We start from the raw sequence: 60948 nt of genomic DNA, 5'->3' as shown, positions 1-60948 counted from the left end.
AAGCAGAAAAGAATGACATGTTCTATAAAACTGAGCAGGCTGGGAAATGACCTGCTTTCGAAGTGTGAGAACCTTCCTCGCGACCGACAAAGCCATACGTTTTCTGATCTGACATTTTCGCAGTGTAGTCAAGACCAAACGTACCGAGAACAAGACCAAGACCGAGACCAATATATTTTTGTTGTGCCCAACCTTACAAACTAAATTAATTTTTGCTGGAAGAATAGCAGCAATGATAATAATAACTATTTATTTTTTGAAAGCTATTTTTCTTTTAATAAACAAAAAAAAATCAACAAATGTAACAACTGAAAAATGTGTTCAATTGACTTTTTCCTGTTCCAATCAATTCACCTAGGAATACACACCCTGAAAAGGTGTATGAAAACATTTACTGCAACAGCGGAAGCTGCACTTAGCTTCGGGAACTTCCCATTCTCAGCTTGAATAGAAGGATGTTTTTACTTTAAATGCCTAGAAAAATGAATATGGAATTATCTTTACAAATATGATCCTGTATTTACTGATCACTGTCATGTCAGTAAAACCAATTGGGGCATTAACATTAATGACCTTCACAATTAACATTTTAATAAAACAATTTGTTTTTTTTGGCTACAAACTTAAAATTATGTTCCAAACATGCGCACTCTCTCTCTCTCTCTCTCTCTCTCTCTCTCTCTCTCTCTCTCTCTCTCTCGTGTGATGGTAGCTCCTTTTTAATAGTACAACATTTTTACACGTTTTTTTTATACCTTGTGTATCTTTATCTTTGACTTATATAACATGACACACAGACCCTGGTTGTAATAATAACTGACGTTTATTCAAGAAACCACGAGCCTGTTCGCTAGATAAAACAGCTATACACATGTAAAAAAATGGCTTACCTTGAAAAAGAAGTTCCCCGCAATTCTGTCACCTTTGTGTTACAATGCTTGCATTTTGCCGTCCGTTTATTATTATGCTCATCAATTTCAAAATTGATGTAGGCAAACTGAATGGCGGCGCCTGCTGCGATGACAGTTCTGGTCATAGAGAAGAGAAACTTGCGAGGTCTGAATTTGTTATGGAAACTGTCAGTAGAAACTTATGCGTATGAAAGAAAAACGCACGACGGTTATATATAGTAGCTGTTTTATTCAAATACAAGCAGGAGAACGGTGTGCTATTTTCCAAAAATAATTACATATAATTCTATATTTGAATTTTTATTGAAGGCTGAGAGTACAATGTAGTTTAGTGCAGAAGTGGAGCAAGTTTTTTTTTAATTTTAATTTAATTATATTTAATTATAATTATATATGTGCCATTAACCTCTTCTGTGTCAAATCCAGGATAACCAAAATTAAATCAGCAAATCTTCTGATTATTATTATTATAAGCAATAAGCATGATATTGAATTAAGTATAAGTTGGCCGAATCTCCAGGGCTCCATATATAAATTGTGATGGAAGCATAAAGTGTGATTGGCACTGGAAATGTTAAAAATGGGAAGCGACCGATAATTTGCTCATCTTGTGGTTGGCAAATCCGGTGAACAGAACTATGCAATCCTGTCTGACCTGTACTGACAGATGCGCTCCATTAAAACTTCAGTGGATCAGTACTTCGTGACTATGTGGTGCAGACATCAGAAACCGCAGAAAGCATTAATAATGCAAACCGATGAGAAACAAGAATGTTGGGTGTCACACAGCTGCTTTGCATTTCTCGAGAGCTAACAAGACTGCACCAATTGAACTGACAGGAAAGTTATAAATAACATGAAAGACAAGCATAGGATTATCAAATTGGATGTACTGCGACGATAACATTTTTAAATTCTAATGTAACACTTTTTATATATTTATTATGCATGTAATAATGTGACATATTCATGAAAGGGTGTTTAACTTTAGATTTGGGTAAGCGTTACACATGGCTAATCAAGTGGCAATGGACAAGGTGCTCTGGTCCACATTATGTATGAGAAGTACAACATACCTTTTAATAGCATCTGCCGAATATGTATATAAAATAAGGCATACTGTAGGTGCAGAAAGATGGGCAAGGCTTTGAAACAACAGGCTAGCTCATAATTTAAACACTGAGCTTAAGATTTATATAAGTTCTTATATTTGGGTTAGGGTTAGGGATAGGGATAGGGATAGGGTTAGGGTTAATAACGGGTAGGGATTAGGGTGAGGCTTAGGGACAGGTAAGGGTTAGGGTTAGGGTTATGATTAGGGCATCGGCTCAAAGAGAACATGTCATGTGTTTGAAAGAATCCAGTTTTACAATGGCCCGTCTTTCTGCACCAGGTAAAGACCGTGGTCTGTCTTTCTGCACCAATTCCTAAAATGCACTAGCTATTGAGGACACAGAGGTTTTTATTACTTTCTGACCTGTAGCAGAAATATGCTTATCCTTCACTTTCCACATCTCATCAGAAGACCTTTGTGGTCTCCAAAAGCATTATTGCACACTCATAATCCTATTAAAATGTATCACCAAAAAAAAAAAAAAAAAAAAAAAAACCTTTGCTGTAAATGGTATTTTTAGCTAGATGTGGATAAACATGCTTCAGTGGTCACACTGCTCTTCCTCTCTCAGTGGGCAGTTTTGAAAATCTGATGTGTTTGTGCCTGCTTGCTAAGTAAACACTGCAGAGATTGCTGGCACTCTAGACCGCATGTTTATTTCTGAGGTGGTGCTGATAATTCTTGATTATTCAGTATGCTTGCATATATTTTCAGTTCTAAATAGCTTGTACTATCTTTCACTGCAGAAAAACCGTACAGCTGATTTATGTGTTTCTAATTAGATAAGCACACAATCAATCGACAGCTTTAGAAATGTATTTCTTGAGGACCTTAGAACCAGCAGCACTGAAACTGTTTTGAAATAAAGCATATGTTCACAAACTGGGGCAGACTGGACTTGATTTTTGTATTTCTGTCTTGTCGTGATCACCACACCCAGGCACCTGTAACACACCACTTCATTCCAGTGTGAGATTCAAAGTATTTTTAGGCGGTTGATTGAGAGATTTGACAGCCCTGGGTTTGCATGTATGAGCTGCGCTGCCAACCCAGTGGGCCCAGGAGGATGTGGTCAGTACCCTAACTGAGGTGGTGACTTTGTGAGACTCTCAGGCTCGTTTCACTGCACAAGGTGAGTCAGCTGTGAGATGCGTGTGCAGAAGGCAGTCGGGCAGCAAGCACTCATCTTAACCTTCCCCTTGCCCACCAGATTTGAGGCAAGCAGTTCACGCTTCATTAGAGTCCAAACATCTTGCAAGGGTAGAACACCACAGTGTTTCAGACGCAGGGGCTGTGATGCAGTACAGGAAGAAAAGATGTCCCCGTTATTGTTTTGATGTGGCTTCAAAATGTTCACACTTCAAAACCTCACACAGTCCCCCATTGTCAGACTGAACAGGAAAGAGGGAGCAGCTTTGTGGAGGCAGAGATGCAGTTTGGGGCTTGGAGATTAGGTTTCAGGCCACTGCATGGCACCCCCGGGGAGATTTGGGGTTTGATGCTGCAAAGTTGCCTCAAACTAGATCTCCTGAAGCCAGGTTTCAAATTTAAAAAATGATACACAAATTGATACTAAACAACCAAAATAATGCATTAGATAACTGATGGAATACAAATTAAACCATGAAAAGTACTTTTAATTAAGGTTTGGATCCAGGTAAAATTATACATTTTAGCAAAGCAGCCATTAAACCAACAGCTACAATGTTTGAAGTAGCTCCACAGATCAGGGGATTGAGGCAATGCTGCATTTGTTTTATTGAAGCCTCCTTGGACTGTCAGTTCTTTTATCATTCCATTCAGCTTCTTTATATTGGCGGTGCTTCTTGATTTTTTGAACACATGGTATACTACAATTAAACATATTGATTAATTCCATAAATACCATTTTAAGAAGTAATTGTGTTTGTCTAATTATATATGCTGCATTCGTCATGAATTCAGGCTTCATGCAGCTGCAAAGGTGTTGAAAATCTGTCTTATGTATTGACCTTTTGAGAGTAGAGACAAGTTTCTATAGTAACTAGGTTAAATCCAGGATATTGCTGTCCTTCCAGCAGAAGATACAATCATAAAGAGTGCTCATAAAAAAAAGAAAAGAAAAGAAAATTCAATTATTAATGGAAAAGTTCCATTAATAATTAACAGTTACTAGTTATTTGCATGTTGTATTCTAAACATCAAAAGGCAAATTACTTGGTTACTATTAGGCATTATAGATGTCTTTAAGAAGTGTTCTGTTATACATGGATCTGTTAAACATTTCTCTAATTTCTAACATGGAAAACAAATCGAGTGTGTCTTTTTCCATCACTCGTCATTACCGGTTTCTGTCGTCAGAATCAGTTAGGCGGGTTTGTAATCCGATTGCACATCTGACCCGTTTAAGCACTCTTTTTTTCCCCTTCAGATGCAGCTGTGGCTTACAACACATGTCCTGTTTGCTTCAGCACCGCTAGAGGATCTGTCATGGTCCAAACCTGTCCAGCCTGTGGAGAGAACTGACTTCTCGTGAATCTCAAGCAGATCTATTTAGAAGCAACCCAAGGTAACAATAGCTGCAATTCAGAATGAATTCCAGCTGGATAGCGCAGGAATAACACATAAACATCTTATGCACATCCTCAGAGTTCTGAAGTAATTATTTTTTAATACAGCCCTGTTATTTCATGTGGATTTAATTACCCATGTTCATTCCATGTTTCTTTGTAGCAAATTATGTTGATCACATGTATAAGGCACACATTCATGCATGAATTAACACTTCTCAACCCCTTTGTGGGCGAGCAAGAGGATATGAATGCATGCCTTATGCATGTTAATCAACACCATTTGTTACAAAGGAACATGGAGTGGATATGGGCAATTAAACCCACATTAATTAACAAGGCTGAATTCAGAATGAATTACTTCAGAACCGCTTGAACATGCTTGTGACAAGTCAGGGAGTGCTTGCCACAAGCAGGCCAGTCTTCACTTGTCTTTTTGTGTAAAAAGGAACAGCACTTCTAAAGCACAGGTTTTAAACAGGGCAGGCCTGTATTTTTATTTTAAACAAAACTAAATGAACAAAACCAAAGACTCCTTCCACAAGTGCTAACTGAACTTTTCAGTTCTAACTATACTGGACAGCTAAGCTGTTTACCAGTCACAAAAACCCATATACTTTCACAAGTGGATCAAAACACTATCTCTTCTCTTTGCTCCAACTCCCTGGTAGGCTTTCTCTATGGTGCTTTGGGTTCTCTTTGTATACGATGTGACACCAAATAACACCAATTATTCCATTTGCGAACAGCCACATTCTCACATGTTTTGCAGGGACAGAAATTAACCCTAAACCTTCCAACCACCACCAAAACACATAGAAACACCAACAGTATTTACAGGCAGGGCTCTAAAGATAGTGCTTTATATCTTAAGATATAAAGATGGTATTCATTATGAATTTGAGGGCATTATTTTAAAGTGTTACCGAACCCAAATAAATCCCACTGGTTATATATATATATATATATATATATATATATATATATATATATATATATATATATATATATATATAGCGTCAAAAATGGCAATGCTCTGCAATGTTTTTTTTCTTGTATAAAAAATCAAACCAAAGGTAGCAATCATTTCGAAAAGTAAATTATTGCATGTCAACACAAATCTGTTCCTATGATAATGAAGAATTTGTCAGTTTTGACAGAGAAGGCACAGGATGACTAGCTTGTAGCACAATGAAAAACTCAAACAGGTTAATTAAAGACAATGCTTTCATTGCTAAATATTCAGTGGCTAGGGCCTCAAGCTGCATGAACAAAACAGAGGTGTCCTTTTAAAGTTAACGCTCAAAAGGAGAGTAGGTGCAACAAGATCAAATCTCTCAGATTGGATTTCATTTTGTGACATGAAAGTGCCTATCAAGTTGGTATATTTGAAACATGCTTAAGTTTAATCAAGGCTGAGTTATTCCAGTTACCTCCCTTGTCATGTAATTGTCTTGTAATTACATTACTTCTTACTGTGAGTGACAAAGAGCCTGTCTGACCTACACCACCAGTGTGACAAAAAATCGGACACTTCACACTCCTACTGGAACTTCATTTTATTTTACAGAAATAATTGAGTAAGGTTTGTTATGGACAGACACAATTCTGTCGGGCATCTGTGAGGGCAGCCCAATCCTGACCTTAAGACCCCCTGACAATCAGTACTAAGTTAAAACTGGCAATTGTGCCAAATTGTGTGATGGGTTTGTGATCTGGACAAAAGTGCAATTGGGGTTAAGTTGAGACTGTCAAATTGATTTCACTGTGACCTGCACAGCAATTTGGATTGACTTTTGCCTTTATTGCATTATTGAATAATAATAATAATAATAATAATAATAATAATAATAATAATAATATAATATTATTATTATTATTATTATTATTATTATTATTATTATTATTATTATTATTAATAAGATCTCAAATTATTGATGGAATACTAAGAAAATATAATGACCTTATCGACTAGTTTTATTACTAATCTATATTGAAGGTGTCGTACAGGACCTAAGGTTATAAAGAAATTTCCTACAGAGGCTGTGAATCAGCTTCATCGGCCCTACTTTTCAATTCAAATTTTCATTTGTAGGCATGTGCAGCAACAAAGAATATGCATTTGAAAATTATATTTACATTCAGCAATGTAATGGAACAGCCATGAGAAACTGGCCAACATAATTAAGGTTTCATTTCTGTATAGCGAGGGAGATTCAATGCAGGGCTTGTGCAAATAATGACCCAAGCTGAACTGAAATGAAGCCTCAATTACAGTATAATCACTGGTTCAAACACAGGGCCGGAGTGAAAATGTACTGAACAATATGTCTTCTGTGCATTAGGAGACCATGCTCGCTATTGTTTATAATAAGACTGATCATAGCTCCATTCTCCTTCACTTTAATGCATCTCAGTACCAAACAGACTGCCTGATAATGTCTTTATCTGCGCATGTATCTTTTAACAATAATAAATATGAGAGACATACTGTAACAAACATGTCCAGGAGATGTTTGTTTTGGGATCAAGCATCAAGATCAAACCAATGTTCTCAAGAAGAAATGTTTTTCATGACTAGAACCATACAATATAACCATACAGATAATTATAACCCTCGTGGTTATCGGGTCACCATCATGCTGTGGTAGATGCCTTCCATTCCAAGCTAAAGTGATTTAGTAACATTGAAACTTTCAGTGTAAAAACATGTTTATTGAATTCATACCTCCAGACTGGTTTTATATTTGACTACATTTGTGTTTGATTTTATTATACCCCTTTTTGTAAGATTTGTTAAATTATTATTATTATTATTATTATTATTATTATTATTATTATTATTATTATTATTATTATTATTAGCATTTTTAAATGTTTAAAATCGAACAATTGCAAGTGATTCAAATGCAATATTGTGAATTGTTGCCGTGCAATATCACAAGCTAAAAATAAGATTATGCCAAATTTGTTATTGTGAATGTAAAGCTGCAAAATAATGAATTGAAGCAGAGGTGAGCCTGAAGGCAGAGCACTTTGGCACCCAGTGGACTGGTTTGAGACATGCTGGTTTTAGCATGTTTTTCAGCAGAAGATTTATACAGCTTGATGAGGAAGCCTGTAATTACCCAGGGGAACACCTTTGTCCTCGGGGTATATGGCTATAGTAAATATTTTGTATCAGTAAAACTGTCAAGTTGTTTCCTACCTGACAAACCAGCTGCTTAACCTTCAGTATGCTTCAGTGGACCAGCCTTATCCTCTTGACTTGAGGTTTCCTTTTCAGACTTCAGAGCTCGAGATATGAGGCGATATTTTACACAGCTTGGCAACACTGTAAAACCAGATAGACTTACAGCAATCAAACGTATACATTTTTCTTTAAAAAAAAAACAATTACCATTTAATTTAGCCCTAAACATTATCTGACTCCTTTCTGTGAGATGTCTTTCACATGGAAATCATTGCAAGTGGCTGTTTACTGTCACTAAGTGAGACAGTTGCAACAAAGCCTTTTTTTCAGAGTCTAACTCCAAAACTCTCTCATGACTCTTTAGACTAGAGACAGTGTTGGCAATGAGCTGCAGGATTTTGTTATGTTTTTGTGAGGCTTGTCCCCCCCAATGAGTTTCTGAACATGTGAGATCGATATGACTGTGTCTGGGATTGTGCTTTTACCCAGACTCAAGCAGCAGCTAAATTAGAACGTGTGACTTCTGTCAGCTTAAAGCAAATTATTTATAGGACCTGCTCACAGATTTTTCGGACAGATCATCCAAAACAGCAAGTGTGTTCAATTTACACTGCCGGGCAGAAATTGAGAATCTTTGCAGAACGCAGGCCAGTTTGATTCACACTGTATCAACAAAACTTTAAAACATAAAAAAACGGAGAAGCTATCTCAGGGCTTCCGAATAGGGTCACAAATAGCACTGATTGATTTTTGAAAAAAAAAAAAAAAAAAAAAAAAATATATATATATATATATATATATATATATATATATATATATATATATATATACAATTATAGTTACCAAGAGATTATTAAATTATCAATAATAACGTATCTCTAATAATCTCAATCCAACCTCCCCACCTTAGCATTTGATATGAGTTTAATGGTGTAAAAATGTAATACAATTATTCACAGCTAATACTAATAATAATGTACACCCAACTACGCATAATAAGGCTGTAATTCTATCAAGGGTTTCTGGTTATATATAAACAGTGAGAGGGCTAACTTGAGTGGTTTATCAATGTCACCAAAAATTTGGAGCTTGGGAAAACTATATGTATTATTACTAAGAATTGGAGTAGAAAAAGTGCTTAGCTTCGCATGGCTCAAGAGCCTCTGTGCTCTGAGGAGCATTAGTCTGCACTGTCTACAATCCCATGGAGGGCACGTGACTGAGGTCATTTATCCTACAAAACTCCTGCGACTGTTCCCGATGCTCTGGTGTTATATATCTAGGACTCCATAAAGACAAAGCACTGCCTTTCTTCTAAACATCGAGGATGTCCTGCAACTCTGTACCTTCACTTAACACAGCACAACATACAGTGAAAAAAGTTCCATGGTAAGATATTTACAATTTCAAGGATCACCATTCTAAGACTCGTTCCTGTTTGTTTTACAGAACAGATTGTATGCTGTCTCTTGGAGTTTGGAATGTTTTAGCTAGACACTAAACGCACTATACCAAGTCACAGAGGCATGTGTGGGATACATCCTGTAATCTGATCACCTTTCATAATAAAATGCATATGATAAGCATGACTCTAAATGATTAATTTCGTCCCACCAACAGGTGTTAATCAAGGATATAAAGAGAAGAACAAATATTGTCAGTTTGAATCACTTTTCTTTTTACAGGCTGAAAGCCATAAATAAACACAGCAGCAAACAGTGCCCTTGATTTTCCAGTGATATTTCAAGAAATACCAGTTTGTCTCCAGAAGCACGTGATCAGAACTGCTTGCTGACTGATTCGTCAGGAACATTTTTGTTTACCTTTTCTGCTACACAGCCCCCAGTCACAGATGATTCAGTTTACTCTAATTATAAGATTTAATTGCTTTATTTAGAAGAAACCAGTGAAGCTGTAGGGCTGGAGCCACACTCCTGTGGCAGAGAAGGATAGACACAGTGTTCCAGTGTACAGTGAAATTACCAGGGCCGTGTACTGCACAGTACATGATTTATGTTCTTCCTCCCTTCTCTCTAGACTTCTGTTTTGTGGGCGTTTGAAACCATTCAGAGCAGTAGGCGAAGTTTCATTGTTTTTTTGTTCATAGAGGAGCACAGTATGGTGTTATGAAACAAGAAAACAAGAAAAATAGTGTAGCATGCAGTGTTGGCGGTTTTGAGTGAATCCAGATTGTAAGTTTCAAATCACGGGAGAGAGAGCGAGAGAGAGGGAAAGGGCAGAGGAACATTCTTTTATAGAGATACCCAATTGGTGAATAGGAAATAAAGAATGGGTTATTCAAATATTATCACTACCCACACCGTTCCCGGCAAACATTGTAGAAGTGTTGTGAAGAGCAACAGCATTTCAGTTGCTTAAAATAGATAATATTGTTACAGGAAAATGGCTTTCTTTTTAAGCACTAGTATGTAAAAGGATTTAAAAGGAATTTAATTAAATATGCATTATAACCTTCTGCTCCTCAAACATGTGTTATTGACATGCATTAAATTAAATATATTATCAATTAATTGATTTATTGTAATTAAAAAAGAAATACAACAATAGATACAAGTATGACTAAAGTATGACTGTTTTATTACATTATTAATATTCTGGTCATTGCAGAGGTTACAAACTAGACTAGACAAGCTGGTCACATGTTTAACCACGCCTGCCATTCAGTAAAGGTGAAAATCTTTCTGGTTTAGTGAGTAAGAATCTACATTTAGTAGTATATTAACCCATAGTTAAAGTACGATACCACGATACCACAAGGATTTCAATAAAACAAAAGCCAGCTGCATGAAGGTCCACATGCACAGAGCTCTAGTACCATTAGAGAAGTTTTTTTATTAGTGGATTGCAGATCATGTGCAGCACTATTGGAGCACTGCAGTTTGGCCTTATAACTACTATACTGTATGATCAAATGTGTTATATAGTAAATCTTACCAAGTTCAGATTGCCATGAGACTAACAGAAACACTGCACAATCAGGAATATATTTATTTAGTATTCCAAAGTAACATATATCTTTATTGATTGTTGCTATCAACGCTAATGACACAGTCAATAAAAAAGTAATTTTCTCAAAACGCATTTATCATTTATGATCTGGGGACAGCTGCTCTGTAGCTAGCATTCTTATTGATCGTCTGTCTCGTTAACATTATCATCTAACAGTTTAAATCTTACCTGACGCCTGGCATTGTAACAGCCAATGCTAGAGGAAAGAGGATATTTAAATGATTGATGCCCTTCTTCCTCGAATTACATGGCAGCTACAGACAAAAATGAGCATTGGGATTGCTTTGGCATTAAAGAGTAACCAGCGGATTCCCCAAAAATCTCGCGTTCCACATCCCCACATGTTGCTACAACTGTTTAAATAATGTACCTGTATTTTTTTTTCTTTTCATTGTTAACATCCTGACAAATTTTTACTCTTAAAGTCTCTCCTCTAAATATGCCAGCAGGTAAAGAACATACCAGCAGCATTAACCCTACCAGGCCAAGATTATATTTAAGATAGACACCATTACAATGTGTAGGTGGCTTGGTTAGGTTTGTTGGCATCAGTTCACTTTTAATATATTCTCATGGAGCCAAAATGTCTGCATTCTGACTGGACCACAGTCTTACCATGAATCCTTTAGTTTCCATCTCTGTTATAATGAGATAGTAATTCAAATTCATAATACCACTGAGGAAATATTAACCCAAGTATAGTGGATGTGGAAAAAGTAGAACTTAAAAATATCCACTCTTTAATGGTGTGCTTGTTAATAAGAATGCTGATATTAGAGATTATGAGTGAATAATGGAAAACTGGATAATGGTATGTAATACTAACCCTGAGGTGAATGTTTTTAAAATCTCACTTTGTTAACACAAAGAGTAATGCAATGCATCTTCTGGGAATTTAGAAAGCCAGTTCGAAGAAGCTAATTGTTACAACAGCAAGGAGATGTGATCATGACTGTAACTAAACGAGACCAGCATGGGGTGAAAATCTCCACGCTATTTAAGCTGTCATCTCTTGTTAGTTTTCTATCATTTTTTTTTTTTTTCCCTTTCAATTTTGAATATGTGCACCAAAAAAAAAAAAAAAAAAGACCATCATTCCTGCATATATTACACCAACGTTGCTGGGATCGATCCTGTTTCCTTAATAACGCATGTGTTGTTGCTGTTGAACAGTCCTGGCAGTGTCTGCGTGCTCCTGTAACAATTGCTGTTCAACAGCAAGAAGCATGCTGAATAGAAATTGACAAGAGTATATTTTTCCAATTGCTGTGTTCTGTTCCACACTTTTATGAGTCTGGAAGCCAGGCAAGAAACAGAAGGGAATTGGAGTTAATTATTGTCAATTCTGTCTTACATTATTTTTAAAGGGGAAATAATATGTTGTAAGCTGGATGCCTTCCACTGGGATCATTATAGGCATGAAAGGACCTGTTGTCCTGACATAATAACATATGTGCCCATTCAAGTTAACCACGGAGTATATTGAGCTTCATTTATTTAAGAGCCATGTTATGTTGCTTTGTTTTGTTTTTTTTCTGAACTGCAGACCACTGGTATGGTTGCAGTTCAGGCTTTTCAACTCATGCCCCATTGTGTTCTGACAAGTGTAGTTCCTGCTATGAAAGGTACCTGAGACAGGTAAAATGTACCAGAATGCACTGTGATGTGAGTTGAAAAGCCTGAATTCTCCTGGGTCATAAAGAGTGACAAATACAAACAGAATTACGCTGTGGAAACCGTGGTTTTAGAACCTGAAATGTTAGCAAGGAGAATTACTTTTGCAAAAAAAAGGTGTTTAAAATACGAGAGAATATTTGTCTTGGGAGCTGTCAGGGAGAAACGCGCAAAATAAGGGAGGCTCCCAGGAAATAAGGGAGAGTTGACAGGTCTGCTGAACATCAGCCAAAGGGTTACCCAGGGTATCACCTGTCTGCTGCACCTACGGTACTGCACAAAGATAAGGCTGGGTGTATGTCAACAAATGACAATGCTGTTGAATGTGTGGGGCTGTGGTGTGGTGTTTGCCTGAGGAAAATGATTATGGATGATATTTATTGCATTTGCATAAAAAAATAGGAAGTGGTTCATTTGTTGTTGTTTTTTTCAGCTATGTGGACAAACAGTGAGTGCGACATTAATTTTTGCTTGCCGAAGGCTTATTAAAAAAACACTTCGCAAACATGCTCTTTGTCATTGATACATTAATATATTCTCAATGCAATATAGTGTATTCCACTGCCTTAAAATAGGTTGAAAGTATGGCAAAACATAGAATTATGGGAACAGCATAACACTTTAGCCATCATGTGTGGTGTACAATGCCCTACACTAGGGCACCAGTAGGAGTTTTTTTACCAGCTGTGGAGTTTATTTATTTATTTATTTTTCTCTGCATTTTCTCCTGCTGCCAATCAGTTGCTTCTACCTGAGGCTGTCTGGTCATTGTATGGATCTGTCTGTTTGCAATTAAAGAACCAGTATTCCCTTTATATTAATAAGTCAATACTCTGTTCATAGCATTGTCTGAGCAGAATCTTTAGAATCATTTATAGCTAGCTTTTCATGGGGTCATTGATTGATAATGATTATATATATATATATATATATATATATATATATATATATATATATATATATATATATATATATATATATATATATATATATAAGCTTGGAAACACTTTACATCAAGTGTCTTTAATTACTCTGTATTTGTAGTTGCTTAGTAAATACATGTGTACTTACACATAATTACTGTGTTATTATGCATAGTTAGTGTATTTAATGTTAATGTACTAATGTGTAAATCAATTTGCTCTATATATGTAAGTACACTAGTGTATGGTTTTTTTTACAAATTAAGTACATTGTAACTATGCATAATAACATTTTAATTCTGTGTAAGTGCACATGTATTTACTAGTATGTAAAGACACAGTAATTAGAGACATCTAACATAAAGTGTTACCAAAAGCTCACCATGCTTTTTCACTTGATCATACTATTTGAACCCTTTTTGTCTGTAAAGTTATTGAAATAAAGAGTGTAATGTGTGTCTTTGCACCAAGAATAGCCTCTATTACTGTATATTGTATTTTGATTTCTTTTGGCACTAAATGTAACAATGCTGTCCAAACACAGATGCTCACTGTGTCACTTAAAGCGCTTCATTGTTATTTTTCAGGGAACAGGAGGTACAGGAAAAGGAACACGATTGTCTATATAAGTCTTAACAGATGGCCAGAAAAGTTGTTTGTGTGGAAGTCCTGAAGTAAAAGTGACCTTCAGCAGTGTGCTCTTGAATCTAGCAGAAACTACAGGCTGGATGTTTTCTAGTCTAAAGAATATCTATAATGATGTGCTTGTGGGTAAATCCATAGGGCTGCAATGTGATCCTCTGTGCAGTACTGCTTCATGAATACAGCCCTGTGTTCGAGCCTGTGCTTATTAAGTCTGTTAATTAAACCAGTGGGCTGTTTTTTTTTTTATTTTGTATGTGCAGATAAAGTTAGATGTCCCTGCAGAAAAGCTAAACAGTAACTTCATTGTTACATATACATTTTCATACCCGTATATATATATAGGAATTAATAATAAAGCTTAAGAATTTAGACCCTGAAGAGAATTTTTTTTCTTCAGTTACATCAATGTCACACTGGACACTACTCTATCTTCTAATGTTGATGTCTTTCTTTTAAAGGGCTGTTTAACAAGACAAATTCAATTCCTTACTTCTTATTAACATAAACAATTCACATGTCCGCTTTTTCTTCTGTTACAGATCTTTTGGTTCTTGGTCTCAATTTTCTATTTCAGTTTTGCATATGCAGATCTTTCAAAGACGACTCTGTTGATGCTATGCTGTGGTTGCCTCCTGGGATCTATTACCTCATTGTGGTACAGTTCAGACCAGTGGTCTCTAGACGACGTGGCCCATAGCAAAGGTACCAGGATGCAGCAGTCTATCTATTGCATTTAAAATGTTTGAATGTCTTGAATTAATGTAACTAAAAACAACAACAACAACCACAACAAAATAATAACTGTAAATGGTCCTAGCTCAATAAAAAGATAACTACAATACTGTTAATAAGATTTTAATGGACAACAGATTTGCAAACATTGGTCAGCACTCCTTTAAGAGGTGAATGATAATTTAGTGAAATAAATTACTGTTATGTACAGTACGCTCCAGTGGAAAAGTACAAAAATGGTTAACAGGTCATTTGGTTGTGTGGGTTCCTGTGTGTAAAACTTGGTAGTGCATTTAAAAACACAGTTTACCAAATGGAAAAAAAATCCATTCAAGTCTAAACCATGGAGCACATTGCATGTGTAGGCACAGTACCTTCACACTGACCTGTTTCCATTGCATTGTATAATTAGATAGTAAACTGCTGATTGTTAACATTTAAGGGCATAAACCTGCTTAGTGTTTAAACTATGTCTGCCACAAGTTTTCCGTTCTGCTATCAGATATGACACAATTACCGTCATTCTCTCAATATAACACACAGCCTTTTTTACAGCAGAACTTCCCCAGACTACATATGTTATATACGTGCTATATGGTTTATACTTCACCAAACAAAAATTTCAATAAAATCTGTATCTTTAAATACCAGGCTGTGAGCTATACAAGAGGTACAGGTTATGCAAGGGGTGTAACAGAAATGAAAAGCACAGAGAGCAGGTTATGCATTGGGTCTGTATATTACAAAAACTATTACAATTATGTCAGTATAATATTTTTTCATTGTAATCTGAAATCAGCATTAAACTACTAATGGTAGTTTGAATATATATATATATATATATATATATATATATATATATATATATATATATATATATATATATATATATATATATTCTTTGCAAAGTTAATCACAATTTTGACCATGTGACTAAGGTGTCTAGTGTCTAGACAATGTGTAAAGTCGGTCTTTAGGATTTCAGGCTGTCTGTTTTAAATGCTGTTGTCCAAGAGTCCGGCTTTGAAAAAAAAGCGACAGACAAGCAATGCAGTGAGGGCGTAAAATCACAGAACAGGAAAGGTGTAAAGACAGGAGAAATGTATCCCTGCACAGCATTCCAATGCAACTGTAGGTGCCACAGTACAGTTATTAATAGCTTCCATAGAAAAGGCTTGTGGGTGAAACAGAGACTGTGTTTTTGACTGTGTAACACTGCTAAATCATTTAATAATATCTCTGTACCTTAGAGTATCAAATCATGCTAAAAATACCTGGATGGGGTCTGAATGTGTCCAGACTTGAGCAATTCTGCTGGTCAGAATGCCGGTAGAAATCATTAAACTGGGCAATCTTGATGAAAAGTATGGGATTCACTAAGGAAGATACACAGGCGGTAGATGATATCTGAATAGCCGTTGTTGCAGAGACCAGCTCGCTTTCTGTTTAACATATTGTACCTGTAATCTGCAGTCCCACTAATCGAGAATGCCTTTAGTATGCTCTCTTCCTTACCAGCTGTTCCACATCAAAATGACTTCTTGCATATTATCGTCACTGGAATACAATTCTGACTGAACAGACCTGACCTCAGCATGTAATCCTATTCCACCACTGGTGCTTAAAAAAACAGACAAAAAAAAAAAAACAGAAGAGATTGTTTTTCGAGAACTGTTGGTCTCAGGTTTTGCCTGTGTAGTGGAATTTGAGTCCCCTTGAGCGGACAGTATTCTGTTGTAACGCATCAGCGTGTGCATTAATAATGCCTCTGCTGTTCAGTGCAGGCCTTTATATTGCTGTAACACATCAGTTAATGGATCCTCTGAGCTATAATCGTAATAATATCTGCTGGTGTTCGCAAATGAGTAATGCACATTACCTGTACTGTCTAAAAATCACATCAATACATATTTTCACATTTTCTACTGAGAAGCCCCAGTATATAAAAATGTGTTCCCTCACAGTCCACAGCTTAATCTCCCAGAGCTGCACTGTGCTTCACTCAACAACCACCCTTATAGACACTTCTATGTGACCTCATAAGCCCAAATGTTATGATAGATCAATGTTTTTTTAAATAACTAATCATTTGTACGCATAGCATTTGAAACAATTGAATAGTATTATATACAGATTTCCAATAAAGCTTGCCCCTATTTGCTGCATGCTATTACAATATGCTACTGGTGTGCTCAAGCAAAAATGGAGCTCCAAAGCAAGATAAAAAGAATGAGCTTTTTTGGGCTGGCAAGCAATGGGTCAAGAGCATGCAGGCTACAATCGTGTAAAACCATTGTGAGGGCAACGGTAAAAGCCTAAATGTAACAAACATAAATTGCAACGGTCCTTTTGTTCTAATGATTTATTTGAGTCTAGTAATCCTTAGGCTACTTTCCTCATTTAATGTTACAGTATCAAATGGTCTTTCTTACAAACATAATGCTTACATTGAGTCCAGAATCTTGCAAATCCCTCTGGCATCCTTTTCACTATTCGAGCTCTTTGCTGACGTCTGTTTAGAAACCTAGTCATCCTAGCCCATGTCCACATCACCAGCCCAGAGTCATGTTTATTCAGATGTATTCAATGACTGGGTATTTCATTACAGCAGAGTCTCTTTCTGATTTTAATTCCTACAGTACACTGGCAGCTCACCCCCATCCCTATCAGGACCATGCTAAGTGACGACTCAGCACCTGATAGCAGGTCTCTAATTGGTTCAAGTGTTTCTGTGAAGCTGCAAGCCTGAGATAGCATCAGTGTGAAGGAATCCGAGCCCACTGAACCAGACACAGCCTAATGGACAAAGTGTACAGTACCATTCTGTTGCGTCACTGAATCTTTGTTCATTAATGCAGCTTGCTTTCCTCTAACAAGGATCCGTGCCATCTGTCCATCTCCGCACAGCGTTAACAGATCCTGTCAGCCATTCACTAATCAACAAAGCCTTACGTCATAAGATTGTGGGCCAGCAGTGTACTATCAGTGGGTGCCCAAGGCTTTGTTTTTGTACCTCATTACTAATGTAGCTTATGTAAGGTGACTTTTTTCCACTTTGTGGGTAGTTTAAAGGCATTTTTAAAGTGACAGTGGAACTCATTTTATGTTATCCTTTTGTTATCCATACATGTACATTTTTAACTAAAGTGTTTCACATTCTACGATAGGGTTTGTGGTGATTTAAGGGTGTCTTAAGAGATAACAGATTGAAGTCATAAGTACATTACTGGAACTTGCGGCTCTTCACTTTGATGTACCTCAACAAAACTAATGCTAGTGCCTTCATCAGTAACAATATTATGAAAGCACAAACTGATTCATCAACTTTTTATGATGTCAACAATGCAACAAAAAGTTAGTGAAATGTTCATATGTATAGAGAAGAGAGGGGATTATTGTGGTTTGAAGGGGCTAAGCTACTGAGTTCTGAGTTTTGAGGCACGTGCTGATTAGATAAAAGAACAATTACAAAAACCCAGACAGCTGTTGACATGAAGGAATTCTGCGACGTGAAAATCCAATCTGATCTACCAAGAACAACGCTGAAATGGTTTCCATGAAAAATCAAGAAGTAAAAAAAAAGTTAATAAATGGTCTGTAAAAGCCATTTCCCTTTCTTATCCAGTTTATCATGGTAGATTAATTCAGATGGGTCATGCAATGTTCTGATGTACATTGGTATGTGCAGGAAGAAAAAGTAAAATGCAATATTAAAACAGTTAGAAATATTGGGTTGATGTGATTATGATAAAGTATTGATGTGTACAAAACAGATAGGCTAAGTTGTACAAATAACAATGTCACTGAAAAAGCACTCACACACAAGTTTCTAAAAAGGTTTTACATGCTGTTTGTTATAATGGCCTGTTAGTTTTATATGTTTTATACTGTGGTGAAGTAGATGCTGCAATTTAACAAACCAGTATCCAAGCAGTAATGGTAACACAGATAAAATCCATTTATCATTAAAATCTATATATCATTATTATATATATATATATATATATATATATATATATATATATATATATATATATATATATATAATAAGTTAACAAACAAACTGCACTGCTTTCCCTTAAATTTGACGAACTGGGGTTCAAAATCTTACTTTATATTCCCCAGCTCACGCTTCAATCAACCCTGAACTTGTATTAAAAATAAAATATGCAACATATTGCTAAAGCACATGTCGATATTTATGAACACAGCATTATAAAGGTTCAGATTAAACCCAAGCTGGTTCCTGTACACCTGCCAGTCTCTGTGGCTTACAATAAAACAAACTATGTCACAGGAGGAATGTAATTTAATTTACAAATGATTAGATTCCTACAGAAAAGGTAACCAAGGGCCACCCAAGGTATGCTGCTAGTTTACATGTACAGAGCACGCGATCACCGCAATCTTGTGGAGAGGGAAGCAGAAAAGGCAGTGACACGTGAAACAAGAGTGCTTTGGCTTGAAGGTAAAATAATTCATCTCCCTGATCCAAGAATGACTTCATTCTCCTCTCCCTGAGACAGAGCACTGGGCTGGTGGAAGGCCAGGGGAGAGTTTCATGTTCCGCCAGACAGCTGTCAATTTGCACCTGCACAGTGGTATTCAGATAGGGTTGGTATCAAGGGAGAATTCTTTGTGGGGTTCCTCAGCAAGGGCTCTCCGAGTAGTGCGGAGCAGAACTGAGAAACAACCCTCCAGCCATCTCCTACACCAACTGGAAAAGGGAACAAATGCTTTTTGAATGATAAGAAGCCTCCAGGAGCCTTTGCCACTTCTCTTTTTGGTTCATCAACTCAGGCGAAAAATGTTTCTGAAATATAAGCAATATTTGGCACACCATGTGTCTTAAAATAGTGCTGGGGTTTTGTGGCTTTAAAATATTGTTTTATCGACCAAAAGTATTGCTAAAAAGAACTTGTTCCAGTTACAGGCAGTAAAAAAGATAATAATGCTAACATTCTTTCACAGGTTCACAACAGTAACAGTGCTACAAATTCGAAAGATAAAAAAGGGAATACGTGGTCTCCTAAACACAGTTGCTGGTTAAGTAACATATTCGATGAAAATGGTCCTGTTTGTAGTGCAACACCTTAAGTACCATATGAAACCTCTCGCTGATGCTCGCTACATCCCTGCCAATGGCATGATAACTAACCCAGCATAACTAGCTTGAATCAGTTGTGGTTTAAAACATACAACAATGGAACCCAAAGGCTACCCAGTAAATTGACAAACTTAGTTCTGGTCCAGACATTAACTCATACAATTTATATGTGTTATGGTTTTACTGCTAATAAAAGCATATCGTTTGGTCTGAACATATTCCATCTTAACCTGTGTGTCATTGCTTTTATTATCTGAGGTCAAAACGAGTAGACAGACATTTTGACAAAATTGCTTATGCAATTTCATGTAAATGTTGCCAGAATTCAATGGAAATCAAATTAAAAAAAAAATACCCATTGTAATCTTAACCGAAGAAAAGAAAACATACTCTTCTCATTGTACCTTTTGCCATCTTCAGTAATCCCCCATACCAAGGTGGAAGGGCTTTTGATTATGAACGGTTAGGTTGTTTAGCAGAAATGCGGTTGCCTGAGGCTTAGTTTGAGAAATTATTTTAGAGATCAGGTGGGTGGAATTTCCTCTTAACTGTCTAGGAACAGAGAACCACAGACTACACAGCTGAAAGGGATTCAGTGAGTTCTAATCACTCAGATGGAGAATGGTTAGAATGTAACTATTTTAAAACACAGTTTGGGTCAACCAGCTGCAATATGTTTCTTTTTAAATCACAATTGTTTATCCCCCTCAATGATTTTAAATACCGTACACTTTTGCTCATCCAAGGCCTGGTATTTAAAATGTACCTATAGTCATGCTATCTCAAGAAATGCATGCAGATAGCAGCTGTAGAAACAAAACTTCAGTATCCTAAGTATGTCTCTGTAAGTTTAACCAAAGTGTTATAACTGATCTTGATTAAATATAAGTATAATACATATAAAACAAAAGACTAAGCAAGGTAGCTTTTACATGGAGCTACGAGTACACCAGACAAATCACAAGCTTGAACAGGTCCATGAGCAACTACATAATTCTGATTAGTCTACTGCACTCCTAACATGACACCGCAGTCTAAATCCTGCTGTCAGTGGAAATAATCCAACACATTGCTTTGAAAGTACCTCAAAATGGATAATGATATACAAAGTCAAATAGTCAAATCTTGCATTATTGAAAACCTATAATTTGCTAGTCAAGGGTACAGTGCAGTTGATAATCTAGAAACATTATTGTCAAAACTTGCAGTCGCTTTAAGAAAATGCTACAAGCAAAAAAAAATGCTTAGTGCCTGTGTTTCAGCTGTGATTTGAGATATCATCTAGAGTTTCACATGACACGAAAAGGTGCTTCCTACTTTTACAAAGGTCAATGTATTTGGTGCAAACTTTCCCTGACTTAATGGCATTTATTCTTTAAAACAAAAACTCTCCATGAATTTATAATGCTTAATATCCTCTATATTGCTGTTGTTAAATGGTTAGGGAAATATCTCTTTCCAGCAGTTCCTTTAACAAAACATTGTAATACCCGTAATTGTTATTACAAATTGGGTAGGCTTTCTGGAAAAAAGTCTGTATTGCATATGAATGCTTTGGCCAAATTATACTGTAAGTGGTGTTACAAAATATTGTGTATGATTTGACAATAATTATTTTGACTTGAAGGCATTGCGTCAGGTATTGTCTCATGCTGAATAAATGTAACTTTGATTTCAAAACAGTCGAGAGACTTTTTAAAAGTGGAATTAGATATTAATCTTCTTTAACAAAGCTCACTTATCCTAGTTACAAGATATACTTTTCTAAACAACAATGCATTGAGACTTAAAAATGTAAGCTGTGAACAGGCACAACAAAAAACGGGCCCATATAAAACTTGCATGAATGAGAAATTAACATATTAAGATGTATCAGCCTTAAGGTCTAAATAGCAACAAGCAATTAGCAAGCCACAAATACTAGTTTATATGAAGACAGATTTATAGAGTCTTGTTTTTTACAACAGCAAAGCTGAGCTTTAAGTTAGGGTCATCATTCAATCTGTCACAGTTTAAATATTGAACTTGGTAAGTGCCTTGAATTTGCATCTGCTTTCAACTTTAATCATACACGTCTAACCTCATATAGTGGCACTTATTACAGAGCATGGGGGAGCCATGTAATTACATTGTTATAACTGTAATTACCTGCTCATATTGCTAAATACTGTGTAATTACATGGGAAATTGTCCTAGGACAACATATTGTTACCTAATGTAATTCCATATTAAAACCATGAAACAAACTATTCTCATGTAATAACACACTTATTCCACCTGTAGTTACAATTCAAGAGCAGGAACCCTTGGCAGTTACTTGATTAGTATCATGTTATTATACAGTTGTGTATGCCTTGTTATCTGTTATTGTATGGAATGTGTTCTTATAAAATAAAATACACTTTTACAGATTCCGTGGCAACAGCTGTTGTTAACAATTACAATGCCATTAAATGTATTCGTTTGAAAGCTGGTGTTCTAGAGATTAATATGACTATTATGTGCAACATTGTATAGTTATCTAACCCCATATACATTTAAAATGAATAGAATGTAGAGTGTTCAGGAGCTTAGAGTGCAGTATCAGATTAAGGGCCCTCTATATGTTTGTGTGCTGTTTTTCACAGAGCAGTTGCATCCGTGGCTAGATAAATATTTGTTATATTGTATATCTGAAGCAAAGATAAGCTAGCAGTCAGTGAATGGAAGCTTGCAACAAACACATTATGTTTAGCTGAATTCTGTCTGTCCGCAAGCTTCCCATCTGCTCATACTTGGAACATTGAAAACCTTCAGAAAAATTAACCAGTACAACCCTAAGCAAGCAGCTTCATGGACTTAAGCTTTCAGGCTTCTGCTGGAAATGGCACCATTAGGCACTACAGCTTTACGCTTAACTTGATAGCCTTCAGATGGGATACATTGTATTTATTTCTGCCATTCCCCTTATGGCACCACAGTTAATTGCACTAGCAGTGTACTTCTGCAGCCTTTGTCATAATGACCTTTCGAGTTTCTCAGCAGCTTCCAGTTTTAATTTACACCCAGTTGTGGTGGCTTCCACACTTACTTGCCACTCAGTGTGGGGAAGGAAATGAAGGTTATCTAACGGGCAATACAAAAAGAGAATACAGGATGAAAAAGAGTTTTAACAAACATAGCTTTTGGAAACACTGTTTTACTCAAACCTGAATTGGTCACCATCTTAACTCTTTCAATCCTACTCAGAAATGAATATTCGTACTGTAGGTGTGGAGTCTATGTTGAAAAGATGTACAGGGCTGGCATACAGCTGGTATAGACTGCTAATTTTGTACTGATGGTATTGAACATTTGTCCATACCAATAGAAAAGCTATGTCTACATGTTTCCACTAGTAGTTATCTATTTGCATGGATAAACAATTTTTTCTAATTATTTTATCCATATTTACATCAGTATTAACATAATCGCCATAGTAACCTCATCCATAAAAAGAATAAACAAAAAAATGATGTACCAGTCCTCAAAAACAAGAAAGAGATAAAAGTCCATGTTTATGTATTACTAGTAACTTGAATTAATATTGTGATGTCATTCATTTTTCAAGTATGTGCTTGATATTAATATTTAAATGTATACAGCTAGATTAATTTACACACCTTTTCAAATAAAGAATGTCAAACATTAATAATATAATATCTTAATAATCTTAGTTTAAACAACATCAGATATAATTTCTAAAACTCGTGAATCGGCTCAGATAAATCATTTTCCAGACTGGCCATAATCAAATGGGACATGCTCTCTGTATATAATGGCTTTATAATCTTGAAAGTTTTGCTGTGAAAGAGGTAGACTGCACAGTCCTGGGTCTCACATGCTATTTCTCAGAAGCTTCTCACCTTCCACCTCACTGCTGTGTTTCCCATGAATTCATGTGGAGCTGATAATTAATTTTGTGTTGATTGCACTTGCACACACCGCTACAGATTTCATAACTTGACAAGTTCAGCATCAAATCGGTTTGGCAATGGGAAACCTGTTCATTATACATACACTCTGCGGTTCCTTCAGCCTTATAAAAGTTTGTAATTGAGTAGTTTCCCATGCTTTCTATTATATAATTCCTGGCACTATACATTTTTGAAATGGCCTTTGTTTATCTGCGGAGCAACATGACGTCTATTCCCTGCTTGAAAGGAAGCATCCCTTAGCCACCAGGCTGCATTGTAACAGAGAGGGAGGAGGGCCAGCAGTTTGGAAAGCTTAGAAGAGACACCAGGAACACTCTTCTGTGTGTTTTTCAACATCATAAACGCTGGGAGTACGCTTCCCAGTGGGATTAGATAGAGATAAGAGGCCGGAAAGGAATAGCTTCCTCCTTATCTCCTGTGCTTATCTTCTCCTGAGACATAAAACCTGCTGTTCTGTAGAGTTCCTCTATTGGCTGTAATGCTTTCTAATTAAATCTACAGTAGTGCCTACCTTGTTCAATCTGTTGACGTTTCATCTCTCGCAGTGGAGCTGGAAAATTTTTTATAGTGGGGGTGCTGAAAGCTATTGAACAAAATTTTAACCCTTGTATATGATGGAAGCTATTCTTCTGATATTTTTTTTAAGCCAGGGGGTGCTGCCACACCCCCAGCACACCCACTTCACATTGCCCCTGATCTCTCTGTTTCGTTTCCTTTATCTGCTCATTATCAATTCTCTTCTGCCTTCTGTGGAAACTAAAATGTCAATGGGCTGCTGTAAACAGCTGGACAGCACCCCATGATCCCGATCATTACTGTCCCCTTTCTAGGCTCAATAGTCCCACCAAGGTTAAATCAAAGTTAACAAATACAGAGAGCTGTGATCACGGTCAGGGCTGCAGCCAATAAAATGTGTGCAATACTGTATCTATAGATAGAGCGAGTTATGATTTAATGTGAAATACTCTAATGATTTAGCATTATTGTTTCCCTGAAAACAGTACACTGCACCCAAAGGGCAAAGGGACCTTTAAAGGAGGAATATTTCCTCCACCCCCTGTTCATAATTAGGACATGGTTATTAAAGAACTGTGCTGCAATTCAAGTTTAAATAGGTTGGAGCCTTGGCACAAGAACTCGCAGAATGTTCATTCCAGGTGACCTTGCAGTAGTTTAAGGCATTCTGGAATGATGTTGGCTGTGGAAATAAAAAGACCCATGTTCTGGCCCAATGAACCTTATTCTAAAGAAACAGTTGACATTCAATTCAATAAAACCTTTTTTTAATTAAAAGTAGTAGACTGTGTGGGCTGTTTTAAAAAAATAAACTAAACCTTTACAGTACCTAAAACAGAACTGTGCTATGCATTTAAATGGTCCTTCTTTTATCACAATACATTGTGTAACATAATCATGTGGAGATGGTTGATGTAGATAACTGCAAAATGTAACAAAGATAATGGCAAACGCCTTTACATTGGTTTCTTCAAAAACAAAGAAATAGTTTATTTTTGTTGGTTGTCAAAATAAGGTACATTTTACAGCTGGGGCTAGGATTACCCATCTCTCACCCAGTCTTTTGTATGAGCTTGTCTGAACTTGGAACCATCACCTCCTTGTCTGAGAAATGTATACCACCACACCCACAGAACTCACCCTGTGTGGAACAGTTGGCATGGCAACGCTGTGGTAGGACTGTCAGCAGGAAATGGAAATGCAGAAGAAAATTCAATTACTATTATATTACTGTCCACACACTAACTCCAACACTGTGCCAATACTAATAATGCAGCCAATACAAAGATATAAAAATGTTGTAAAATGTACAGGATAGTTTTAAACCAGTTCACAAAGTAAACAAAGTAAGCCCTGCAGAACAATGAAAATTGTTAGGTATTGTTACAAAGCTAAGAGCTGGCACAAACTGGAACCATTCGCTCCTCAAGTGAGCAGCTTAACCATGGTACAAAAGAGTCATAATATTTCTTTCTGCTTTATCTTAATGGATATGGGGCTGTATAGTTACTGTACCTTGACCCAAGGTTTGAGTTAGAAAGGTGGTGACAGACTTTTTCTGTTCCAACCCTGTACCTTACAACAATGTCAGGGGCAGGCAAACATGCAACCAGTACAGGCTACTGGTAACTGCAGATTCATTCATCAACTCATAGAGGCACAGTGTAACTGGTAATTGTGAGAACTTAATGGTGTATGACAACCAATGAATAATTCCTGGGCTGTGTTCCTGGATGTTTAATAGCTTCCCAGTGAATGGTGGTATGACAGCGCCACCTAGGACACAAGGCACTATATGTACTAGCACTGTGGTCTGCTGTTGCTACAGTACCTGCCAAATGTAATTGCATCACCTTTTAAATATAGGAAAAATAACAACATCCAACTAGGGTTACCTGCCAAAGATGAGGTCAGCTAATTATATACTTTAATAGGAAGATAAACTGAACTGTGGATAATCACTTTTAGGTCCTAGTAATTGTATGGGGGAGGGGGGGGGGTTGTCTGTTTGAACCTGTCCTACAATGAGATTGATTGTTAAATCAAGGACCCTTGACATTAAGTAAAAGGTAAGTACCCAGAGTTTTCACTTCCTTATTTCCCATTTTCATTCACATTGTTTTAAACTAGGGACCATGGTGAGTCACTATTAGTCATCTGACAAACATTTATTTAACTTGCTCTGACTCATTTATTTGCTTTCAATAACATTCTCCTCATTAGCACTGTCAATTTCATTTTGTTATTTTGAATGCCTTCTCTCAAATCCTCAAGAACCTCTTCATACCTGGCCGAAACAAGAAACTGCAGGCATATGGCATAATCCTTTAATCTGTTGACAGCAGTCATTCCACAGTGCCAGGTATGACATTGAGCATATAGATGAGAGGGAGATCTGATAGCTGTACAATTTTCCCATGTACGATAAATACATTTAGAGAACTGGATATATACAACATTGTATTGTTTTTCTTGCTGAGTTCCTTGAACTTGCTGGCCAACCCAGAGGCCTTTGTTTTTGTTTTCATTGTATTTTATTCTAGGGCTAGCCCTATAGTAAAGATCCAATAGGTTCAAACTTCCAGACCATAAAGTCCAGGTTTAGACCCAGTAATTCCAAATATGTCATGTTCAAATGGTAATTTAACCTAAGTATTTTCAGATGTCAGACTACAGTTACACATCCCATGTTTGTTTTAATTTCACTTGCTTTGAACCCAATTAAAAACAACTGCCAGTAATTCAATTGTTTCACTCTTAGTATTGTAGAAAATAGACTACTTAAGTAGAGTTGCTGTGTATTTTTCCAGCTGTAGTTAAGTTTTCTGTAACTCATCTGAGTGAATGATAGTACTGCTAGTATTCTGATGGTACATCCCATATTCTTAGTCAGTAGTATAATGAGATACTCTATTGTGTATTTTTAGCCCTAAAAACACTGTAAGCTATGTATGAATGCACATCCACCTACAGGTTCCATTCCCTAGTACCCTAAAAACATCAGCATCGGCTGTGGACTGAATGAGATGCTTTAAACCAGCCCATGGTTCAGATTGGCTTAGCCTTGGAGAGGTTATGTGACACCATATGCTCCAATCCTGAATGGACATACTGTGCAACACCAGAGTAAGAGGACAGTACAGCCATGGTAAGGAAGGATACTTTTAAAGTGCACATAGGTACAAATCCCATTTTAATATTAATTTTACATATTTAAATACCTCTACCCACCTTTCCTGTTGATTTGCATCATGTAGATAGAAACAGACAAAAAAAGATATGTCATGGTTAGTTTTAGTTTCACTACCCAAGGCCATTAATTGGCTTCAATGGTCTTTTACGTCGTTGTTTATTTGATTTTTTGTACTATAAGGTACCAGTATAGTATGTCAATGATATCTACATTCTTGAAAACAGGTTCTGCCGACATTCTAAGATCCTGCTGTTTAAACTTTATCAGAAAGAAAAGCTATTGTTACACTGCATGCATTATGTATTCCTCTAACAGAAATATTGGGTAGAAACAAACACAGTTCCTTGGAGGTGACCCAACACAACCTTATTGATCTGATCAGGTCTGCTATCAAGGGGGCAGTGACAACCTAAAAAGACGGAAGATTTCGCTTGAGCAAAGAAGTGCCTCTGCGTAAGAGCTGGAGTGGAAAAAGTGACGCCACAGCTGAAGACATTGTACCTGATCTGTTAAAAACAAAAGGTCTTCTGTGACCTGCTGGGACACAGACAATAAACCCAGACAGAAAGAGGAACTCGGGAGAGATTTTTATCACTGTTTAGTGTTTAAATAAACCCTCTTCAACAAAATACTTTTTTGCCCCATTATCACTCAGATTATGCGGAACAAAGCAATGGCATACAATATGGTAATGTATTTCAAACACATTTAATTTAGTTTCTGATACATATTTCCTTTGAATTTTGTATTTAGCAACATTTTATTTATATTATAGATAATGGCATATATATATATATTATATATATAGATATATAATATATATATATTATATATATATATATATTATTTATCCAGTATATAAAAATGCAGTATCTCAGCTTCAAAGTTGTGATATAGTGCTGTTTAGTCCTCAATTGACCGTGTGCTCAAATATAATTACATCACTGCAGGGAAGCAATTGATCAGGAAATATGCTTCCTGTTTTCTCATTGAATAAATCAGAGAGCTAAAGACATTCATTTAATAGAGGTTAATAACCCAGTAAAGACCACCTCACATGAATGGTAGAAGCCTAGTCACAGAGGTTCAGTATGCAAGCAATGTATTTCCATGGCAACTTGACAGCTAGATTGATTGAACTGGTCTATGAAGTGCAATAATTTTATCATTCATATAGTTTGTTCTTGAATGCTGAGGTAAAAAGGACTGTTGATCTTGTACTGTGTGATCTGTTGTATCTTCATTGGTGTAAGCAAAGCTTCTGGGTTTTAAATCTATTCTGAAAGACAGCACCTCTTTAGGCAATAAGACTTTACTGGCAACTGTTGAAGCAACAAACTGTTAGTTGCAATTTCAAACAATTTTTTCCCAAGTTGCGCTAATCACAATTTTGCGCACTGAGAAAATAGTTACTTCAGCAGGTACTAGAAAAAATGACCTGAAGGTTGTACCTAATTACATCTCTTTAAAGAGTAGACAACCTGCTCCTCAGAAAGTTAATGTTATATTAACCTGCGTCATTTTGCTCTAATGTGAAACATGCAACCCAGTTTTTTTTTTCTTTTCTATTCCTATGCTTTGAATTATGCATTCCAGTCTTCACACTGAATTAATATATTTTTTATTTATTTTATTTTTTAACACGACTATGTAACAGTTTTTGGGGTGACAGCTGATCCGGGGAGTTGATAGTAAAGCCATGTATTTGCCTGTGTCCATACCTGTATTACACTGAGGGAAAGGTAGTTCATTCGCCAGTTTTATTCAGCCCAGAAAATAAAACTGCTTGCTGACTCCACCAAATTGAATTTTGGTTTCGTGACAGACAGACAACAGTGAGTTATTCACTTTCCTCTTCTAATCAAAAATCAGATTGTATCTCCCGGTCGCTGGAAGTTAAAGGCAGGATATCACCGACCGCTGCCATATAGAAAAAAGATGTTTCCAGTTCAAAACAAAAGGCTTTGGAGAAGCTCGAAAAAAAAGAGCTGCCAACAGTTGGGACTGCCGGGTGATTAAAGGAGGTCTGACGTGTGAATAAATTCTTATAGGAAAAATAGGACAAACATAGATTAATATATATTATATATATATATATATATATATATATATATATATATATATATATATATATATATATATATATATATATATATATATTACCCCCTAAAGTGCCAGTAATCAGACAACGTCTCATGCAATGTGCATGTTACCACAAGGTAATGCAGAGTGCATGTTACATACAAGGTGCACTGTAATGTACAGCTATGGCCAAAAGTTTAGCATCACTCTATAGAATGAACTCATTTTGCTTCATAAAGTCGAATGAAACCTGCTGAATAATGTTCACGTTAACATATTAAATTGCATACAGCTTTGTAGTTTTCCATATACTTAATAAAAAAAATATATATATACAAAAAATTGAAAAAATGTGACATTTCAAAATCTAACATGAAATACTGAACTGCTGTTGAAGCTCCTGGTAGACTTTTGCGATATCATTTTGTAGTTTCTTTGATTACATGATGTTAAATAAAAGAGCTGAATTATGTTCATATAGTTTTTTTTTTTTTTTTGGTTTAATTACGTCTCAATTCTAAAATTCTAGGTGGTGCAAAACTTTTGGCCATAGCTGAATATACTGTACTTAAGGGGCAGGTAGTGATTATCTCTGGGTTGCTTCCACACAGATTAACTACCTGAGGGATGAGATCACCAGGTCAGGATGTTTCAATGGCCTTCACCATAATGGGATTCAACTGTTAGTTCAATGGCAGGGATTTAATCCCTTTGATAAATCGACAGAAGGAAGTCGAGTTGTAATAACAATTGGATTAACTAAACAATAACAAGCACAGCCAGCTGTGAGGTACCAGTGTACCTATTACAATATAAAGAGCCACAATATACTGTAATATGTCTATTTATGTTTAGTAAAGAGGCTGAAACATGATGAATTGATGGTCTCAAAATGATGGGCAATTTCAGTTTCAGAAAGTATGTTTCATGTGAAGCGTTCCCTTTTATGAGCAACTCAAACGAATTTGGTAAAGCACTGTGGGTAGATTCTCTTTTACCTGGAAAGACCCAGTCTGGGGCCTGGGAGTTATCTGTCCACGGGTTATTTTGAGGAGTATTCCTTTCTGAGTGAACATTTTCAAACTGTTCTACCAGATCTGTGTTGAAATACACTTCTATTTACTGCTCTGTCCATGCACTCCCACACCCTCTGGTGACTAGCTTGTGCTCTATCTGATTTGCAGTATCACGCTTCATAGGATTCACAGAATTTGCGTTCTACTTGTGTTAAAAGTTAAGTGGATGTGTGACGGGGTGGTGTCGGCAAGGAGACCAGAAACGCTACAGTTTAAGCGCTGACGAGCATTTATTTACATTCACAACGCACAATACAAAAACTGGCACCGTTCCCTCACCGTCGCTGACCTCTCTAACACCCTTGATCACCCTTTAAATACACCTGCGGCTGGAGCCTAATTAATCACACCCCCACATGTTTCTGCAAGGAGGATTTTAACCCTCTCCCTGCCACCGACAGGGCTTTCACACTGCCACAGGGTGACATTTTTTGTTCTTATTGAAATACGAATGAATACAAGTTGTCCATTGCAAACATTGTAAATAACTTTAGTCCTTAAAAAGAGACTATCATTTTGGAATGGTTTTCACTCAATTCTGAACTCCAGCAGAGAACGCTTCAGGATGTGTCTTACTCTTCTATGCAATCCAAAAGGCACTCTGAACTTACATTAACCTGCACTATTGAGGAAGCAGCTGGAAAGAAACAATATCGCATATATCAAAGTCAAAGATTTTCACAGCTTTTAGACCAATGCTAATCTACTGCTTGAATGTTTTTTGGCTTGTTGAACACAGTAAAAAAATAAAAATAAAGTAGGACGCTTCTAGTGATGGTCAGGTACTCATATACATAACCTAAATTTGAATTGAGGGTTGTTGCAGGTGGGTAGTTATCACCAACATGCTAATTTAAGCAAACTATACTGGTACTGTTTTCTTCTTGAATACCTTGCTATTGTATTGAGTTGGCTGCTGACGTAATTGGTTCTACATGGTCTTTCTATGTCTTGACCCAATTTTTTTTTTTATTTCAATGATTAAAATCAATAGGAAGCCAAACACCTGTTCTCTCTTTCAATGCAAATAGCAGTAATGTTCTATTCCTTTATTAGAGTTGCAATGAGAAAATTATTTTTATTTGTCTCTAGGCAAGGATACACATGTGAAACCCAGCTGGGAAAACGCTTTGTGTTCATCATCAACTAGTATATGCTACCAGTGTTTTGAACTGTTTGTAAAGAAATGATGCTGGACTTATCATTAAGCGTTTACTTGCAGATGTTTAAAATCAGATTAAATAACACCAGCTAGTGGGCATTTATTTACTCTGGTTGTTGTGGACACCACTTTCTAAGCTAGATTAAAATCATAAATATCAATTGTAAACATGAAGCATATTAGACTCCCTCATTACCAGAACATTCGTCAGTCAAATGGCTCATTCGATAAAGCACACGTCCAATGATCAGCTAGAAGGCTTTATATATTACCTCAATCCATTTGTCCCCGCAGTACGTCAGAGCTTGCCTCCTCCCCAGTTTCTACATGTTGTTTTGGCCTCGTCTATGGGGGAGGGCAGCTATCCTGCCCCCTGCACATGGCTTCCTTACAGTCAGCCTCTCCACTATCAGCAAACTAAATTATGGGCAGAGTCACCTCTATCACATGATTTTTCCTGACTAAACCTAAATACAAGGCTGCGAAAGAGAGCCTGCTGGAAAACCGTAGAAGACGGGCCAAAGGACATTGCAGAGCCCTGGTAATGAGGAGATCATGAAGAACAGACCGACCATCTGGAGGAAGCACAGCAATTATTCAATTCATTCAGCTGAATAGGTCTCACTTTCATAGAAACACCTCAGGCTTTTCAATTAATACATGCTTTAGTGTAACTAATATGTCAGATACAGGACAAAGGAGGATTCCAGGTTGGCAAAAATCAACAAGCTTTGGTAGAGCTCAGGTTTCCAATATGAATGCAGAAAATGAAAGATACACCCGGTTCACCTGGAGTATAAAGATGCCTTTGGCAGGCTTTAATTAATCTCCATTGGGGATTCAGACCTCATAGTGATAGGTCTCACTTATATAATAATCCTAAGACCCACATATCCAATTGCAAAGAGCTAATGAGGGCACTTTCTTTAAACTGCTCATGTGCTTGGTGGCGGATATGAATGTTATCAACATGCCATGTTCATTTAAATAGATTTAAAAATATAAAACTAATTCAACCAATATGGTATTGCAGCCAAAGAAAACTTGTTGCTAAAAGCTGACAATCATTACAGTATCTGATGCATACACGCCAAAAGAACATGGTTATTAATAGTAGACTATAGTAATAACAGCATTGCCCGTTCGAATAATTCAACACACGCGGAAGTTGGGCCTCGGTGTTGCTTGAAGTCTCTAGAGACCACTACTGGAGTCTGTGTTCAGGACATAATTAAAGGTGCTGTAATTAGACAGTGTAATGCAGCTTAATACTTTGGGTGATACGTTGTGCCGAGAACCAGGTGTTCCTGGTATAAGTTATATATTCAAATTAAAATGTGACCTAGGCCATGATTGTGTTAATTTATTTTCCTTCGAGAATTTGACTAACTGTTGGTGTAGATTCTTCGAACTGAGACTCTAACAGCCTTGTGGTGTCTGTCAGCTAATGAGACACCGCTGTCTACACAACTGCTGGGTCCATTGCCACAGGCATAACTGTACATCCTGGGACACTAGACAGATCATTGCTGATAAAATATGAACTTAATGAACAACATACATGGGAGAGGCACAGTAGGATCCAGATCCTCTGGTTTTGAAGTTTAAGTAGTTCTTTGTACTTTAAATTGTAATCTGTAAAATACAGCATAAGGTTTTACAGTTCAAAAGGGATTATCTAGGTCTCAATAATAATGCCCTAACTCAGGTGATAGTCATTAAAGAGATCACATTACTGTATCTTTTTTAATGGTCCAAGATGAATACACTAGTTAACTCTGATATTGTAGATTCTTACCAAATTCCTTTTAAAGTGTAATAATGGGAATAATGAAACAGACTTCCACCCCTTGTGATTCAATATAAAACCACATGGTAATCTGACAAGCCATGTGCTGTATGCATCATCATGTGAACAATCCTGGATGAGTATAGATAGATATATATATATACTTCTAAGCTGTGTTCTTTCACAACTATTAGTCATATACTTTCTGTGCAGGTGATCAGAGTCCATTAAGATTGAAAATCAAATAGCAAACTTTATTTGCTGGATTTACATGCTGAATCATTTTTAAAGATGTCGAAAAGCATACTTTTAGTTCTGACAGAAAAAAAAAAAACCCACTATAGTTCTGAACTGCCTAAGAGATTCTGAAATTGGTTAAAGGTGTGTTTTGATCTTTTTTTTTTTTTTTTTTTTTAGCTTTTAAAAAAGTTGTTCGCCAAGTGCAAATAAACGCGATCGAGAAGCAAGCCGAGAAAAAAAAAAACCTCAAAAAAAACGTAAACCTAAAGAATAAGAAGCATCACTGAAATCCTCCAATCAAGGCTTTTGACCTCATCAAGGGATCTGATACTGTAACCTTAGAGCCTGAGTTTCACCGGCAGGAAACGGCTTGTTGACATTTGAAGTTTCAATGCGGCTGCTATTTTCAGGTTCAGAGCTGGAACCCGACTCCCCTGCTCAACTGCTTTCAGGAAGCAAAAGTGTTACAGTGTTACCTCCTGCAGAATGTGTCACTATCTAGTGTATGTACTGCACAGAGGAAGCATGCATGGAACAAGTTCAAGCTTTATCAGTTATCCTCCGGGCAATCAGGGAGCTGGGGAGTCTATGTCTTGGCAAAATAAAGATCAATAAAACGTAAAATGTTTCAAATAAGAAATACAGCATGGGTATGCATTGGGTGTTGAACAGTCTATTTGTGAATGTATATGTGGGTTGATTGGTGGATTTGTTGGTGCATAATGTAGGCAAGAAGCTGTCACAAAATGCTGTCATTGTTTAAACAAAGACTTGCCACTTCTTGTGCTAAAAGTTGTATACTGTACCTTGGTTTTACTTTTCCTATACCATGAACAGATATTTTGTGACAAATGTGTAAATTGTAGGGAAATAGTTGCCTGACATCAAGATTTGAACCTGTAAGAAATTAACGTAATAAAAATGATATCACATTAGCAATATTTTTAACTTTATTGCACACCATTTCCAGTACATGAGTTGCAATTTGTGAAGAAGCAATGACTTTTGTTAAATGTCACATTACAACACTGAAATTTTTGCACTCCAAAAACTCAGAGAAAATTAAAGTATCAATTTAAACCTGTGTGTACAAACAGAATACTGTATTAGTAACAGTGTTAACCATTGTCATTTTGGTGACTATTTTTTTCTCCTGTACCGTAAAGTACAGCACACTCAGTAGTGTATGAAAAAATTAGTCTCTAGTTTCAAATCATCTTGAAATATCATCAAGCGATGTGGTCTATAATATGTTGGAAAAGTCTTGGTCCTACAGGATCAATTCTCAATAAATCAGGCATTTAAATGGTTTTACAGAGCTGTAGACAGGAAACTCTTAAAAAGGTCCTTAAAAAAAATCTAAACATTTTGACATAGGTGTAGCCATTTCATATTCAGAGTTACTGCTCTTATGATTAGACAGTGCGTACAGCTGCAACACACTGAATCATCACAGCATACCCATTTTCTTTTGAAACAGCTTGTGTCATTGGATGACACAAATAGCATCAACTTAATGTCAAAATCGATAGGATCCAGTGCTTCTGTACAGTCTTCGTCTCACAGCGATGAAAGGATTTGTAGCTCATTAAATGAGCATGAATACGACCCCTGTGCTTCCACCATATCATTTACTGTAACCTTAGAGCTAGGAGGTGGCTTGTTGACATCTTAAATTTTAAAGATGCTGCCACTTGTTCTCTCCAAAGAACTTGATACTGTTGTTAGACAACATATTTGAAGGAAGGAAGGAAGGACTGGGGACGGAGGGACAAGGATTCTTAATAATACTTCCACCAGTGTGCACTTGTTGTAGAGTTGTGCTTTCTTTTAGAAGCATTATCTTCATTAAAGGGTATCACTAGCAGATTTAGGACTTGATACCATGGCAACCATGGCAGAGATTGCAAGAGTGACAAAAAGGGGAGAGGAACTGCTCCAGCAAAAAAAAAAAAAACATTTGAAAGCTTTCTTTTACACTGATGAAGGCACTAGCCTAGTCAAAATGTGTCTCTACTTGACTACGCTTCATATAAGCGTTCTTTTAAAATGCTGTATAAACAATATTATTTTATCAACAATATAAGGCCTTGCCAACTTCGTAGCATTTATAGTATTTGCATTACTTGACAAACCTCAAACAACAAACATACTAGTTACTTAGTATTTGCATATAATTACAATGTTATTAGTTGCAATGCACTATACTATATTTTTGCACGATTTATGTACATATAAAGGTTAAGGGGTTAGGGCTAGATTGTGCAAAAAGATTTACAAATTGCGTACATTGTAACTATGCATTCTGTATAACCATGGGAAAAGCATAGTAAAAGCGCAAAAATACAGTGGCAAACAAGCCCCTCATGTAGAGTGAATGGACTTCTTGTTCTGACCTTGAAGTGAATCATGTCACTTTGACACTAAATACAATAGTGATGATTTTCAGAGGAAATGACTAATTTGCTAACCCTAGCAAAAATACATGGACCAGTATATACATGTTAGCCTGCAGTAATAATATTTCAACTAAACTACAGTTAACAGTTTACAATGTGTGTAATTGTAACTTAATGCTACTGGAAAGGCTGAAGCAGCCACAGTACCCACTATACTGGTGCATTTATTAAACAGTTTGTTCCAGGTGCCTCATTACCACAGAAGGGCAGCCCTTAGGATTTTATCAGTGGCTGAAGTCATCAACAATGAATCAAACTAAAGCATGAGAGTACAGGGGGCCATGGCACTGAGAGGTAGTGCAAAATGAGATTTTGCCTTCAAAGGGAATGAATTAGCAGCCGTTGTAATCACAGGCTGCAATGAGGTAATGATTAAATATAATAATGAGGCATGATGAAGGGACTAAGGTGTTTTTATAATTGTACTTTTAATGACTATACTTAAAATTCCCCATGAGAGGTGGCCAGTATACCGCATATAGATATACCAATATAAAGTACTTGTGGTTATTAAAGAACATAAAGCTTGTACATTAATTTAGCATGTCTATCTTTTACTGGCTTTGAAAGAACCGCACTTCAGGGAAAGGAGCATTCGATGTGCATCAACAGCTTCATAGAAGGAAGGGTTGTTTTACTCCCTGCCAGTCACTTTGTAATCCTTACAGCCAGGAAATCAGAGGAGAAGGAATATCTGTGTTTTCAACGCAGGATCTGCTAAATGTATTATTATATCAATTGATGTGCCACGTCCCTGAGAAGGAATCATGGCGAAGATGCACTTTGAAGCTCACTGAGTAGACTGAGCTCAGCTGCACTGTAACACAAAAAGACTGTTCTGTGCATAGAAAGAAGCGTGTCTTGAACAGCAGCTGTCCTCACTACCTGTGCTTTAAATCTAGCTTTAAAAAGAGTTATAAAACAGACAAACCTTGAGTTAATGTAGCCATACAACAGGCTGTGTATATCAGTGTCAACACCGTGTCCATAATCTGCATGTCCAACCTTATTTATATTCTAACAGTACGCACAGTATACCATGTATGTACTGTATGTGTGTGTGTGTGTGTTTGTGTGACTGCATATCACACATGGCAGTGAACCACTGAGCTTTGAGGCCAAGCAGTATTTCTAGAAATCTCTCAAGTGAAGCATCTTTATGAGGCTGATCAATTATTCACACTAGCTGGCCCCAGAGTGTGAATGAGCCCGAGATTCACATTCATAAATCAGGTGTTTTCTCAGAATGAAGGAGAATGAGTATGTGTGAGAAAGAGCTGGGGAGAGGGAGGGAGGGAGGGAGGCAGGAAGGGGGAGGCAGTCATTGACAAATACCAGGTTGATGTCAGAACTCTCAACCTACAGTGCTTGAAGAATACTGATTTTTATTAAAGGGGAAGTCAAGCATGCAGGCGACTGATCTACAATTAAAACCTGCTAGCAACAACGGCCAAACCGGCAGGCGCCAGCTCCTATGTTTCAAGATGTGTTTCATCGAGCAAATATACATTTAAACAATCTTATTCGGATAACATTTTACAGAAACAGCTATCTTTTTTTTTTTCTAAAATAAATATTTCCCTTCAAAATATGAAACACATTTAACTCAGGGGCTTTGGAGATCTTTCTGTAAATGCCATGCACAATTTAGCCAGACTGTTATTAATTATTATTTAATTTAGTTTTAAATTTCCAGGAAAATCTCAATATGAAATGAGCTCACTAATTCCTAGCAGGGTCCTTGTGAAAGTAGATGTTAATAAACAGCAAGTAGTCAATGTTTATGTGTAATGTGCTATTGAAATCCTTTTTTTGTCATAAATACCGCAGGAAAAACATGCATGTACAGTATATCCCGGCCCAACAGAGCCTTAAAGATTTTTGGTTCCCTGAATATCATAGTTCTAACCCAGCTCTCTCACAAGTGGCTGTCCTCAGTTAGCAAACAAGCAACTTCTTTTTCAAAAAAAGGGCTCTAGATTCATCTGCCCGTGAAATCTATTAAATATATCCTGCTTAAAAATGTATCACAGAAACCAACTGTGATAAGTCATAGCAAATGTCTTGTAATACAATATAAATTGTAACGACATGCTGCAAAAGAAAACATGGTCTCAGATTTCTGTAGAAAAGACATATCAAGTTACTATATCTATAAGATTATTGTAGAGGTTTGGTTAGTCACTGCTGTTGCCTTTGAGGTCAACAAGGGCCAAGTAGAAGCAATGATATAGCCTGCCTGTTCACATGAATATTCTAGTTACACTGCAGTGTTGTGTCAGAGACGTCACAGTCCAGTCCTGAGTTAGCATCTCATGATAAGGTGTGACAGCATCAGCTCTATCCTTCATGCTATTTACAAAACATTCTTACAGAGACCATTACAAACTGGAAGGCTGTAGTGAAGTGGTAAAATCATGACAGCTTTACTGGACCTCCTGCTCCAACCCCACACATTGCTGTAAATCAGCAGAACTGCTTGATTCATCTCCGTCTGACAATATGTCTAAATGAAACACAATATAAACACAAATCAGATCAATGGACTGTAGCCAATTGCTATTTATACATTTCCATTCCATTGCTTTGTATTGGTTTGTTACAAAACTGGAGCCCCTTGAAATCTTACAGCTTTGATATACTGTAGTGAGAAAGTAGTAGTGAGAGTTCATTTGCTTTTCCTGCTCAAGCCACTAATAGTGCCAATTTCTACCTGTCTGTTAGGAACTGGGCTGAGACCAGTAGAACTGATCATCTAGCTCTGAATATTTGATGGTTCATCATGCCCGTTTTGTCCTAATGTAACTCCATTTTTCATGCAAACATTCAAAGGGAATAGAACATCAAGGTGTTCGTTTTCAATTTAAAGTTACTTCTCCGTGCTCATACTTTACTGCTTTGTCATTTATGTACTTTGCTTACTTATGCTGTCTTTTGCCCTGCTTTTCTATGCGTTGCTATGCCTTTACCATGGTGCAACACTGTAAATTTATGTAAAGAATCAAGAATCAATATTCACTATAGCTGTATTACCCTCTCATTCAACAGTCAAGTGGAATAATCAATCATCAACCTCTAAAATCAAAAAGGTTTTTTATTCCAAACTTCTTAGAAAGATGACTTCCCCTTTAAGGTTCTTATGGGGAAAAAAAGTGTTTGCCTATTGACAAGTCACTGTGTCCAGGGATTGCATCCCCCTCCCCTTAGATCAGCCTTTGCTCTTCCTTCCTCCAGCTGTGTTAGAGAATTAATACTAATCCCGTATTATCAGTTTCCCTCCATCCATTACTCGGAGCGGCAGTGCTAACGGCTACAGCAGTGATTCATGGGATTAAACTGTAATCCCTCAACAACAGGAAATGAAATCAGGAGCTGAACAATATAGATGTGTAATACATTTAACAGCTGCGAGCGGCTGAGCGAAAACGCAGGGAAATGAATATAGCAACTCATATTTTCCGCTGGAAGGTGAAGGCAGAGAGTGAAAATGAGACAATTTCTCGGATTTTCTCACGCTGCCTGGCACCTGGACCTCGACTTAGAAAAACATTCAGAAAAAACAATCCCCACCCCCCCCCCCCCCCCCCCCCCCAAACCCCCTTTATTCGGTACTCAGAGGGATTCAAGAGGAAGCGGACGGAAGAGAGAAGCTGTGAGCCCTCTCTTTCAATGCCAATGCCTGTCAATCCTTCAGCCCCGGTCAGCGTGAATTTAACTCAGCAGTCACATAGTTGTATTTCTTTACCTCTCACAGACCAATTGTTTGATCTACAGTTTAAGCTTTAAACTGCATATTGCTGCTATGTATTCTGAGTTGTAAGAACTGGAACACTCTTTCCAGGTTTCATGCAGTGCTTCCAATAAAGCAGGTTGGGTATACAGAAAAAAGAGTTGCTATTGATGGTTGTCAGCAGAGAAACACATAATGCTACCGATTGAATGGTACTGGGGGTGTCTAGTATACTAGCATGGCTTTCATTTTGTGCTTTTGATTCTGAGATCCAGTACTTTGTGTTTTTGTTATTTTTATTTAAAACCTAGATTAGTAACAGGGAGACAAGTAGTGAAACCGAATCCTACAACAGAGCAGAAAATAAATCCATTGCCCTGCTCTACCACAGGTGCTTTCTGATACCAGGATAGAATCCAATTCTCCCTGTGAAAATGCATGGGAACAGCTTGTTCCCCTGTCCAGCAGTATGTGGGGCTTTGCCAGAATTTCATTGCAGGGATTATTGAACTCTGTATAGAGAGGTGCAGCCTCATAGACATGACTGAAGTCAAATCTCTAACTCAAGATGATCAGGTTAATTTATAATTTAATGTTTTTTGTTTGCCATCTGGTCATAAAGAGAATCTTTGTGCATCAATACATTTAGATAAAACTGAAGATTTAAAGTCATTGTAACGAACACAGTAATTCCATAACTCTTACCTGTTGTACAGTATATATATATATATATATATATATATATATATATATATATATATATATATATATATGAGTGTTAAATTTTGGCTGTTCTGGATACAAAATCAGTAAGGGAGGAAATTAGGTTTCGATTCATTGATGCTCAATTCCTACTTGACTGAAGTAAGAATGATAAGACCCCACAACATACATTTGCATAGCTGAATGCCAAGGACAGAGAACTACTGATGGTCTGAATGACCCTTTCTCTTCCACAATGCAGTAGGAAGGCCCTATCGTGACTGGGCTGAGGCCCGTCTGAGAAAAAGGAGTTCAGATATGAAAACAAATGATGATGTACACAAGTATAGAACAATGGCTGTAGTTTTCAGAGACAGCTGTAATAGGCAGCTGCATTTCTGTGCGTTGTCTTTCTCTGAGCAATGAGTCTGCACATGTGCACCACACTATCACCATGCCCAAAGTGTTTTCCTAAGCCCAGTAATGTATTTTCATATTACCCAATTCGTCCCCTCAGCAGTTACTAGAAATAATGCATCAAAGTGCCAGATTAATGTATTTGTGGTGCCCTATAAAAATCCCAAAACAAAGCAAAATCCATCTCGGAATGATAAGTATGTATCATGGACTTGGCAACATATTGTTCTATTGTTGCAGTAACATATTGTTCTATTGTTGCAGTAACATATTGTTCTATTGTTGCAGTAACATATTGTTCTATTGTTTTAGTAACACTGAGCGTACAGTGAACAATACAAGCAAGACCATTGATTTTCAGTTTTAACAGATTTTTTGTTTTTTATTGATTATATTATTTCAGATTTTCACTCAGACATGCATTCATTTTATTATAAATGTTGCATTTTTACTTTTTTTTCTAAATATATCTTGCTTGCCGTGCTGTTTTTCATCTTATGCTTGAATTTCTATTTCTTCTGTAGTGGAGGGAATATTAATCCAATCTTTAGTCCTAGTTTCCAACCAAACCCTTTGAAGATTGTTCCTTCTAACTCACAGAAGACTGTGATTAATTCCAGTTGTTGCCTGAAAAGAAGCATCTGGTATTTTGAGCAGCACTTTTGAAATCCCTAGACAGTGCTTGGCTCAAATGTTTTGTTTGTCTAACCTATACCTGCTCCACAACTGTTCCTCTGAGAGGTGAATGACATTTGTCCCTATAAATACTGTGGAAAATATCCTTTTAATCTTTGAGCAGTTTTATAAAGAATCCTACATTCACTTCTGCGCGCTTTCCGGTGCCTTGTATATGTTTAGTTTAACGTTTCACTTCACATCATTGTCTTTAACTTAGAAAGAGCTCAGTGACCAACTGTTCCAATTTTAACAGCTGAGAGGAAAGCAGTGAAGATGGAATTGAAAATGAAAGTAACGATTGTTTATGATATTAATTTATATTTTCTGAAAAAGCCTTTTCTCAAATGAAATTTTTGTTAACTGGGGTGTATATATATATTTTATTTATTTATTTATTTATTTATTTATTTATTTATGTGTTTATTTTTCCCTGATTCTATAATTTACCCCCAATAAAATCAACAGCATTTAAATATCACCCTTTTGAGCAGCCTTTGATTTCAAATATTTAACATTGCTCTCAGCCTGTTCAGCATGCAGGAAATATGGCATGCCAAGAAGAACAATGAATGTTTTGGTACAGTACATCCACCCACCCACTTCCTGCATCTATATGTCACTTTAGCAGATGTTCATCCTTGGGTACCCTACGCATTATTGCGGAAGTTTCCAATTGCTGATCCCAAATATAATCTCTATTTATCCATTTTCCCATGGCAGCAATGGTGGCTCTCTTCTCCTTTCCAGCTCCACTCCGCGGTTTCCTGAATCTGCTATCTTCGAGCGGCTCTGTGATACTACTTGATAAAACTATTAAATATGCTTTTTATTGTTGGCTTATATAATTACGGGCAAGAATGAATAAAAAGCGATTGAAGGTAGGCATTTGGCGGAGCATGGGGATCAAATGAAGCAGTAGAAAAGTAGTCACAAAAAGGTGGGGATATGACTTATAATGTTTGAAACTGGATTCATGTTGTTCGGTACATACATACATAATTTATCTGCTGTGTCTATCTGTCTATCAATCAATCTATTTAATTGACAAAAGCTTACAGTTTACTATAGCCCAAAATAGCAGAAATATATGGGGAGGATATCTGCTGATCCTGAACTAGCTAAACTGTGAACTTAATATTTGAACCTTAGTCACCACACTAGGGTCTAGTCTAGGAGACTCCTATGTCTACTGCTAAGAGGTTTTCGCTCCTGAAGAGTACTAAACTCAAGTTAGATGCAGATAACCAGTGAAGAGCCTCTGCTCTGTTGCAACAATGATGTCTTGTACAAATAAAGAACCTGGGTATCTCTTACAATTATAATCTCTTACAAGGATAATTACTATATAGGCTTTCTGTGGACTCCCAGTGGTATGCTGGATACACATGAAAGTATAGCAATGAAGAAGTGACCAAAAGTGCCTGGCTAATGCAATCTCACAAATGGACATTAAGCTCCGCCTTGAGAGTTTTGCATGAGATCATCGAAGCAGGGTTCTCTGAGGCAATTTTTTGAGCTCAATTGAGGTCAATGGTAACCAATTAACTAGAACATGGCTTCTTAGTCTCCAGTGGAAGAGGTGGGTGTAAACCTTGGGCAGATTTGCAGTGCGCGAAGGTGTTCAGAACATTTCCAGATCGAGGCAAGGTTTAAAAGGTGAAAAAAAAAGCCTTTTCATTTCATTTCCTCTCATTAACAAAATGGCAGTCTCCCAAGTCCTACTGTCTGTCTTTCTGGGTCCAGCTCACAGAGCTATGTTAAAAGTGTGCCTCTCCGCTGCCCTGTCTAATATGTCATAATCATTTTTGCAATATGTTTCCTCTCAGTTGCTATAATGGAATTTAGAGTTTAAAGGGGTGTTGAGGGTTCTTCGGTCTCAGGGCCTATGTGATTTCCTCAGTGCCTTCATTGTCTAGAGATGATGGCATGATTTATAAATACACTAGTATGTGGTCTACATGTCTACTTGACCACAATCAATGCCACAGTGATGTCATCATCAGCGATTGTTGCTTAGTATCAAGAAATGTAATGCCTGTGCGGTTGTTTGTTTCAGGTATTGATTTTTGACTGTAATTCTCCTGTGCATGAGTGTTCCATTACTCAAAAGTAATTATTCATGAAACCACTCTATACTGTACACCCCCACCCACATTTTAAAGAAGGTGTTTTGTTAAACATATTGATGTGTCAAGGCCCATTACTATAGACTGTTTTAGACGTATCTTAAACGTCCAGTGCAGAATTTATCACAATCTCAGAAAATTATTTGCATGATCAACATTTGTGTTTCAACAAAAACAGACTAAGATTTATGGCCAAACTGTAGCAGTTCTTATTTTTTTAGTAGTAGTTCTCCAGACTCTGAAATTGCTCCATTAGTGGATAATGGACGAAATCCAATCTCTTATTGCCCCAGTGCCAAGAAGCAATCTTTGCAATGCTTTTTACGGTTTTTTGGTTGCTGAACACTTTTGGACAACATTGCTTGCAAAATATAGAACTAAGCAATATGTAATCCACTATAGTGTTTAGCATGTTCATCTAACATTTTTCAAAAGTTTGTCATTGACATTCTGTTTATCGATGAATGCGTAAAATTGATTGATCAGACTCACCCCCATAAGCATTGCAAGACAACTCTGTGTTGTAATGGCTCGACTCATGGCACTTTTCCAATGCTGTTGGCACCATGTACATATTACAAAACCCTACAATAACCTTTATATACAGTAGTTATACTCATTACCTGTTCCTTAATTAGGCTGAATAGGAAACGTGTAATACCGGTAATGCAATAATAGTCATTCTTAACTTCCCCTCGCAGTGTTTAGGACATGGTGTTCTGGTGGAAAGCTTAAAAAAAAAACTATAAACCAAAACCAACTATTTAATGAATGATACTTTGCATCTCTGTCTTTATCTGGCTGTTACCAGCAAATGCAACTACACATTAATCAACCCTTGAACTCTGTCTTTTATAAATTAGACAATTAGTTTCCATGAAGATGAGATGGGAGCAGTGTTTCTCTCCACAGTTATGAAACTAGCCCCCCATATACCTTTGTCTTACAGACACTGAGAAGAAAGACTGAGGAGAGAGTGTTTGTATCGTAATCGTGATAAATCATTTTCAACTTATCCCAAACGCTGTCAGGAAATGAGAGATGGAGACCTGGGTTGAATCACTCTAGTAACAATAGTCAAGTAAGTCATACAACAACAGAGCACATTGGGTAACATTTTACACGAAGTGTCTCTAATTACTGTGTATTTACATAGCAGTTACTTAGTACATACATGTGCACTTACAATTACAAGGTTAATATGCATAGTTACATCATGCACTACTTCATGTGTATATTCTTTTGCACAATATATGTGACTACTTTCAGGGTTAGGAGGTTAGAGTCAGGGTTATAGCATGCAAAAAGATTTACACATTAAGTACATTGTAATACATTGTAATAAGATTGTAATCATAATTGTAAGATTGTAATCATGTGTAAGTACACATGTATTTAACTACCATGTAAATGCACAGTAATTAGAGAGACACTTCATGTAAAGTGTTACCATTATGTCTCATTCACTCACTGAGCAATCGCGCAAGGTTAACTATGACCTATTCCTGAGATTACAATTTCACCATCTCGTACATTGCCACATAGAGCTCTGCACGGGGGGATGCATTGGCAAAGAAAAATATGAATTTGCAAAACATCTGACTGCCGTTGGGATGGGCACTACACCAAGGGCTGCAAACGCACATGCAGCAGCAGCAGAGCAGTTAAGTTGCAGAGAATTCAAAAAGGAAATGGTGCCCTGCTGCTCCTAATTACCTTGCTCTCTTTTCATGGTGAGGATCAGAATAGAAAAAAAAAAAACTGCCAAGACGGAAATAAAAATGTACCAATTAAACCAGTTGTCACATGCAAGAAGCACAGGCATCACACAGGTGCATTCTCATTTCATTCTATTTCAAGTAATTTTCCATGTAGCCTAGTTCTGTGCCTGTCAGCGATCATTCTAACCCAGAGAAATCGGCTTGGGAAATGAATCACCCTGCAACACCAGGCTGAGCATGTTCCCTCTGCTCCTGGCTGTGATTTCGGGGTGTTACCCAGCAGTAGGATCAGGTGATTCATTTGGGAGGAGCAGTAGTCTTACCAGAAGCCATTTCCTGTTTGTTTGATGTTGCTTTTTATTTCTCAATGGTGATAGAGAAGATCAGAATAGATGGAAGAACATCTTTAAATGAGTGATGATCAATTTTCTTATTAGCCTGAGAAGCATTATCACTGTCCCCAAAGATTGATGTGCCAAAGTTTCAGATACACAGTATAGATTCACAAAGTTTAAGCCATTGCTTCCTTGTACCTTTCTATTTGTGGTGCAGGTCCATGTTCTGGTATCTCTCCCATGGCTCCAGTCTCATTCTGACAGACCACTGTTAAACAATAATAACCAACTTCCATGCTGGAGACTATTCCCTGCTCTACTGGGTATGTCATGTATAGCTAGCTAATATAACACTAATGGCTTATTGCATGAAACTATAGTCATTAACGGTGAAAAACACGATAAACTCCTAAATTTGGGCAACACCTTTCCCCCTGTCCCTACATGGGGTCTTTCACTTTTGCCATTGTTCTTTAACTAATGATAGCAATGGTATGATCTGTATTGTTTCCAGTGCGTGTCTGCTCAATGAAAAATCAATGCAAGGAGTTGGGATTGAAACTCATCAGAATATCTGGGCTCCTTGCCGTTAGCTCTGCCCAACCAGCTTCCCTTCCCCCAATCATATCCATTCGGAATGATGCATCTACCCAGGAACTAATAATTAAAAGGTCACGCTGATAAAATCCTCATAAATCCATCATAAACGTGTAAAGTGCCGGTGAAGCAGGAAATAAATCATTGGAATGAAGTGCCATACTCCTACTGAGCGGTTAAGTCAGCCAAACTCATTTCACAGAGTTAAAGTATCTTGCTTCTATGCAGATTGGCAGTTCTGCCAGTTCCAGTTTTAGTTTGCTGCCAGTAAAGCTCTTATGTACTTTTGTGTGGCATGTTGAGTGTTTTCTGTATATTAAACTACACCACTGCTCACTTAGCCCCCAGTGGACAATAGTCCACATCACAAAACCACCACATAATGCGGTCCATTAATGTCTTACTAATACTAAACTGGTAATTTTGGCGAGGAATGAAATTTGACTCTATTGGTATTTGAGAAGAAAATTGCCAAATTAAAATCCCTGAAATATGTTATACAGTAAAATGTATGTGATAGAAGGCTGGGTGCTTTTGCTGACTTAAGGTGCTGGGTCCTTTCATGGTTGAACTGATCATATCAGCATTATATTTAAAAACATAAACATGGATCACTTGTGAGACGTGTCCCCATTAAAACATTCATTGTTCTTGAAGAAGCTTTTGCTTAGGAACTCTCCTCATAGCTAAATATTTGTTGTTCTTGGGTTTTTGTTCTGCAGCCGGACTGTCAAATGAACATGTCGGTTTCCTAGGTGACTAATGCAGCAATTAGTGTTTTTACAGAGTGCAAGACACTGACACATTTCATATGATGTGTTAAAAGTGTATCTGTGACTGGCTTTATATTGTGCTTTACATAACTTGGCTGGCTGAGGAGGTTATAGTGATAAAAAAAAAGCTGTCAACTTATCTTTCATATATATAGGTGGTATCAAAGTTTTTCTTCGTCTCGCAGTATTTCGTCTTTCCAAATGGACAGATTTCGCTACACCTCAAACTAACCCAGTGTCAGCATACTTCAATAAAAGTTGCTTTTTTATCATTTAGTTTTTAGTTAAAGGTTCAGCATTTATAGCTGTGCTTGAGAGAACTCAGAAGTGGTTCCACCACATTGTAACTCTGTATGCCAAGCGCCTGATGATTATCAGCTGGTACTGCACTCTTGATAAAGCCACACTTTCAGCTGAACTACTATACAGATAGCTTACAGTGTTTCATGTTCAAAAGAACAGAACTTCTAAAAACAGATGTTATCTATTACTGATCTTTCATCTGTGTGAATGGAGTTTTTTTTATATTGTACATTGAAAACAAAAAGCAATCGTTTTAGTGAAATCAGATTCTTAGAAAATGCACACCTTTAATTAAACTTTGTCAACTGAACATGTTTTTTCTTTATTTTCTTTATTTATTTTTTTTTACATCTCCTTGTCTCTTTTATTACAGTGTGCTTGTGGTAGTTCTGAGTTTTTATGTGGCTTCACATTTTGAAATGTGTTTGTTCTCTATAGATGAAACATATCTCAAGATATTAATACTAGTTCCAGTACCTTTCACTAGTTCACTGTTTCATTGGGTGCAATGATAAGTAGTTAAACAGCTCTTTTGAGATTAACTAAATAGCCATTCGAAATGGCTCTGTTTCCTCATTATACTCCTTGTTAAAGTTTAGCCAAAGGTGCTTTTGGTTTGTGTAATAACCTGTTACTGTATAACCAACTGCCGGATGTTCCAGCTCTTATCATCACCCCAGCTGGTCTCTTTACACAATTGTTTTCCAAAAGATAGCACGTTATTGTCTAATAAAACTGTCTATCTCACGGATGGGGACCCTAGCACACTGACCCTGGTGGGTGAGCGGAAAAGAAAGCCTTTCCAATTACTCAAGACGAGTTAAGGGTAACTGAGCAGGAACAGAGCTGTGATTTTATAATAAGAAAACTACTTTCATTAGGCCTGGAAAACAAAATAAAAGGATTGATTTGCATGCAATTCATAGTCGCGTATATCATAGCATTAACAGCATTACTGTACTATTGAGAGTATCAAAATATGAGGAGAAGCAATTCTGTCCATCCTTCCATATGCCTCACTTACATTCTCTTGCAGATTATGTACACAGATGTAGGTCATGGTACTCAACTATTACACGATACTGTTAGCTATCACTTTTGGTTTTCTGGGTTATATTTTGCTTATGCTTTTATTTAAAATGAAAAAAAAAACTTTAGTATTTGATGTCACTTCAGTGCACCCTTAACAGTTTTTCTTGCATAACACAATATGTAATTTACATCAACAGCAGAGGTCCCTGTTTTTAATTTGAATAGGAATAACTGCACTTGGCACCCAAAGGCAGCCAAAGTCGTGAAGCAGTTCCTGTCGCAAGCTGTCTTTTCTGGATTGTGGTGCAATGAAAGCTTTTTTTTTGGTGCATAAAACCTGTGAAGCCAAAGTATGTTTAAAGTATAACGACTGTATAACACACTTGCCCGACACAGATTTATTTTTCACATTTACGAGTGGCACAATAGCAAGATGGCACATTAGTAGCTTAGCTAACACGGTGCCAAGGTAGCTTTTGTAAAGGTATGTGCGATTTAGTTACATTGCGTAAAATAAATAGAGCATGTATTGCACAAATAGATTTAAAAATTGCATAATCGAGTACCGGTAATGTATATATTTATGCATATGGGAAAACTAAGTATTCTTTATTCCTGTTAAAATTATAAATTCATTTTCTACTATTAAATGTAAGAAATATAAAATATTGTGATGAATAGTATCCAGCCTTTGTCCTGTTACATAAAGCAAACGCAAGTCTGGCCTGACAGGTTTAATGAGACTCAACACATGACAGACCAAGTCAAACTCACGAGTGTCTGGAGTAATGTTTAACTGTGCTAACTGTTAAAACATTTCAGAGCCCCTCCAGATAAACGAATAAGCTTTGTTTATTTATTAACCCTGCTAGACTTTTATTGTGCACCTATTCCTGTATATGTGTATATGCAGGAAAGTAAAAAAAAAAAAAAAAAAAAAATCTGTGACAAGAATCAATCTGGAGCACATCCGTAGTGCCAACAAAGGTCAAAAGTTGCATTGGAGGGTAATGCGTTACTAATGAGAAAGAGTAAGAACTAAAGAAAAATAATAAACCCCAAACATTTCAGCTTTATACAATCAGTAAGTCACGTAAGACCATAGCCAGAGTGCCAACTGCATATCATCTTTACACCATCCTGCAGCTTGTGCACTGTTGAGAGCTACTGTTTTGTATTTGTGTTTCCTTTGTTGTTTAGAGCACTTTCAAAAGAGAAAAAAATGCCAAATCACTCCACTTGGTGATGAACCAGCATGGAGTATCTTTCATACCCATATAAGCATGAGAGGGGTAGAGTTGATGTATAGATGTCTGGAAAGAGTGAAGCACATTTGAAAGAATGAAGGCTTCAGATCTCAGCTGAGCCTTGATTACTCACTCTACATTATTTTCTGTTGTTTCACAGTTTCAGTACATTTCAAGGGCCTTGGCACGATACAGAACAGGTCAGCTGCTGGGCTGTCAGCAGTTATCACTCCCTGTTGCAAAAGCTATTCTTAAAACAGGTAGTTGACATGAGTAGGTATAGTGGTGAAAGTGCATTGTAAGAAAGAATAGCACAACTCTGACACAAAGTTCTTTGGCCAAAAATAGTAAGAGAAGAGTGGCAGTCTTGTTCAAACACCAATGCTTATTTAATCAGCTAGATAGTGGAATTGAAACCTGAAAGGTTTCCTCCTTTGAAATATTTCCAAGATTATGTAAAAACTGAGAAGAGAAAAAAAGATACACACAAAAGAACTGCTGAAAAGGGAATCGAGACACAAGCCAAACGTCTAGTAGACTTTTTTTTATTATGTTACTCCACTGCCAAGTGGCTCTTCCTAAAAGGACAAAGTTTATAAGATAAGGTTGTAAGATTGTTTGCTTGATTGTTGTCCATCCTACAAATACAAAGTCCAGAACATTGCAGGGTAATCATCATGCTATAGGTTGTGCTGATGCTGCATTTTCCATTACTTTTTTACAAAATAAAACAATAACCCTAGCTTTATTAGCAGGATCTTCCTAAGAAGAATGATTTTGAAAACATGTGATTTGATAAACATGCAGACTTACATACAGTACAGTACATACAAGCATGCACACGCACACACACACACACATAGACACACACACATGAAATTTGAATTGAAGGCCCAATTTATTTTTAGATTTTTCTTGAGCCTAGTTACATTTGAAAGCTCCAAATTGCAAGCAATAGATATTTCACAACTCAGATTCCAAGAATGATTTGACAGTCTGCTATCATCATAAATTCCACACAGTAACAGCTGTGGTGGTTTCTTGAAGGAAATGCAATTTTATAGCTGCCTGTTACTCATTGCAGAGTCACTCTCAGGATGTGCAATCATATCATTACCTTCAGTGTCACTGGGCATTATGTGAAAGGGCACTCTTGCAATCAGCAGTATGAACGGAAACATTAAAGCCCATTTGTGTGTTTACCGCGAACAGTTCTTTTAGGAGTTTGTTGTTTCCGCTCTTTTTAAACCTCAAGTTTTGTTTTTTTTTCTCATGAAGTAAATAGAAAATGTGTAGCGCCTACCACATGCAGTTTTTGAAAGGTCCGTGCTGTTTTGAATCTTACAACATGAGACCATAACGTACTGTTAAAATGATGCACGCTGTTGGGCCCTCTGTGACTGGAGTCTGCGTACGTGCTGCATTCACAAATCTGCTATTTCAGCCTGATTGAGAGATGTACCGCTTTTAGCCACGGGATCGCTGCTTATTTCTCTTCCTCAGTAGTTCAATAAATAACTATAAAGACTTAAAGACCAATCAGCTGCTTAATAAATATACATTGCAGCATGTGACATCATTTTTACCATCATAACCTATAGCCATATGTATAATTTGTACTGTGTGTACAATGACTTCAAAAGTAAAGATCACCCCATTTGGGTAGAAAGTTAGTAGGCCTAATATTGAATAGATTGAGGTGTCACTATCTCACTGGGAAACTAAGAAAACGTATTGCGGAACAATTGTATTGTGTTTTTTTTTTTTTTAATCTAGCTTTTAAATAAATCAATAGTCATATGGTATTAAGGAAACCAGAAAAAGGAAACAAAAAAATTCAATTCAATGTTATGATGACTTTGAAGAAAATGTTTTATAAAATCTAAAGCTGAGCTCATTTTTTATCGGGTTGTTTTTTTTATTGGTCTTTGAATTATGGAAATATCCTTTGACCCTCTTAAAAGGTAGACCAATTAAGAATGTGCAAGAGTAAACCAAACAAGGTACTAGAATAGTACAAGAAGTAAGTCTGAATATTTGTGGGAGAAATGTATAAACTGAAAAAAGTTGTTGTAGTTATCAGCACCTGTTTTTATATTTCATATGTACACTACATCAGTATTTGGAATTACGTTTTGCTTGAAGGAAAGCAAGAATGTGTCAGTGGGCAACCGGAAAGGGGTTTGCCTCTAGTTGCCTTTTCCTGTTCTGTTCCTGTAGAAAGTACTTTAAGGAATTTCCACAGCCAACCATTATGAATGATATTTGTTTGTTTTTTTTGATCGGGATCAGATCACTATCTGGAGAGCTGCAACGCCGAGCCAGGGGATGTTGACCTCTTTTCACGATCATCAGGGCCCCCTGTGCTCCATGATTTCACCCATAGAGTCTGTACCTGTCTTGTCAGCGCCATCAGTTTAAAGTAGCTGACAGGGCTGCACTTACCTTGCACGCAATACTTCTGTGCCTCAGGGGAAAAGAATTTGCTGCTTTTCTGCTTGTATTATAACCTGAAATTAAAGCCTTTCTTTAAACACAGAGGTCCTCTTCTGCTTGTAAGGTATGTGGCCGATCAGGTTCTGCCAAGCCAGGAGCTTGCCCGTGCCCAACCTGTATAGTGTAGGAGGTGTTACCAGGCATGTTCTTTCACGCACCGGTACAGTAGGGGAGTTCTTTTGCCCTTGGGCTGGTAGCCATAGAAGGTGATTTTCCTAACAGCCAATTGTTCTAATTGTGCAAAACTATTTCAGCATGTCAATTCGGTACATTGGTTGTACAACTAGTTGGGTGTTTCAGCCTGCCCAACTGCTAAGCTTTTTAAAGGGAGGGGCAGTCTACTTTAAAAGTTACGAAACTAACGATGACAAAGACAGCTAAACGTAAATCATGTTTTTACCATTGGGAGTTTACCATATATCACTTGGATATGTAATGTACGTAACCCTAAGGTACAGTACATGAGACGAAGAACAGACTGGAAACACGCCCAGTTGGAAGCCCAGTTTCAAGCTGTGGTATAGGTAACTTGAGTAGAAACGTGTGTCAGATGAAGTGCGTTTGTTTGCACAGTCACTCAGCAGGTTTGGTTTTAAACATAGTAGCTGAGAGATGTGATCCATGTCATGCTGACCTTTTATTATTACTGTTTCTGTTTCTGTAAATTAGAAGCAAAGAAACCCAAAACCCAACTATTTAAAGGTAGTTGTTATTTATCATCAGGCCAATGCAAGGTGCAGGGTGAGTCATACAGTCTGGAGCTCGCTGGTTAGAATCCTGGTTGTGCTGAGTTGCTGATGTTGGCTGGGGACCCTCCTGAAACAAGATTCACATTTTAAAGCAGTGAAAAAAAAAAGCATCACCAAAATGTGCAAATGTGGAATGTTTCATGAATGTATGTTTGCTTTCGATTAACTACATAAGAATGCAGTAACTCTCCAGCCAGACCTGTAATGTGTGTTAGTTGTGTTAGATGTGTGTCACATCCAGATTGCAAGCACAAGAATTCTGAAGTCATTGTTTTTTTTTTTTTTTTTTTTTTTTTTTTTTTTGCTTGGCACTGTTAGAAAAAGCTTCCTTGACCTAGCCAAGTTAATTAGGGGGTTGAATTTTGGCCCGATTATTTTTCTGCTCTAAGTATGTGTTTATTGAGGGGGGGAGGTCTGTAATGAACTTAGGCAGGAAAATTCAAGTTTCAGTAGATAAGTATAGGGTTAATTAGAATGCTCCAGGTAATGAAGGCTTTAGGCTAAATACCTTCCTTTTGACTAAATGTTATTTATGATCCACAGAGCTCAAAGAATTGGAATTTAACACCTGTTTCAGGTGTACTAACCTAGAGGCACAGACATTGAATCACACATTTTGTCTTTACCTTCTACTAGCTTTAGCTATGGAAGAGGCTGTTGGGTGTGTTGGCAAGGACAGTGATTGAATAATTGAAACCATATTAACAGAGCATTTCCTTAAAGGTGAATGCGTTGTGGTGTTGGTACTATTATTCATAGGTAAAATAGACATGTAAAGTCCCAGTTACTTCCCAATAGTAGTCTTTTTCTAAACTGTTTTTTTTTTCCTTTGTTGTAAAGAAAGGAAAAAGTTATTAGCTGTTTAATTTCACTCAATTGCATTAAAAAGGTAAATACATATCACAGTAGTTATACTTCATATGTTTAATGGTTTTCAACCTAGGTCCTCAAGTGTCCCTAACAACCAAGGTTTTTGTTTTATCCAGTTCTCTTTTTTTTATTTGTATTAATATCTGATGAAGAGCCATCTCTGGAGACATGTACATGTTTGCTTGAAAGGTTAGCATTGTGGCCAAGGCTGGCCAATCGCAAGGAGTAGACCCAGTCAAAAAAGCTGCAGTTTAAGCATTGATGTGCACTTTCATTAAGAACAATAAAGATAAAACAAAAGGTTTAAACAAATACTCAAATCAAAACACAAATCTAAATCACATCCAAGCTGGGCTACCATGGTGCTTGGACTGTGAGCACACCCTGCTGCTCTCAGCCTTTCCCTAAAGTAATCTCCCAAACAAAGGAACTGGATCCCTTTATATACCATGTGGCTGGGGCTTGATTGATGATCAATTACTCAATCAAGACACAGCCACATTCCACACCTGTATTTGGCAGGGATGCCATTAACCCCATCCCTGCCAAACCTAAATTCAAAATAATTAACCAAACCCCACTATTTACACAGTTTGAAACAAATATTTAGTTCCTGTTTGAAACAAAACTGAACTGTGGGGGATACTTGGGGACCAGGATTGAAAACATAGACTTCCACTTAATCAGCAACACTGGGTTTATTCCCACCTACAGAATAAGAAACCAGTATAATGACCTGCTGATACAGCAGCATAGAAAGGGTACATGAGAGAGATCAATGGGGTGTATCAGAGGATCCACAAGATCCAGTTGAAAGCACTTAACCCTCACACTGAAGATTAATTAATAATGCAGGTTGAGTGGGGAATAGTTTTCATAGGCCCTTGCTGGTTCATTTTATTTTTGCTATTCAAAAGGAATACTGGTCGAGTGGAAACTGAAGTTTCAGAGCATATTGAAGTGGTTAACATTCAGATAACACCATGTCACACATGTCAGTCTGAACATGGGTGAGGTGTTGTAATCTGAACACAATAATCCTTCAGATCTAATGCTTCCCTTACAAATACTCTGATGAACTCCTTTGCTGAGAGGATCAAACCCCTGTAGGCTGAGTTTCTCTTTCTGGCTGCAGCAAGCATGATGTCTGTGAAATACAGGTTTGCCTTTTCCAGTGTCACAGCTGTGCATAAGATACTGGTCACAATGCATTTAATACAAGTATTTTACTTCACTGTCAAAGTGCTTCCTCCATTCTGGCTTCAAAGATAACATTATGTACACCAGATTCTACTGCACAAGACTTCTCAGTTCAGATAAAAGAAAAAGAATGAATGACTTTGTAGATAACATTAGTAACTGCCTGGTTTTAACTAGCACTTTTTCTGCCTGCCTTAACCCAGTTATCCTGACATCTAAAGCAGAAAACATATTCTTTTTACTTATAATTAAGTTGGCTCGTCTTATACCTTCCTGTTGATTATTCCCTTTGATGATGATGATGATGACAAAGAAGCTGATATAGTTAAAACAGGTTTAGCAGAACATGTGGAAATGAATTGGTGTTGTGTGTTGTTACTAGCGTGACAGTTGGCATTATTGGGCTACTCTCACTTTAAATTTCTCTCTCTCCTTATGCTCCCAGTGTTCACAAATACCTTCAAATTCAGTTGGTTTGGTGATTTTATTTTGGCTTGTGATTGTACTGCCTTTTGATTTCAGACGGACCAGTAGAGAGCCATTGTGAGCACCACATGTCCTTCTTACCATCTGCCCCTTTTATGTCAAACACAAATCAGTTGTTTTTAGCCTATATATTAAAATAGATCACTATATTTATCTGTGACCTCAATTGCATGACTTCATCATAGTTTCAATATAAGCAAATGAGAAGGTGGCATTTTTTGTTTTTAGGGGAAGACTGATAAGGACATTGCTAACTTGATGTCAAGCATACAATATTAAAGGACCCAAAGGCATAAGCTAGTAGCTGTCACTGCACTGCTTCCTCTTCATCAAACCTGTGCAGTAATAACCTCACACTGTGCTGTAAAAACCACAAGCATCCTTTTTTTTGTTACACATTCATTGCTCACCTTATTTCACAAGAGTGAAGGCAGCTGCTGTCAAGTTTTGCAGAAGTCAGAAAATGTTTCTGAGCTACTGAAATTCTGGAAGTCAAAATGGATGACATTGTGAAAAGCCAACTATTAAGAAACTATTTACAAGGGCTGGTGCAATGCATCTTAAACATGCTAAGGGTTACCCTTTCGGTATGGTTCATCATGGCATCTTACTAGCAGCTTGGGGTTTGACTCTTTCTCACAATCTGCACTATAATATATTTGTAGGTAGCTGCAATCATGTGTAATTTAACCCAATCCAAACATTTCCTGGATGTTTTGCTTCCTTATACAGTACAAAAACTGCATAGATTAGTGACTCAAAAACATCTCACAGTAAGTGCCATTATAAAATAAGAATTCCTCTTGGTAGTCGGTGATATATAACATTCCGTCTCAGTTGTAGATTTTGTGGTGACATTAGACCAGGAAGATATTGGCAATTACTGCAGCTGAAGTGTTTCCATAATCTTTGTTATTATTTTTTATATATATATATATATAGCACCTTTCATAATGGACCACCATCATAAAGTGCTTTTCAAGCTATGAGACTAGGATGTGTTAACTATGCATCAGCTGCAGAGTCACTTACAACAACATCTCACCTGAAAGACAGAGCACAAGGAGGTTAAGTGACTTGCTCAGGGTCATACAATGCATCAGTGGCTGAGCTGGGATTTGAACTGGGGACCTGCTATTTACAAGCCTGTTTCTTTAACCACTGGACCACACTATTATTATAGGTGCATAATAATAACACGACACAAACGCCAAACAAACAAAATACACACAGGGGTGGGTGTACCCCACCACAGTCGTGTTGTTAAGCGCATCCATTCTTGTGTCATATATTTTCTCAAAAAGCTGACAGGGTTGGTTCTGGAAATGGTTTAGTATCCCAGTATGCACTACTACAGCAAGCCACGCGTTCCATGAAACTGCCATTGTAAACTCTGTTCAGCAACAATAATAACAGGCATTGAATTCTGTTTTCCCAGAATACAGAATTAAATGCCTATTATTATCATAGAATATGTGATGTATAGTATTTCACTATACATCACATATTCTGTTGTTCTTGGCTCCTTGCTTGGAGGAGCGGGTTAACAATGGTTTTAGTAAACATATACAATTCAGCCTTACATATCTAATGGTACACAGGATGTTGTGGCTATTAAAGCATTTTCAACAGTAACATATGTTGATTGCCAGATAACGAGGAATGCAATAAGAAGACTGTAAACTTAAGGCTATAGACTTAAGAAGAATGTAAACACTTATGTTATTATGCTCCATACCGATTAATTCCTTACATGATTACAAGACAAATGTACCTGGATCACAATTTATAGAATTTGGAAACACATTCTATTGCATCATCATTTGCCCTTTTAATTACCACAAATTTTGTTTTGATTTGTTTGTTGTTGTTTTTTTAATGGCCGCTGTGATATTACCTTAAAATGAGTAAAAATACAGTAATCCAGGTACAGTATCAGCTGGTCTCTTAAAGAATATGAACAGAGATTGGCTTTACTCCCTCTGGAATGGCTTGCCATTGATTAGTATATATTTAAATTTGTTCCTGTGTCCACCATATTCTGTATTTTTTTTATTTCTCCATTTCCTGTGCCAAAGGAAGTGACATGCACACTTTGTCTCCACCCTGCTCTGTCTTCACTGTTGCCTGGAAAAGGGCACAGCAAGACCACAACTCCAACGTCTCTTCAGAGCCAGTACAAAAGTCACAATTTACCCCTATGTCTTCCATTAACCATGAGCTGGTCTGTGTAGTGCTTGTAAGACTGGGCCTCCAAAAGAGAAGTGTGCAAAAGCATCTGACAGTGCTTTTCTTGATCTGTGGAGTAGAATACAATGAGCAAATGATAGGAAAACTCAATTGTATAATACCATGGGGTTTGCATTAATAAGGTCTAGCCAATCTATTATGTGCAGATGAAATGAAATTAGAAGGAAAGTTTTTTAAGTGAAAAGGTAAAAGGATTTGCGTCTAATTAGAAACATAATGAGCTCTGCTCTCTGTAACTCAGCTATAGATTTAATGGTCTACACAATTGGACTGAATGCATTAGTTCATAGGCTTGCATATTGTTCTCTTGATATTATCAGACTAATCCAACGGTTATTTGGGTTCTTAATAAAGTCATCAGTTAAGGTGTCTGTGTGATTATGTTTATTATTTCTAAACCTTTACCTGGTATACATTATTAAAACGTAGGTAGGTTCTCTAAACCATGTCTACAGTACTCAGCATGGGTTTTAAGTAAAATACTGAAACAGGACTGTTTTTAGTGGACGGGGTGCTAGGGGGTAGCTGACAGGAATAGAGGATTCGAAACAGGATAAAGCCTTCTATTCACCTTTGACAGTTCCTCTTCTTGTTATTCTCAAAGCCATCCTTTGGTTTCCATTTCCAATAAGCCTTAGAAAAAGGAAGGTAAAAAAATAGAGAAACTTGTTCTGTCTCTAATAGATTTGAAAAGAACTGAATCCCATCCAGCTGGGAGCCATCCAGCTTTGCAGACAGCAGCTAAAGGCCAAAAAACTAGACTTTCCACTTAAGGATGTTGGGCACTCAGACAAGAATCCTGGCATCTCATTCCTGAGACTTTACTCATAAACATAAAGTCCCACTATGGTCATTAAAGCAGCATTGGTTGGAACAGAAAGTTTAGTTTACCTTTTGTGAATATGCAACAAAAAAAAGTAATTGAAGTTTTGGGGGTTTTTTTTGTCAAGGAACATATCTCATGCTTGCCTATCAGGACATAGAAGTAACAGGTTTGGGTTTATATTGTGGTGAAGGAACAGCTAGCAACAGAACTTGTTTTTGTTTTGTTACAGACTACAGTATGTGGCTTTGTGCCAGAAGAGAAAAAAGTATCGTAACAAACTTCTTATACATTATTAATGTACAAAATAAAAGCAGCTAGCTATGAATTTATAATATATGATTATCATATAATATATATATATATACGCCATAACGCCATATACTAGTGATGTCCTATGGACAGGATTTACTTACTTCTTTGAGAAAATAAAACTCTTCTGCTTGTAAAACAAACTCCTAAGTTTAACTTTATGATTTGTTAAACAAATGCCTGATTCTGGTTATTTATAAAATTTAATTGTCATCTTGGTTTGCTGCGGCAAAGCGGTGAAGACTTATGTAGCAGGCAATGTTGTGTGATACACTGCCGTTACAGATTCTGTCCCCTGTCGGTGACATGAGATGAGGTAAAAAGCTCTATGTGTTGTGGGTAAGATGCTAGTGTGCTGGATTTTTTAAAAATCTGTGTAAGAGGCTGCAAACTCTTTTGGAGAGGCCTGAAAGTGGCTTCTTTTTATTTCTGATTGATCCCTGGTCATCTCATCATCTGGAATAAAGGATTGAGATTTTGTGGGCGGTAATTATACTCCTTCCTGTTGAGCGTGAACTGCAACAGATGAACATCTGTATATTCTTAGAGGGACTGTAACACAGAGTTAATAACTGATAGAGTAGCGCTTGGCACACAAAAAACACTAACAGTAAAACTTTAACTCATTACATGTGGAATGATTTGATCAGTAATTGTTTTTATTGTGTTAACAGTACAATAAGAAATGTTTGACACTCTAACAGGATCAATAAAAACTACTTTAATTATTCTGTTGTTTGCTTCTTTTTTTTTTTTACTTCACACCAATTTTAAAAACTTTTATCCATATGTCTGTCAGAGCAAAAGAATGTTTGGCACAGTGTTTACCTTGCTCTCAAACCACACCAGACTATGGCTGTAGAATAAATTTTTTTTTGAAGATGATTCAGATTTGAGGCTTGATGGTGGTTATTTTTTTAGCTCCATGTTTGAAATGGTAATGCGTTACTTAGTTGCATCTCACTACTCTTTCCCAGCCAAAGCACTGTTAAATATGAGCATCAATACTGACATTAGAGCTTCCATGACCTCCAATCACAGGTAAAACCACTGGAGACATTACATAACTGGAGATTCTAATCAGCATTACTGCCACCAAGAAAATATTAGAAAAAAAATAAATATCAGTGACTTTCATCCAATCCAAATGTATATAAAAATGTAAGTAATGAAAAACAGATAACAGAGAAACTCCACATTTATGAAGAATGTCCTTAGCAAGTTTAATCAGGATTTGACAAGGGGTTCCTTAATAAGTATTAAAAAAGTGTGACAGATCAGTATACACTAGCAAGTTTCATCTCAATTGGACAAGTGGTTCCCCATACAGATGGACGGACATTCAGCTCAACTGAATCCCCACTGTATACTGCCATCCCCATCCAAATGCATGTGTCTAATTACATTTCTTATTGTCATCTTGACTTCCCTGTGGTCATGAGCATCTTCTTGTTGTTTTTCCCAGTGCTGGAGGAGTGGTATCAAAATGTCACAATGAAGGTTTGGTCTTTGAGTTGCATACATAAGCATTTGTAATTCATTTTCTCGCTCTAATGGAAAGGAAACACAGTCACAGCTGATATTTCACTGTTCTAGCAGCAAATTATGATATCGGAAGTCATCTTAAAGACTAACACTAAGAGTACTGAACACAGCCCTCCAGTTGTCTGACCTCATCCTAAGACAACTTTTAAGAAATGTACAATACAGCTTTACTAGGGCAAGGTCAGCAGGACTCCAGTATTGTGTT

General features: G+C 37.0%; 1 long non-coding RNA gene across 1 annotated transcript; it reads right to left on the bottom strand.

Annotated features, from left to right (window-relative positions):
- Positions 1–1141: 1141 nt before the first annotated feature.
- Positions 1142–17478, bottom strand: LOC121297869. The gene is made up of 4 exons (XR_005947232.1): positions 17219–17478; positions 7783–7908; positions 4350–4514; positions 1142–3316 (listed from the first exon to the last, which is right to left on the bottom strand). It is a non-coding gene; the product is annotated as an uncharacterized LOC121297869 (long non-coding RNA).
- Between the last annotated feature and the right edge of the window lie 43470 nt (positions 17479–60948).

Source organism: Polyodon spathula, chromosome 23 (assembly GCF_017654505.1).
Source record: "Polyodon spathula isolate WHYD16114869_AA chromosome 23, ASM1765450v1, whole genome shotgun sequence".
Classification (NCBI taxonomy): domain Eukaryota; kingdom Metazoa; phylum Chordata; class Actinopteri; order Acipenseriformes; family Polyodontidae; genus Polyodon; species Polyodon spathula.
Note: the sequence above shows the minus strand (reverse complement) of the source record. Positions and strands in the feature narration are given on the sequence as shown.